General features: G+C 51.9%; 3 protein-coding genes and 2 non-coding genes across 5 annotated transcripts; 1 reads left to right on the top strand and 4 right to left on the bottom strand.

Moving 5' to 3' along the window:
* Window positions 1-17,654: 17,654 nt before the first annotated feature.
* B3GNT7 (UDP-GlcNAc:betaGal beta-1,3-N-acetylglucosaminyltransferase 7) lies at window positions 17,655-25,102 on the top strand. The gene is made up of 2 exons (XM_054386168.1): window positions 17,655-17,665; window positions 23,899-25,102. Exons 1-2 carry the CDS (start codon window positions 17,655-17,657, stop codon window positions 25,100-25,102), a joined length of 1,215 nt encoding a protein of 404 aa, XP_054242143.1.
* Window positions 25,103-29,452: 4,350 nt separating this feature from the next.
* On the bottom strand, window positions 29,453-37,189 carry NCL (nucleolin). The gene is made up of 15 exons (XM_054385880.1): window positions 37,097-37,189; window positions 36,289-36,393; window positions 35,474-35,756; window positions 35,010-35,150; window positions 34,419-34,610; window positions 34,134-34,217; window positions 33,708-33,843; window positions 33,198-33,334; window positions 32,649-32,775; window positions 32,180-32,313; window positions 31,684-31,819; window positions 31,424-31,578; window positions 30,778-30,904; window positions 30,124-30,344; window positions 29,453-29,917 (listed from the first exon to the last, which is right to left on the bottom strand). Exons 1-15 carry the CDS (start codon window positions 37,112-37,114, stop codon window positions 29,838-29,840), a joined length of 2,076 nt encoding a protein of 691 aa, XP_054241855.1. The 5' UTR covers window positions 37,115-37,189; the 3' UTR covers window positions 29,453-29,837.
* On the bottom strand, window positions 31,216-31,292 carry LOC128970994 (small nucleolar RNA SNORD20). Its single transcript, XR_008489228.1, has one exon. It is a non-coding gene; the product is annotated as a small nucleolar RNA SNORD20 (small nucleolar RNA).
* LOC128970992 (small nucleolar RNA SNORD82) lies at window positions 33,955-34,024 on the bottom strand. Its single transcript, XR_008489226.1, has one exon. It is a non-coding gene; the product is annotated as a small nucleolar RNA SNORD82 (small nucleolar RNA).
* An 18,492-nt stretch (window positions 37,190-55,681) lies between the features above and the next one.
* Window positions 55,682-58,175, bottom strand: NMUR1 (neuromedin U receptor 1). The gene is made up of 2 exons (XM_054386260.1): window positions 57,281-58,175; window positions 55,682-56,085 (listed from the first exon to the last, which is right to left on the bottom strand). The coding sequence occupies exons 1-2, from the start codon at window positions 58,173-58,175 to the stop codon at window positions 55,682-55,684; spliced, it is 1,299 nt and encodes a 432-aa protein (XP_054242235.1).
* Between the last annotated feature and the right edge of the window lie 11,222 nt (window positions 58,176-69,397).

The raw sequence follows: 69,397 nt of genomic DNA on the forward strand, positions 1-69,397 counted from the left end.
AATACAATTACTGCAGAGGAGACACAGATCTCCAAGGGAAGTTTGTTGGTTTTTTTCTGGGACCAAAGTGCTTGTGGTGCTAGCATGCTTTTTTGTGTAATTTCTCTATATTCAGTGCAATTTTGTTTGTGAACAGTATTATAAGAGACATAAGCTGCATAAGTCTATTTACATTTGCACAGGGGGGACTCATTCTGCACAAGTGCTTTAAAATTGCCAAGACAGTGACCGGGTAAAAAAATGCTTCTAAAGGGATTTTTGGGGGTTTTTTTTCTTTCTCATTTTGATAAGTTTGTTTGGGGTTTCGTGGACTTTTAGGGTGTGTGCATTTGTTTACATTTCACTCTGGTTTATTATCAACAAATTCTGTCCCCAACTGTTTTGTTTCCACCTGAGTTGAAAACGCAGCTCCCTTCTGTTCAGAGCTTTGCAGAGGTAGCATTGTTTCCTCAGAAATGTTGCAAAGGAGGCACGAACCACTCATTGCTCCTGGTTTCTCGTGAGGAGAGCCCAGGCATATGGGATGCCACCAGTGACATCAGTTCGGTGTTGGACATATTTTTTCTTGGAGGATGAAAGTTTGTAGGGGAAGACAAGCAAGGAAATTTTTTGGAGGAAAAATATTGCTGTGGTGTGGAGGGATAGTGACTGCTGATTTGGCTTTCAGTTGTTTCCTGGTCAAAGTTCCACTGGTCTTATGGTGGAGTTTATGGTGTAGAGGTAGAAAGTGCTGCATTCTATTCACATGTGTCTTTGAGTAGTGGTAGCAGAAAAGCAAACTTTAAATAAACCCTTCCTCACAGGTATTTAAAGACACACAGACAACTTACAGCTTGAGGCTTGAATTCATCTTTGACCCAGAACTCTGTGGGAGTTTGGGTCATCCTCACTCACTTGCTATCTGGCTCAATATTGGAACAAGCTCTTCCCTAGAAGAGCAAACGTTGGAGAGCTGGGAGGTGCACCTTGCCCAGCAAGCGTAATCTAACCAAGGAGTGTATGAGCCCAAGGCCACCTTGGCCACACCTGGCTCTGGTACGTAGTATGCTATGTGGGCATGGCTAACAAAAAGGATCTAGATGGCTGTATCTACAAAAGTGTAGCTCCTCCAATAACCCTGGTGGGGATTAAGTACCAAAATACCTCTGTGACCTCTCCACGCTGTGCCAAAGTTTCTTAACTACTGCTGTTCACGTAAAAGGAGTGAGACTCTTGAGAATTTATTGGTGGGTGAGAAGCAGCAAGATGTTTCAAGGCAAACAAAACAGACTCTAAGACCAGACTGTTCTGGCTAAGCTACATGGGAATCTGCTGCTTCTAAAGAGAAACCACCTTCCTGGTGCAGAAGGTAGAATGTTGTCCTGCCATGTTATCAGGCCAGTAACTCTTCTAGCCTGGAACCTTGTTAGTGGTTGAGATCTGATGTTCCAGAGCAAGTTTCTTCGCAGCTCTGGGGTGCTTTCTACTCTGCAGTGGAAGGGCATTGTGTTCAGTTACAGGATCATGATCCAAATTTCTGCTCTTTAAGGATCTGATGCTCTCCAAACTAGAGGCTGAGTGGCACACTCTGGGACATCTACGAACTTTTTGGAGCATGTCCTCCTTTGGTTACAAGTTCTCTCAGCAGTCCTTGGTGTATATGGCACAAGTTTCCAAAGTAGGGCAGTAATTTGTCACAGTGAAAGTGAAAACATTTCACACAGTAAGAAATCAAGTGACAGCTTTAAATGTTTGGTTTGTCCTTCTTCAAATATGGGAATTGCTGTTCTGATACGATTTGAAGGCCACAGATTTGCAGAGTGTCAGTTACCTCATTCACTGAATGTGAGTGACCTAGCACTATATTTAATTTTAAAAATGGTTCCCAGTGTGTCTTGCTGGTTTTCATCTCAGAGATCTATAAAGTGTTCCTTCATTTGCTTTTCTGGTAATGATGCTGAGAGCTAATTCTGCAAAGTGAAAGAACAAACAGGACAAATAAAAATGAGTGGATACCTGAAACAATAAGGTGTATCTGTCTGAAGTGCCTTGTAGCTCTGGCTGACAGCTACAACTGCTGAGGCCATCTGAAAGGCAGACCACCTGCTAAGGGGTTTTAGGAGGCAAGGACACCTCCCTCTACTGCTCTCAAGGAGAAATTGTGGCCTTTGTAGATCTAGATTTCATTACAGATGCGTAATCCTCCTCCTTTGAAGAGTGAAAAAGTTGAACTAACGTGAGGATGGGATGTAGGTGCTGGAAATAGCAGCTCTGTGCCAAGTGATACAGTTCCTCATTTGGCCTGCCATGTGCCGCTCTGACTGCCCTGGCCATTGTCTGGATCCGGTTGACTGTTGGCAGTAGCTGAATGCTTCCCGAGAACAAATCACTTTATTGTTCCTGTCTGCTCATGCACTGCCTTTTGGGAACGTGGTTGGTGTTGGTAGCATGAAGCAGGACCATTAGCACCAACTGAGTTCTTTGTCAAGCAGCATGTCTCACTGAAAGTTTCACCCTCTGCTCCAGCTGCCTTCCCTGGATCGAATTGGCAGTACCTTCGTGGACTGGCTCTGCTTAAGCAGATGACTTGTTTGGGGTTTTGTTGTCAGCTCAGCACATTGTGACCTACCCTGATTTTTCCACAAAACTGGCTCCTTTCTTTCTCCTCCTCTTCCAAGTGAGCAGCTGGGAACTGACATGAGGCAGCTCTGGGGCTTGAGGGAAACAGTCCTGTTTCAATTAAGCCCATCCCATTTTCAAGCCCTCAGGAAACCGGACTGTTTGAAACAGCAAAAGTTTCCATCCTGACTAAGTGTACCAAAAGCTCCACGCCAGGGAGTTCCTAGTCGTGAGCTGCCACCTTAGGGAGGGATCCACAGGTGAAGTACAACAACAGTTCTCAAGGGTCCCATCAGTCCATGTCCCAGCAATACTACAGCGTGGCTACAGCAGCCATCACTGTCCTGTTTCTGCCCAGATCCATGGAACTGGGCCTGTCTGAAGTGGCTGTGCCAGTGCAGCCACCCTACAACTGGGGGCAAATAATGGATTATGAGTCAGCACAACTGGTCCCATATAAAAGCCTATAACTAAGCCTTTTAAGCCCTACCACAATATGCAGTAAAAACAGGAAGAATTTGACTTTCTTCTTCCAAAATGTAAGAAACAACCTGGTTGAGTTTTTCAGTCCTACCTACATGGAGGTGATCTGAAGCTTAGTGTCATCATTTCACATTCAGGGCCTGACCATTACAGAGCATGGTTTCCCATTTGTGCAGAGTGGGAGAGCAATAATATGCTTTTGATTCCTTTTTCCAGACAGATACAAACACTTGGACTACTAATGGCTGTTTCCTGTACCGCCGTTTAAAACCGCAGCACCTCATGCTTTGGGCAGGGGCAAGGAGAGAGCATCATAAGTCTGTTTCGTTCTAACCCTTGATATCCTCATGACTGGAGATGCAGGTAGTGAGGATGGAGGCTTTCACAAAGGCTATGCTGAGCACTGCAGGAAGGTGGGTCTAAGTGACTGTGAACTTCCAGACGTCTTGTTGGGGCTTTCCGGGTTCTCTGAAACCGCATTTGCAGCACCTAAAGCAATTGCATGTCGCTTCCCCAGGCACCCTGAAACGTCAGCAATGAGGATGAGACCCAGGAGGGTGCCTTAACTCCTGGGTCATCTTCATGTGCAGGGCAGAGACCAAGGCTTTTTAACCAAATCCAACCCAGGTGAATTTACACCTTTTTGGTGACAATAAGGGGTGTGTGTGTGTCCTTGCTGTCCATCACATTGCTTTCATTGCTTGTTGCTGGTGAGTTGTAAATACGTCCTGTGTTTTAGCCCAGTCTGGCTTCCCCTGAGCAGCTGTGAGGAAGCAGCTAGTTTTCTACAAGCACTCTCCTTGCTGGCAGCAGGGCATGGTTTGAGCCTTCGTGGAAAGTTGGTGGTTTTGTTCAGGTGCCTGAAATGAGTTTCAGAAGGAATCTCGGCACATGCGTAAGAATCTGGCCCTTTAGCCTGCAGCAGTGGCCTCTCTGAAGAGGGTCCTTGTAGTTTTCCTGTCTGCTTCCCTCCCTCTCTCATTTTGTTTGTTTGGGGGGTGGGGGTGTTGCCTTATTTTTTCCTTCACTGGGAATTAATCCGTAGGGCTGGATCATGTCCCAGCATTACAGAGGGAAAGGAGGCTTTGAAAGACACTCACCCCAGGCTGGAGCTCTGCAAAAACTGGCTGGATGTTTGGTGCTTCCTAGCTGTAGCCCCTTTCTTTTCACCTGTACCACAGCCTCTTTGTGCAGCACAGACCTGATCCCAGAGGAGAACTTTTCAGTCTCTGGTATTATACAGGAACCTGCTTCCTTTTGTGATGGGACTGATTAAAATTTCTCATTAGCTTTACCTTCTGACTTCTGACACCAGTACTTTATGCAAAATCACTTCCTCATGAGAACAGTTTAGGGCGGGTCAGCCACTGACATTGCCAGCAGTGAGACCTCTGGACTTCATGAGACACGTCTCAAACCATCCCTGGGTGCTAGGAATTCCTGGATGAGCTGACAGAATATTTTATTTCTCTCTCATGCTGGGCAAAGCAATAAACCACAAGCTGCCTGATTTTCTGTGGAGCCCTGCTGCTTGGCATGGTTACAGGTGTTGCCCACGTGTTTCTTTGGATGACCTTCCCCTGGGCTGTGAGTGTAGTTTGTACCAGGAATACCCTGTCCTTGCTGGCAATCAGCTGCTGGGGAAATAGGTCCTTGCTTAGGAGCAGTGGAAATGATGGAGGGGGTGTTATCACCATGACCTTAGGAGTGTGTTATAGGTTAACCCAAGTGGGCAGCTGAGCCTCTCACAGCTGCCTGCCCACTCCCCCGCAGTGGGATAGGAAGAGAAGCAGGAAGGGTAAAAGTGAGAAAACTTGTAGATTACTTATTAAACCATTTTTATCTCAAAGCAAAAGCTGTGTGCACCAGCAAAAGAAGGAACTCATTCACTGCTTCCCAGCGGTGCTCATCCATTTCCAGGAAAGCAGGAACAGTCACTTTGTCATGCCATAATCATTCCTTGGGAAGACAGATACCATAACTTCTCCTCTCAGTTTCTGTTGCTGAGCATGATTTCTAATCAGGGACCTCCTTTTGGTCACTTGGGGTCAGGTGTCCCAGCTGTGTCCCATCTCAGCTGCTTGTGAACCCGCAGCCTGCTTGCCGGTATGGCAGCGTGAGAAACAGAGATGGCCTTCATGTGATGTAAGCAATAGCTAAAACATCCCTGTGTTATCAGCACTGTTTTGATCCCAGATCCCAAACATGGTGCCATACCAGCTACTATGGAGCAAATGAACTCAGTCCCAGCCACAGCCAGGGCAGGGTCCGTGCCTCTTGTGCTTTGCGTGCAATCAGCCATAGCATGCTGCAAGTGGAAGCACAACAGGACACAAGTGAGACAGTAGCTCTCGTGAGCCCAGCTGGGTACCAGAGGAGCTGGGTGGGTGGCAGCAGAGGCTGGTGTAGGGCTGGCACCCAGTTACTAGACACAAGTTACAGAGAGAGAAGAAACTGGAGGATCCTTAACAGTTGTGAGGGGATCTGAGAGCATATAGCATACAACCCTGAAAGGAGTGAGGGCTCTTGGTTGCCTGCTGCCTTTCTAGGGTGTTCCCCCAGCCTGGAAGGGAAGGTTACCCTGCAGGGAAAGTTACTGCCCTGCAGTACTGAATGTCAGAGGTGGGGACTCTTTGTGCTCCCAGCTGTGAGGGACTACAGGGAATGCTTTCCCCCAATATCTCTGTTCTTTTGGCCCTTCCTCTGCACACTGGGGCTGGATCAAAGAGCAAAGCAGCACTGGGAGATGATGCTCTCTCTTCACTGGTTCAGCAAAGGTTCCTGCTACTGCAGCAGCTCTTCTAAGTCAAGATGTTGCTGCCTGACTATACCTGAGCTCTTGCAAGCTCCTTCTCAGTCCTAGGTTTGTAATGATGAAGAGCTTTCTTCTGTGTCTTGTCATGAACTGATGCAACTGTACCAAACATGCTGCTGCTGTGCCCAGCTTTCTGTGCAGACTTGTGCTCTGAAGCATAAGGAAAGGAAAAGCAAAGAAACTAAAAGCTGCAGTTGGCTACTGTAACACCAGATGGGCAAGAAAGCTGTTTCAAGCCTGGGTTATTGCCCAGGGTCATTCTTATGCACAGGTTCCCTTACAGTAGCTCATATCTGGAGTTTGACCATTAAGTGGATGCTAATTAATTTCTGATAGGCTCTTAGCCAGGGAGAAGGTCATAGTCAGGTGCAGCAAAGACTGACTCAATATGAAATTGAGGTTGTTCCTGACAAGGTAAGAATCAGGAATCGAGACTACTACCACACCCATTTTCAGACCTCCTTGAACATCAACCAAGAAGTTGAGAAATACCTTTGAGGCTCCAGTACAGGGGTGGTTGTCTCAAATGCAAATATAGTAACTTTAAAGTGTCTCCTTATTTTAACTCTTTCCAGCTTGAAACATCTTTGCACCTGCCTCAAGGTAGACGGTGAGATGGCAAAAGACAGAGCAGGGGAGATGTGGGGCTGCCTCTGAGCCCACTGGAGTGTAGGCAGCTGGGGCTGGGTAGGGTTCTGGGTAGAAGTGCTGCAAAACTGTAGAGTGAGTTTTAGGGACAGTCCTGCTTTAATCCTTACTACTTAATCTGAAGTTCCCATCTGTTTTTGTTAGGTGTGACCCCTTCAAGTTGTCACACTTGTTCTTGCTGCAAGGTTTGTGCAGGGTGAAGGTGCAAGAGGGATGTTCTGCACAGGAAGGATGCAGCTGGGGCGACCAGAGCTGCTGTGCTGGGAGACCTGCACTGTTGTGCTTAGGGGGCTGCAGCTGGTGATTACCTGGAAACCAAATTATCAATACCAGCTTGTTCCTGTTTCCAGGCACAGTTTGTGACCCTGAGATTTTGTTTGTCAGGACAATCCTGTGTCTCCCCGACTTGTGTGGCTGACAGGGAAGCAGGGGGTCCTGGCTATCTGATTAGTTTCACAATGAAATTGCAAAACTTAAGAACCTGCAACTGCATAAACTTCACCCATGCTGTACCTGCAACAGCTAAGAGCTGCTACAGGGGATCTGACTTTTCCTCCACCTCTACTGAACATATAACTTATGCCAAAGATTGGTGCTGCATAAACCCAACCCAGATTTTCCTTTGTTTTGCTGTGGGTGGTAAAGTAATCATGCTACGTCTCCTCCTTCACAGACTAATGCAACTCCCTTTTGCTCACAGCCTGAATTTTACCTTCTCCTGCTGCACTCTTTTATGCAGACAGCATCTGGTTATGTTTCTGTTGGTTCAGTGTATTTACTGGGTATTACTCAGACAACTTGTTCCAGTACAAAGGAGGGAGCGGATTAGAGCAGGTTAAAGCTGTCCAGCCTGGCCACACAGGAACCAGTGGCAAATAAAAGCCCCATAAATACAGTGTACTTTTTTTTTCTGCCTCTCCCCTTCTTCCACACATGTATCAGTTGCTTTTCCAGATTATTGAGAAAATAATTTCTGTATTTCCTGGGTGTGGAATGTATTGCTTCTCCCTTTGCAAGCAATAAAGATAATTTTGCTGGCAGTGCTATGGCTTGGTTTGAGGCTATGCTGTGGGGTGTGAGGTCTCAGCTGCTTGATAAAACCTGTTGATGGTGGAAGGACAGCTGTGGAGTGAGGGGGTTTGCCATGCGTTGTTTCTGCCACAGCCTGATGCAGCAGCACTTGTTCTCTGCTCCAAGGCAGCTCTCTGCCCAGGAAGGTGGTTGAATCACCAACCCTGGATGTGTTTAAAGGTTGTTTGGATGTGGTGTTTGGGGATATGGTTTAGGGGTGAACCTTGTAGAGGTAGAGTTCTTGGTTGGACTTGGTGATCCTGAGGGTCTTTGCCAGCCTGAAGATTTCTGTGATTTCTGTGACTCCATGGGCTGCACTCATGGCTGCAGCTTTCAAGGGACTGGTGACAAGCCATGTCCTTACTCTCCACTGATGCTGTGGGACCATTGCCACCAGTCACTGTTGCTGCTGGTGGCTGGCAGTGCTGTACACACACAGATGGCTTCGTCTCATGGCCAGGAGTGCAATTTCTGGGTGACCTTTCCCAGGATAAGCACAACAAGCAAAGCCCTCATGCTTTTCTGGGCTTGTAAAACTCAACTTTGTTTGCTGTGGTAGTTTCACTGGAGATAGGAGCTGAAGAGGGACTTCACCACTGCTGAAACCTGGCAAACACCCAGAGGGGAGGGCTGTTAGGATGCACATAGCCCCTCGGATTCCACAGAGCAGGGGATGCCTGCAGGACTGCACTGTCCTGCAGGCAGTGTGCCTCTAGCCCACTCTCTGCATAGCCCTGGCTTTGGGGGACTCCTGCAAAAAGATTTTTCCAGCAGCTCCTCTGATGATGGATTTTGCAGCATTTCCAGGTGAAGGGGAGGTTTGTATGGCAGTGCCCACCCCACTGCCAGCCAGGAGCTGGGAAACAGAGGAACCCCTTCTTTGCCCTTGTCCCTGCACGGCAGACAAAGCCCTGCAGTTGGCCAGAGGAAATTTGGTGAAGACAGAAGGGAGGAAAAGTCTCCTGGCAGGTTTTGTCTGTCGGGGCCAAGAACGGTCCTGTTAAGAACTTGTGAGCCCTTCTTCTTCCTCTTTTTTTTTTTTTCTTATTTCTTTTCAATTTTTTTTTTTGACTGCTGGCCGTTGCTCATAGGGACGTGAAACTGTGAGTCCATCCCAGCCGGTCGATCCTCATCCTGGCCCCAATCACGCCGGGCAGGGCTTTGGCTTCGCGTTCGTGAAAGCCTCTCTCTCTCTTACCGAGGGCACGGATGTCTCCCCTTGGCCAGAAGCCTGTGCCGGCAGCGAGCGCTTGGGGGGGGTGCTCGGCAGGCCGGCGCGGGGAAGACTGAGGCAGTGTTCAAGCCCAGGGCTGCTGAAAGGGCTCAGTGTGTGCCGAGCATGACTCACTCGGGCTGGAGGGCAGCTGGGAGCCAGCGCAGGAGAGCTGCTGCAGGAGGGGTCAGTGCCCCTGGAAAAGGCGGCGAAATTAATATCATTAGCGTGGCATGGAGGCAGAAAGGCTGGGGGAAAGAGGGAGGCTGGCGGGCAGCCTTTCCAGGAGCGGAGGGGTTTGAGGGACACTTTGCATCACACCTGGGTGTGTGCGTGGGGACGGGGAGGGGCAGCAGAGGCTGGCCCTGTCTGCCTCCAGGTACATCACTTAACCTTCCTGTGGCTCTGGGTGGCTGGGGAAGCACTGGGAGAGCCCTGGAAGGCTTTGTGGAGTCCTGCAGACAAGCAGGACTCCACAAAGCCTTCCAGGGCTCTCCCTTCAGAGCCCCAGGCGCCAGCTTGCAGGGCTACTGCTCCATCCCGGCTGGTGCAAACCAGCCCTGGAGCTGCTGGTTTTCTTTGGCTGTAGCCTAGGTTGTTTGGCTGCATGCTTCCCAGTCTGGCTCATACACACCCAGGTGGCTGCTGGGCTGTGCCAGCCCCTTACCACCCTCAGCATCATCTCCCTGGTCTCCAGGGATGTCACCTGTTGTGGCAGGCAGAGGAGGTTGGTTGTCACTTTCTGTAACAGGCATCATTGCTAGTGGCTCAGTGCTGGCTCCTAAAGTGATCTTTGCTTCTTGGTGACATCCCAGGTAGCACCTCCACATCTGGCTGCATGTGAAATGAGAAGGAGGAAGGGGTTTCTGGGTTAGCTTGAATACAAACATTCATGGGAAAGTCTAGGTCTATCTTGAAAGCAAACACCTCCACTCAGGGGGGTGCTGGCACCCAGAGAGGTCCTCCCTGACACGTCTGAGGGCTTGCCATGTCCTGCTGTCCTTCAGAGGCCTCATGTGCTTATGTGAGACACTGGCAGGAGTGCAAGAGGAGAGAAGAGGCTCTGTAGGGTTCAGCTTGCCCTGGGGTCAGGCCCGTGGCTACTGAGGACAGTAGGAGCCTGGGACAGATGTGGAGAGGGTGTGCTTGGAAATAACTCCAGTGGTGGTCAATCAAGAAATATGTCCTAAGCAGATAATGTTGGGAGTTTTTTTGTTTGGCTTTATTTTGGGGTTTTTTGATGGGGTTTTAGTCGACTGAATTGCAAAGAAGTTGATCTTTACTGAAAACTCACACAAAGACGTTTCCCTCTAGCACCAGCAACTGCCACCAAAAAAGCACTGAGTCTCCCCAGCTAAACAAATGAGGGCAGCTGATGGTTCTGGGCAGCTTGACCACATTCCTCTGTGTCCAGGCCTATAGAAAACCACTCCAGAGGCTGGGAATAATCTTATCAGCTTGCCAGCTGTCATCCCAGGACCAGTTCTTCCACCAGACCTCTGATTCGTTCATCCATGGGCCCCCAGAGCTGAACTCCATGGCCACCTGTCCTGTGTAGGCACCACAAGCTGCTGGTGCCAGAAAGTGTCCCTGCCACCTCGCCCTAAGGATAGATGAGGTATCCCACCCTGCTCTTTCTATGCTTTGGCCCTACAGGAGTGACCTCTTAGGGTGGTGCTTTTCTGTCCTGTTGTCACCAGTGGCAGCAGTAAGATGAAGGGAAAGTAAAACGTTATGGGCAGTATAGTGTGATGATATAAATGGGCTGGAAGGACCCACGAGGGCCATCAGCTTGTGCCTCCACCCTGCAGCAGGAGCTGATTTCCCACAGTGAGACAGGGATCAACCCAGCAACAGTCTAGAGCCTCCCTGGACCAAGATGCTGGAGCTGTGGCAGCAGGGCAGAACCATCAGCCCAAGGGATGGCACAGGGCTGTAGCTGTGCCTGCTGTGAATCAGGACAAGAGCTGGATCCATGCATTAACTCATTGGCCATGTCAGCCCACAGCATGACTTCACCGTCGGGTGCACATCCCACCATGGAAACCAAACCTCAGGAATGCATCTGGGTGTGCCGGTTCCCTTCTCTCCTGAGGGCTCTTGCATGGCTAAAATACTCCCAGGCTAGTAAACTGCTCTTGCCACCTCTCCCACCAGCAAACTGAACTGGCCTGGAGAGCAATGGCCATGAAAGGGACATAATCTGTGCCATGTGGGTGCCTGGCCAGGGTGGCATCATGGGTGCTGGGTGCTGCCTTCCCTTCTTTGTGCATGCAGAAATAGGGAGCCTTGCTGTGGCTTTGGTCCAGTAGCCCAAGCCAAAGAGGGGGAAATCTGTGTTCCTCATAGCCACTTTCTCCATATCTTGCTGGGGACAGACCCACCAGTGGCTGCAGCATAGCCCAGGTTTTGGCACAGGCAATGAGCAGCAGCAGAATGATGATTAACGATGAGCAGAGCCACGGGGCCAGGGACATCTGGTTGCCTCTGCCTCCCTCCTAAACCCACTTGGCCAGAAAAGGCTAACGTGAGCATTTCTGTGTCTGCCGGCCCAGGAGGGAGCCCTGCCGAGCCCAGGGTGTCAGCAGGCGAGCGCTGCGCCGGGGCCGTCTGGTTTTCCACTCAGGCTGGAGAGGGGCCGTGGGCAGGCAGCCGCTGGGCTCAGGTGACTCCTGAGCCTCCCTTTCCATCTGACTCATGAGAGATGTGGCGAGCGCTCTCCAAAAGCCTCGTCTGCAGCTCCTGGCTCCTGGGGCTGTGCCAGGCCCCCAGGCAGCAGGGCTTCCTGTGGCTGCGAGCGCAGCGTGCCCAGCCCTGCCCAAGGGCTTTGACTTCACCCTGTGCTCGTGGCCAACTTTGCAGGACAGTCTTGGCAGCAAAGCTGAGTAAGATAGGCCCATGGTCCCTGCCACAGGCAGGAGTGTCTCCACATGCAGGAGCATCTCTGCAGGCACAGTTGCTGGCTTCAGCACTGGTATAACATAGTTTTCCCAACCCTCCAACCTGGGAACTTCTCCCTCCTTGTTCATTCTCTTCATCTTTACTCTTTGGGAGGGTCTGGGATGTGAGCCCCTCTGGCAGCGGGACAAGTTCTTCTCTTCCCCTCCTGTGGCCAAGGTCATGGCAGCATGAATGTGTCTCCTGTCTCAACCCCACACTGCCACCCCTCTAGGCTTTCTTCATCCTTATGTGCTTGTTTTCCTCAGTGCCTGGATGCCATCCCACCATGAGTTCACAGGACAAACCCAGACCTTGAGGCTTTCTACACGAGTCTGAACTGAGTGAGCAGAGAAGGGTAAGATGAGGCACACTGGGATAAGCACATCTTACAGGGACACATTGGGCTGGGAGAGACAAGCCAGGGCCCCTGGTCCCCTGTGTCCAGTCATGAAGCTGTTGGCATGCAGCAGAGACAGCCCCACAAGCCATCTGCTCCCCTGTGCCTGCTGCTGGAGCCTCAGCATCAGGCTCCCCCTGCTCCTTCAGGAAGGGAAATGTTTTCCCTTTTCCCTCCCCTCTCTGCTCGCCAGCATGAGTCTGGTTTCCCCCATGTGCTGCCGCCAAGTGCCTCTGGAACCGCTGGAAAATGCATAAAAGGCCTGGGCAAGGATGCGGTGAGGGTTACTCACAGTCACAGCTGGATCCAGCTGCTGATTTAAAGCAACAGCATGGCCACAGTGGGCTCCCCAGGAAATCCAGGGGTGCAAATCCCCATGGAGAGGAGGCTGCATCCCTGCTGAGCAGCAGCCCCAAAGCTGCAGCAGAGCTTTTCATTGGGGAAACTGAGGAAGAGGCAGCCCAAGGAGGCAAACCCTTGGGTGGATCTGGCCCTATGGATTTGCTCCCCCAGGATGCTGAGAGCTTCCCCTTGCCCTGCTCCTGTGGCTTCTTGGTACAAAGGCTGGGATAATGATTCCCTGACAGTCCTGGCTTCTGGCTTGTGTCTCACCCAGGAACATGGCTCCACCAGCATCACCTCCACTGACACTGTGCCACCTCCCTGTCCCCATGACCTTCAGGTCTCATCCTATCCTCCTATCCCAGCATTGCTACTGTAGGGTCAGTGACCCCTGCCATGTGCTGAGCACTGTGCTCTCATGTAGCCCAGAGGCAAGCTGGGGCTGCACAGAACAGAAGCCTGGGGACTCCTGAGCAGGGTGGAGCAGGACTGGCCATCACTGTGCAAAGCAGCTCTTCCTCCTCTCCCATTTTTGGAAGAAATCATGCAAATCCCAGGGGGGTTGAGTCTGAGGAGGGCAGTGGGTGTTGCTTTTGGCTGTGACTGGAGGTGCTGCGGCAGCCTCCGGTATTTCAGTACAAACTGCCTGGGGCCGGTGGAGCAGGAGGGAGAGCTCAGCATTGGGAAGCTAGAAAACCTCCTCCTGCATCTGTCTGGGAGCCTGCTGAGATGGAAAGGGGTGCAGGGCCTCGGGCTAATGTGTGCTCAGGACCCGGTTTATGGTCCTGTTACCACTGGGCAAGCTGAGGGAGCCTTCTGTGGGAGTGGCTGTCTCCTGTCATGCCACATCAGATCCGACCGGCCAGGTACATGACGTCTGTCCTAGCTTCCAAGCTGACGGTGTTCACACAGCAATAAACCAGGGTAATAATTAATTGTAGCTGCCCAAGGGGCTTTCTCTCAGCAGAGGCTGAGGTCAGAGTTCTTGGCCAGAGTCACCAGCACTCCACACGAGAGCAGCAGTGGCAGTGATGGGCAAGCCTCCCAGGGCTACTCTCTACCGGCTGGTGGAGGCCAAGCAGCATCATGAAAGGTGCTTAGAAAACAAATGTGCAAGGAGAAAGGGATGTTCCTTATCGTGTCGCATTGCCTCCAGGATGTTTGCCCACATCCAAGCGCCTGCGGAGTCCTGACGCGGTGCAAGTTTGGCTCAGTTAAACAAACAGTTTGGCCTCGCTCCCCACCCCAGGGTATGTCACAGGTGAATGATTTAATGAAGGAAAACTTAAATGTGTGACCACCCTGTGCTGCTGCTCTTGGGTCAGGCTTGGTGTGCCTCCAGGTGCTTAGAGGTTTGGGGACAAAAGGACTGATTTGGGTGTCTGCACAGGTCATGGGGCGATAGGATCTTGGGAGGGGGTGAAACCCAGCCCCAGGCACCACAGCGCTGGTGGTGGCCAGGAGGTGTGAGAGTCACCAGGAGAAGGGATGAGGCTTTTTTCTGCCTCTGTATAATTTACCAGAATGGAAAGAAATCAGAAAACACCACCAAAAACCTCATAGCAAAGGAACCAGGGCGTCTTATCCCCGTGAGACAACCCCCAAAACATCAGTGGGAAAACATTGGCTGGGTCAAACTGCCACAAGCCGGTCTCCTGGGATTGCATAAACTTCACCATAAAAAGCCCACTTCTTTCTTTTGCACTTATTATGTTTATAAAGCTTTTAAATTCAGGTCTGCTTTGAAATGAAAAGAGGCTTCTGCAAACAAACAAACAAAAATAATTGCTTTGAGAACATCTAAACGAACCACTTTGGCATCACCTCAACCCTTTCTTTTTGCCTGCATGATGCCCTGTAGCCCTATTAGATGCTAGCTCCAAAGCCTCATGTCCTCACAGGTTGCTTGCCCCCATTTCCAGCAGTGACAGAGGGAAGGAGCTGAGTGGGTGCCCTGGTACTGGGTGTTTCTCTGTGGTTGTGGAGGTTAGGTGGAGGTGGCTGCCGCTGGCAGGAGCTGTTGTCACCACGGCCGTGACTTGGGTGTCACCCATGGAGGTCCATGCATTCTCTGCCCTCCTGCATCCCTGTACAGTACAACCATAATGTGTCTGGGTGCCATTTCCCACAGCTCCTCTGCCAGCTCTCAGGGCACTGCAGCACCTTGGCAATGCCTCAAAACGCCACCAGTGTTATGCAAGGCAAAGGAGCTCAGGTTTTCTATGCCTGCCACCCAAGAGCCTTTCTCCTGACACCCACAGCTCTGCCTACAGTGCCAAAAAACCCCACATGGTGCCTCCAAATTTCAGTCTGATGGCTTAGATCTAAGAAATGAGGGTGCTGGGTGCTGCAGCAAAGGAGGGGCAGGACATCAGTTCCAGCAGCTCTGCTGAAAGCAGGGCTGGGCAGGAGATCTGCTGGGTCTGCACGTGGTGAAGTGATGCTACCCCTGGCTCCAGTTTTGGATGAAGTAAAAAAAAATCAAGTTTCTCTTTTTCATTCTCAGCAGAGGGGTTGTGGCTGCTCTGGTAAAACCTGTTCTTGCCAGGTGCTGGGAAGAGGCAAAGAGAAGGTGTCTGGAGGAGGACTTTTTTTGAAAAAGCACATTCAGTTTGGTTTTATCCTGCCTGCCACTTTTCTGCTTTCCCAAGGTGATTCCAGAGAGCACGAAGGCTTGGGTTTGCCCTAAACTCCTCTATACAATGATGAAACACTTCCATTGTAAGATTCAGCCTTGAAACAGGTGCCAGGGGTGCCTAGGGCAGTGCTTGTCCCTGTCATTAGCCCCAGACCTGACACTGTTTGGCTTTCATCCACATGAGAAGAAAGCTTTGCAGAGCTATCTTGGCCTGGGTCTGCAATGATGCCAGGCAGCAGAACGTGCACCTCTCCAACACAGGGGCTGGTGGGATACAGGTCTGCATGCACAGAGGGGGTTATTGGAGCCAAAACCCTGCACAGCAGTATGGCAGCTTCCCGGAAGCCCCCACGCTCCAGGCCCTGCCTCCTTCCTGTGCGGAAGCAGCCGTCAGAGAGGAGGAAGCCTGGGAGCATGGCTGACAGAGCTCCCTGTTACAAGCTGCCAGGAGCCCTCCTCACCGCCCTGCAGTGCCACTTCCATGCCAGAGCAGCCAAGCCCTTGGACATGCTGCACCATGGCCAGCCCTGTGCTGGATATGATAGTGCTGGGAGATCCAGAGAGCTGCAGGACACTGTCACACACCCAAAGCATCTGGGCATCTCCTATAGCTGCAGTACACATTCCAGGGCTGTGTTTGGGGTTTTACTCCAGCTCCCCATGGTGGGGAAGCTGCCACCCCTGTTCCCACTGTGGTTCCAGAGCATGTTGCAAGGAGGAAGTGGTGGTTGTGATTTTGGGACTTTGCCGTTCACATCTTTGTGGATCATCTTTGTGGATGTTTGTGGTGAGGAGGCTCTCCGATGAGGTTTTCCTCCACTGTGAGCCCCTCTTTCCAGAGCAGGGTGAATTCCCAGCCATGGGCTGGTGTGCACCTGCCATCCCTGTGCTACAGGGATGAGATGAATCCTTCTCTGTTGAAGCTAATATCCAGTGCTGCTCTTCACTGTACCCCTGACACCCTTTCTCTGTGCATCTCATGGCTATGGTTTTCTTGGGACCATGACTTCAGCAAATTCAGATTTTCCTCTGGACTGTGGGAACAGGCTAAAAGGGAATCAGGAAGGTGCATAGGGAATTTCAGTGGTCATAAAGAGGTTGTGGGCTTCTGCAGAGCTGGTGCAGCCTGTTTGGGCAATGTTTCCTGGGGAGCTTTGCATTCTCCAGGATGCAGAAATGCAGGGCATCTGGGAAAGTGGTAACATGAGATAAGGAGAGAGAAGCAGGTTTTGAGAAAGCAGCTTTCCTCCCCAAACTGAGCTGGACGTAGTGTTTTATTGGAGCAGGGCCAAATGCTGTTTGAGTAGCAGAGGTTGTGTGGGTCCCACTGCCTGTCCAGCCTTGGAGCAGAAGAGCCATTCCCATGACAAACACAGTGTGTCCAGGGGATTGTGAGAATTGTGGTAGAGCCTGACCCTCAGCACACGATGCAGAAAGGCTGTGGGGAAGGGGACTGGGATATCTCTGCTGGGCAGGAAAGGAAATATCCCAAAGGATTTCCTGCAGGCTTCCCAGCCTGGCTTCATGGTTGACACAAACAGCTGGTAGGAATGGGAGGATGACAAAAAGGGAGACATGATTATCATGGCTGAAAAAGACCCTTAATTGAAATGCTACAAACAGGAGGACAGGAAAGTCTTAAATCTGCTTCTCAACGGGCAATGGGATGTCCTATGCTGGTATGGTTGCAGCAGGGGCTGCAAGGAAGAGTTTGGAAGGACACTTCACCTGCCTGTGGTGCTGGTGCAAATCTGACCCATGAGACAGGTCCTGGCATGCCAAGCAGACACCCTTCTGCTACAGTAACCCTTCATCTCAACTTCCTGCACCCCAAGTGAGGTATGCGTCCCAGGACAGAGTGTGGGTGCCTGGTGAAATGGAGGTCCTGGGCAGAGTGTTGGTCCCTGACAATGTGTAGAGCCTGAGTGAGATGTGGGTTGTGAAAGGGGTGCATCTCAGGAGAGGTAGGGTCCAAGGAGAAGTGGGGTGTTGGGTAATGTGTGGATCCCAGGAAAGATGTGGCCCCACTGCTCCAGGAATTCCAAACCATGCTGTGCACAGAGACAAAGCTTGTATCTCAGTGTCCTCATGAGAAACTGGGGCTGGACCCCAGTTCCTTTTTTTGGATTCATCTTGAAGTGACTTCCCTGTGTTGGGGGGACAGGAAGGACTCATACTGCTTTTCCAGAGGCCAGCAGCACTTCTCTTGGTGAGCACTGGAATCCCCTGCCCCTTGCAGCACTGGGGAGCTCTCTCTCTGCCTGCTGGTGTGGCTGAGGGGGGGCTGGGGGGGGGGGGGGGGGTGTGCAAAGGGGCAGGGCAAGAGTTAACCTACCTGCTCTGACATCCCTTTTGGCTCCACCTCGGAGAGCGAGGGGAGGGAGAAGGCAAAAATTAGGGAGGGGGGGTGGAAGAAGAGGAGGAGGAAGAGGAAGAGGGCAGAGAGAAGCGCCTGGACCGCGGGCAGTCCCGGCCAGCAACGGAGCGGCCGCCGCGTCCCACTCCCAGCATGTTCCAGTGGTGAGTGACTGCCAGGGAGCGTGAGCCCGCTCCTGCGCCGCTCCTACTCCTCTTCCTGCGCCGCTCCTTATTCCGCTCCTAGTCCTCTCCTGCGCCGCTCCTGCTCCGCTCATACTCCGCTCCTAAATCCTCTCCTGCGCCACTCCTGCCTCGCTCCTACTCCTCTCCTGCGCCGCTCCTGCTCCGGGACTGCCCCGCTCCTACTCCGCTCCTGCGCCGCTCCTACTCCTCTCCTGCCCCGCTCCTGCCCCGCTCCTACTCCTCTCCTGCCCCGCTCCTACTCCTCTCCTGCGCCGCTCCTGCTCCGGGACTGCCCCGCTTCTACTCAGCTCCTGCGCCCCTCCAGCCCCGCTACTGCCTTGTTCCTGCGCCGCTCCAGCCCCGCCTGAGACCCGGTGTCCCCTTGCTGCCCTCCGCTCTCGCCGCCCGTCACCGCCGTCCGTCACCGCCGTCCCAGCGCTGCGTCCTGCTCAGAGTCTGCGGGACTGCAAGGTCCCCTCCCCGCCTGATTCCTGCCCACAAGGTCCCTTCCGAGGGGTGCCTCACTCCGTTCCCCACAGGGTTTCTTCCGAGGGCTGCTGCGTTCCCCTCTCTACTGAGTACGTTTCCAGGGACTCCAGGTTGCCCTCCTCACAGAATCTTTTCCGGTCCCTTTCCCACCGGGTCCCTCCCGAAGCGCTCCCTGATCCCTTCTCCACCGGGTCCCTTCCGAGGGGTGCCCTGGGGGCGGCTGGCTGGGAAAGGGCAGATTTGGTAGAGAGGGTGCGCATAGGAAAGGGGCAAAGGACGGCGCGTGTCCCCTCTCCCTCTGTCCCCATTCCTCTGCGGAGGGTTCCCAGGCGGGGTCCTCCGCCAGCACCCTCGCCCACGATACCTCCAGGAAGGCTCTTGGGGGTGTCCACTCACAGCGCAAACCTTTTGCCATCCGGGGCGTCGGAGGTCTGCATGGCAGGAGCCGGGACGGGGGCACCAGGAGGCTGGCGGTCAGTCCCCCACCCTCCCCTGGGTATGCCTGCCCCAGTGCTTCCCAGCAAAAGGCTGGTTTCTGTGGTGGTGCCGGGGGGGCAGCCAGACCTCCTCCGTGGGGTCCCTGTCCCGCTGGAGCAGATGCCCACACAGCGGTGGGGGAGGGTGGAGGATGGGGAACGACCATCCAGGGTTTTGGCTCCTGTTTCTTTCCCAGCGCTGTGTTGTTATCACCTTGTATTTAAACCAGGCATCTTTTCTAAGAAGGGGACGTGTCCCCAGACAGCCCAGGATTGGAGGGAGACAACTGGTCCCACTTAGTGCTCATACCCAGTCAGAGCAGGCTGCCCCAGAAGACATTTGAGTGCTTTCTGCCCAGCATCTGCTCCCTCTCCCAAGCCCTTGGCACATCCAACAGAAAGGGCTCTATGCTGGTGGTGCCTCTGCCGGCTCAGTAATTGAGGGGCCAGGAAAATGCAAATAAATAGACAGCCCTGGTCTATCAAAGACTTTTTTATGCAGATCAAAAGTGGCTGTGTGCCCCTCCAGGGACTGGGGATGGAGAGCCCCAGTCTCCTGGGGCCTCGCCTGCCCTACAGCTTCACCACCTGAAAGAGAAATTGCCCACCTCTAATTTGGAGATTTATATTTAACCACTGTGGCGGTGGCATGGCCGTCTCACAGGGAGGCTTTTCAGCTCTTTTTTGGTGGAGAAAAGGGAAGAGGAGGAGTGGGTTGGGACCCTTTCGAGGCTCTCTCAATGTCACCAACATTGGCGGTTGGGGTTGCCAGTCCCAGTTGGCACCAGTGGGAGTCAAGATGGGATGGGCATGGGTTGCTGCTGTCCTCAGGTCCCACAGAACTTGCTGTTCCAGTCTTTTGGGGACACTGAGAGGGACTGTCTGGGGGTTGTTCCTCAGGGTAATTTATTCTTAATGGCAGCAAACCCAAAGTGCCACCCTTGCCTCCTGCAGAGCCCTGGTTTGTGGGGTCTCTGGAGAGCAGGATGTAGTTTCTCCCCACTAAAGTACTTCCCAGCTTAGGAGACCACGGAGAGGGACTCAAGATCAGAAAAGATATGCTTGTGATTGTCACTCTTTTGACCCCCAAAAATCCTTAGTTTGATGAGAGAATCTCCTGCAGTTGTGCCTCAGGGTTCCTGTAGTCCCTGTTGGTTTCCTGCCAGAGCAGGGACAGGATTTCTGCAACGGAGAAGATGGTTGTGGGGTTCTCAGCTTGGCTGGACTCACTGGTGGTGGCCCCATGGCTTGCAGAGTGAGACCTGTAGGAAAAATCCTAAATAGGTCTTTGTAACAAGGCAGAAGAGATCACACGTTGAGCTGGTGAGAGCTGGCAAGTGGCGTTGTCTGAAGGAAGGGCAATAAGTTTCTGTGCTGTTGTGCAACACCTCCCTCAAGGACCCAGATACACCCAGGCTACCCAACCTTCCCCTCAGCCTCAGGACAGTGTCTTCTGCCTGGGCTGAAATTAAAAGTGGTGAGCCAAGGAGGGTAACAGGGGTGAGTGTCTCCCTTCCATGGCAGGCAGAGCCTGCCCAGGGTAGAACCCATCTGTGCCAGTTAGTGACAAATGTGAAATTTGTTAAATTCTATCAACCATTCCCTGCCCATGGCTTCTGGGGAACCTCTGGGCATCTTTCAGGCTGGGTATTTTATCACAAGTCATCCTTGGGGTGGTGGAGAGTGCAAAGATGGGATGGAGTGGGAGTAAGGCTGGGGGGTTAGGATGGGATTGGTGCAACTGGGGTTCCTATACGGAGGTGACTGGGATTTGCCAAGTCCTGATGAGAGGTTTTAAATGTGGCTTGGCTGTGCAGGATTGAAGTTGTACCAGATGAAAGGGTTTCTGAGAACAACCTCAGAGCCAGGGCTGGAGAGGGTTAAAGGAATGGTGACATCTAATCAGAACTGCTCCCTCATCAGTCTCAGATGAGTGGTCACACATAAAACCAGCCAGGGAATATCTGTCCATTTGCCTGTAATTACTTATTTCCACACTGGCTCTCACAGTCCACGCTACCCGATCACAGTTTTCCCACGTGAATGCAGGGCTGAGCTCTTTGTGCTTGAAGGCAAAGTCAGACACAGGAGGTCCCAAAAGCTCCTGGGTCCCCCGTTTCCCATTTGGAGGTCCTGTGTTTCAGGGTGACTGGAGTCCCCAAGAGCAAAGCTGTCCCCTTGCCCTGGGGAGCCTAAGGGGTATCAGATTGTCTACCAAGCAGCTTGCCATGCTGCAGCCAACCCCCAAACCCCAGCAGCTTCCCAGTGGTGCTGATCAGTCTGGCCCTTTCACCCACCAGCAGGGATAGGGGATCTGGGAGTCACCAAGCACCTGGCATTTCCCCTCCACATGGAAGTAGCAGGAGGTAAGTCCATCCTTGGAATTTGTCAGGCCCCAGGTGGGCATGTGGAGCCCATCTGCTGCACCAGTGCCTGGTGCTTATTTGTATGGGGAGATGACCTAAGGCAGCTGGAGCAAGCAGGACTGCAGCAGGAGGAAATTGGTACAGATGTGCCAGCTGCGGAGGGGAGCCAGGCGCTCATGAGCAAGACAGTACAGACAGGCAGAGTGGGCAGTTCCTCTTCTCCATGGCAGCAGGGCAAGAAACTCACCTTTAACTGTGTGGGAAAGCAGGTTGGGGGTATTGGATTCATTCATAGTCTCTGGGTGCAGCCATCCCTCTGTTGCAAAGGCCACAGGAGGATCCTTCTCAAGCTCCTGGCAAGCTCCAGGGTTTGTCCCAAGAGACAGCATCTTTCCTGTCCAGTGACAGGACAAGGGGCAATGGGTGCAAGCCGGAGCATAGGAGGTTCCATTTGAACATAAGGAAAAACTTTTTCACTGTGAGGGTGACAGAGCTCCAGAACAGGTTGACCAGAGAGGTTGTAGAGTCTTCTTCTATGGAGACATTCAAAACCCACCTGGATGCATTCCTGTGACCTCCTCTAGGTGATCCTGCTCTGGCAGGGGGTGTTGGGCCAGATGATCTTTTGAGGTCCCTTCCAAGCCCTAACATTCTGTGATTCTTTGTATGATTCCCTGAGAGATGTATCTACTGTGGGGAAGAGCAGTGGGACGCCCCCAAAAGGACCTCAGTTTGACCTACTACCCCCAGAACCCCACACACTCAAGTACAACTATCTTCCAACTCTAACAAATCTAGTGATAAACCATGTCCCACCTTATCACTTGTTACTAGGGAGAAGAGGCTGACACCCACCTCACTACAACCTCCTTTCAAAATTACTGAGAGTTCTCTCAATCCCCACACCCAGATCATCGATAGAGACATTAAAAAGAACTGGCCCCAGTACTGTGCCCTGGGGAACACCACTTCTGACCAGCTGTCAAATGGATTTAACTCCATTCACCACCATTCTTTGGGCCTGGCCATCCAGCCAAATTTTTATCCAGTAAAGTGTCCACCCATCCAAGCTATGAGCAGCTGTGTTCTCCAGGAGGATGACATGGGAGTCATTGTCAAATGCATTACTGAAGTCCAGGTAAACAACATCTGCAGCCTTTCCCTCATCCATTAAGTGGATCACCTTGTTACAGAAGATGATCAGGTTTGTCAGTCAGGACCCATCCTCCAAGAACCCATGCTGGTTGCCCTGCATGTGCTGAATCATGGCACTCAAGGTGATTTGCTCCATGACCTTCCTTGGCACCAAGGTCAGACTAACAGATCTGTAGTTCCCTGCATCCTCCTCCTGGTCCTTCTTGTAGGTAAGCATCACATTTACCAATCTCCTATCAACTGGGACCTCCCCAGTTATCCAGGACTGCTGGTAAATGATGGAAAGCGGCTTGGTGAGCACCAAGGGGCCAGTTCTCATGAGTGAATGCCATCCAGTCCCATGGACTTGTGTGTTTAAGTGGTGCAGCAGGTCACTAACCATCTCCTCTTGGACTATGGGGGGCTTCAGTCTGCTCCTTATCACTATCGTCTAGCTCAGGGGGCTGGGTATCCAGTGAACAACTGGTCCTACTACTAAAGACTGTGGCAAAGAAGGTACTGAGTACCTCAGCCTCTTCCTCCTCGACCACAATGTTGCCTACTACATCCAACAGAGGTCAGAGATTCCCTCAGTCTTCCTTTTGTTGCTAGCATATTTGTACATTTCTTGTTTCTTTAACAGCTGAAGCCAATTTCTAGTTGGACTTTGACTCTTCTAATTTTTTCCCTGTATAGGCTCACAACAGCTTTGTGGTCCTGAACAGCTTGTCCCTTCTTCCAACAACCATAAACTTCTTTTTTTCACTGAGCTGCAATCAAATGTCTCTAATCAGCCAGGCTGACCTTCTTCCCCATTGACTTATCTTTTGGCACATGGGGACAGCCTATTCCTGTGTCTTTAAAACTTCCTTCTTGGACAAATGCCCAGCCTTCCAGAACTCCTTGGCTGTTCAGGATTGCCTCCCAAGGGACTCTGTCAACCAGTCTCTGAAACAGGCCAAAGTTTGCCCACTGGAAATCCAAGGTGGCAGTTCTGCTGACTCTCCTCTTTACTTCTCCAACAACTCTGTCACGATAGAGCGATATGATGCTAGAGAAAATTATAGAGAACTCATCATTTTGTGACTGCTGTGCCCAAGATGGCCTTCATCTGCTACATCACCCACAAGTCCTTCTCTGTTCAGGAACAGCAGGTCCAGCAAGATGCCTTCCCTGGTTGGCTCCCTCACCAGCTCTGTCAGGAAGTTCTCCCCCCACTCTAGGAACCTCCAGGACTGATCCCTCTCTGTTGCAGTATGCAGGTATCAGGGAAGTTGAAGTCCCCTACAAGCACAAGGGCTAATGATTGTGAGACTTTTTCCAGGTGCCTAAAGATATTTTATCTGTCTCTTCACCCTGATTGGGTGGTCTATAACAGACCCCACCTTGCTGGCCTTCCCCCTGTTTCTCACTCATGAACACTCAGCTGTATTTCTCTGTCTCTCCATTTTCATCTTTCCTGTGTACCTCTTTTTGCAGATAGGGGGTTACCAGATGACACCACAGTCACCTGCCGTGTACTTGTCCTTGTGGTTAAATGTGGCCCCAGAGCCACCCCACAAGCAGGACGCCGGTGGGAAGAGTGTGTGGAGGTGTCCCACATCTCTTTCCACAAAGCTGCTGTACATCCAAAGGTGATGTGACACAGTTTATGAGCATCCCATGACCTCTCCAGGAGGTGTTTTTGCAGACAAGCCTCTCACAGCCTGCAGTTTCCTTCACTTACCTCCCTGTCTTCTCTTTTTAGGAAGAAAACCATCTACAAAACAGTTTGCCTCTCCTTCTTGCTGGGGGTCACGGTGACGGTGCTGCAACGGGGAATGGCCCCCAGCCAGTTCATGCAGGGCCAGCAGCAGAAGGAGCTGCCCCCTCTGGAGCCCTTGAAAACGCAGAAGAGAGACAGCGCCTTCTCTCTCACCAACGCCTTCTGGAAGAGCAAGAAGGAGGGAGATCCTGTGAAGGAGGAGGAGAGCGTGACAGCGAAGCAGGCGAAATCCTGGGATGTCATCACTACCAATTGCTCAGCCAACCAGAACTTCAGCAAAGTGGACTGGTTCAAAGGGCTGGAGCCCAACTTCCAGCAGTTCCTGCTCTATCGGCACTGCCGCTACTTCCCCATGCTGATCAACCACCCCGAGAAGTGCAGCGGAGAGGTCTACCTGCTCATCGTGGTCAAGTCCATCATCACGCAGCACGACCGCCGCGAGGCCATCCGGAAGACCTGGGGCCAGGAGAAGGAAGTGGAGGGCAAGAGGATCAGGACACTGTTCTTGCTGGGCACGGCCTCCAAGGAAGAAGAGAAAGCCAACTACCAGAAGCTGCTGGATTACGAGAACCGCATCTACGGAGATATTTTGCAGTGGGATTTCCTGGACAGCTTCTTCAACCTCACCCTCAAGGAGGTCCATTTCCTGAAGTGGATGAACATCTACTGCGACAACGTCCGCTTCATCTTCAAAGGTGACGACGATGTGTTTGTGAGTCCCAGCAACATCCTGGAGTTCCTGGAGGACAAGAAGGAGGGAGAGGACCTCTTCGTGGGGGATGTCCTCTACAAGGCCAAGCCAATCCGGAAGAAGGAGAACAAGTACTACATCCCCAACGCCCTCTACAACAAAAACAACTACCCACCTTACGCAGGGGGTGGGGGCTTCATCATGGATGGACCCCTTGCCAAGAGGCTGCACAAGACCTCGGAGACACTGGAGCTGTACCCCATCGATGATGTCTTCCTAGGGATGTGCTTGGAGGTCCTTAAAGTATCACCTGTGGGCCATGAGGGTTTCAAAACCTTTGGCATTGTGAAGAACAAGAACAGCAAGATGAACAAGGAGCCATGTTTTTTCCGGAGTATGTTGGTGGTTCATAAACTGTTGCCTCCAGAGCTGCTGAAAATGTGGGACTTGGTCCATAGTAATTTGACATGCTCCAGGAAACTCCATGTCCTCTAGCTCGGTCTCTCTGGAGAACTGGGACTGGAGAAGCCAGGACAATAGATTCTTGCCCTGAAATGGGGTGAGCCTCTGCTGGTGGAACACAAGTCCTTCAGGGGCATCTCCCTCCTGGGCAAGGAGGGCAGAGACACTGCACTCATGGACAGGGTTTGTGATAATGTTTGCTCCTGTACTGTAATGTGGTTCGCTTATCTCCAGCTGGGTTGGGGTTTGCAGAGAAAGAAAAGAGAAAAAAAAAAACCAAACACAAAAACTAAACACATCTAGCACAAAAGGAAGAGATAGAGAGAGAAAAGGCAGAGGGATTTGTGCTCTGCTTTAGGTACCACCTCCACCAGAGTATCATGAAGGATGGGGTTGGGGAAGTCAGGGAAGGATGTGGCACAGGCTTTTCTTGGAGTTGTTCAGGGTTTGGCTATTCAGGGAAGCTGCTCCAAGGGAGTTGAGCGGTTTACAAGTGCATGAGACCCCCCCTGCCTCAAAAAGTCTAGGGATTTTATTAGTTCTCTCAACTTTTTTCCTTAGGGTCAGGGTTTTGCTGACACTGACCCTGTGTGGTTTGGGTTGGCACCTACCAAAGTCCTCTCTGTGTGCCCACTACACAGCTGGGGAAAGGGGCTTTCCTCCGAGGCTGGACCTCACCAGCCCCGAGCCCTCACTGGGGTCTCAGACAGGTGGTTGTGTCGTTGGGGGTCTCTCCCAGCAGCAGCCTGGGCTGTGCTTGTCTTTCCAGCCCTCCTGCCTGCCTTGTTTTGCGTGCACTTGGAGGAATGCACCCAGTTGAAATTCCTCAGGGATTTGTTCCTCCTGGCAGGAAAGGGAAGGGATGAGGTGGGCTACAGCCCAGGAAGTGGCAGAGAAACTTTGTCAGCCCCAGCAGCAGCAGCCCAGGGGCTTACCATACCTGAGACCTCAGCTCAGGTTTCAGATATTCCAGGCCTTGATACCCTAACGGGGTTGCCTCAGAGGGTGATAACAGCCCCCAAACACCTTATTTCTACCTAGGCCCTGGTTTTGCATTGAATGTGATGTTTGAGGGCAGGTTGGAAAGCATCAATACTGCCCTGGCGTATGCAGTAGGGTCCAAGGGGACAAGGTGAAGCTGGGGGGGGGTGGTCCTGATGTTTCAGACTAGGTTTGATCCCCTGAGGGTTGTTGCAGTGTTTATTCTACAGGATGAGGCCCAGAAGCATGACAGGGAGTGGTATCACAAGACACAGCCTTTTCTTTGGGCTGAAAGGGCCACTGGAGCTGTCAAGGGGAGCCCTAAGCCCTGATAGAACACAACCAGCCCCTGGTGACAAAGAGGCACATGGCCATGGAGGGGCCACAGTAGCTTTCCAGCCACCCACTGCAGGCGTGAGCAAAGCCACAGGCCCACGCCAAGTCACACTTGTGCAGAGGCACTGGTATGCCTGCACCCAGGCACAGGCTCTGTGCATGCAGATGTCCCCAGGTGTGGATGTGCACAGCCACCTCCATCCCCCTGACCACGCACAGACACACGTGTGCTCGCTCTCTTTCCCTCTCTGGTGCCAGACATTGAAAGGAAAAAATTTCGACTACCTCAAAGGTCCCCCTGTGCAGTGCCTTTTTTTCCCCCTTTCCTTTTCTTCATGTGTTTTGGAAACAGGCCTGTTAACATTTACTCCAAGTGTGTATGCTCCCCAGGTTGGAAGACAAACAAAAAGGGCATAAACCAGCCAAAAAAAGGCACCCTCATGCCAAGCCACACCACTTCTGGGCAAGTGTCCTTCATTTGCTCAGACTAGATGTAGATTTGAAGAGGGAAAAGAGCCCCTTGCTGCCCAGGGCTCAGCCCTTGGTACCAGGCAATACTGTGAAATTTGCTCACCCAGCAGCACTGTGTCCTTGGGGCAGGCAGGGCAGAGCCCTGAGGGCGTTTCCAGTGCCTGCTGGGCTTTAGGCAGCACACAACCCTCCTTTGCTTTTCCCCTCCCTCCTTCCAATGGGAGTGAGCTCAGAAGTGCTTTTCAAATTGACACCTCTGTAATTTATGTCAGGTACAACACATTAAGTCTATTTATCCTACGTGCAGGGACAGCTCTTGCTCTCTGTAGCAATCCTTATGGAGAGCCAGGGCTGTGCACAAAAAAAAAATCACTCAGTGTTGCTCTTCGCCTGGTGGGACCTGTACAGAGAAACTTTGTAGATTTGGTGAATATTCTAGTTTCTAAATAAAGGTTTAAAGGAAGAGAAGGAAAAAAAAATACAACAAAAAACAAACCAAGATCTCACCTCGTGTCATTGTTGGTGGGTTTCTACTAAGACATGGCTGGTTTGGAACAAAAAAAAAAACCTAGTAATGGGCTACAGTGACAGAAGTGCTGCTTGGAGCTGACATCTGGGGGCTGTGGCTGCCCTGCTCCAGCTTGGCATTTCTTCCTTGCAGAGCCTGGCATGGTGTTTAACAAGGCCCAGCAGATATATTCTCTCTCACACACTCCTCCAGCTGCATTTCAAACCCAGCTTAACTTCAGACCATCCTGGTGACCTGCAGCAAGGGGGTACTCACCTCACCCTTTGTGGGAAAAGATGCTTTGGCAGGTTTGAAAACGCCTGAATTGTTGACCACTTTCTCCTCCTGCTGAAGATCACCACCTCACTGTCCCTATCACCCCCTCTCCATGGGAGGACCTTGCTCATCTTCTTCCATCAACCAAAGCATGTCCACAGGGCTGCACATCCCCTGGCTGTAGTACAGCAAGGTAAACGTGCCAGGGCTCAGCACTGACTCCAGAACAGGGCAAGCCACATCTGTAGAGACAAACCTGTATCAGGTTTGAACCTGGCTGGGGTGAAAATGAGAGACACAGATGAGCCCATGGGTCTCACCTTGGTGTTTGGGCACTGAGGATTTAATTTCTGTAGCACATGGGACCAGAACATGCTGGACTTGCCAGGCTGGACCATCTGCCACCACAGCCAATTTCTCTGTGGCAATAAAAATTGCACAGGTGGGGGAAAAAGGCAAAAGCAGATGCACTTGAAGATGCTCTCACCCCTTCTTCCAAATGTAACACAGCGCCCTCCTCCTGCCACGAATCTCCCCTTTTAGCTTAAAACCATCACCCGTTGTCCTGCCACAGCAGCCCCAGCTAAAAAAAGCTCTGTCCCCAGCCTCCTTTAAGTACTGAAAGGCTCCCTTCCCAGAGCCAGGCTGAGCAACCCCAACTCACCTGCCTTCACACGGGGGGTTCCAGTCCTCTGCTCATTGTTGTGGCCACCTCTGGCCTCACGCCCACAGGTCCCTATCTGTGCCGTACCGAGGACCCCAGAGCTGGCCCCACTATGGCAGGTGGGGGTCCCACCAGGACAGAGCTGAGGGCCCCACGGCAGCGCTTGACTGCGGACGGCTGCTGCCCCCTGGCGGCCAGCACCGCCAGCGCCCTCCAACCATTTGCTGCCGGGACTCGGACGCCGGCTCCAAAATGGCTGATGCCCAAGGTGCAAGACACGCAGCCCTTGCTCATGGGAGGGCAGAAACCACAAACTTCTCCTCAGGTAACCTCCATCAGCAGCACCCTCCAGTCAAAAATCAACCGCTCCTCCCCCTGTCTAATATAAAGCATTCGATCTGTAGAGAAATCTGTCCATACAGTACCTTAGGAAGCCATACCCAAAGGAGGCTGCAGAGACATTGCATAGCAATGAAGGAAAGTTCTTAAGTGTTGCTGATAGATGCAAGGAGGCTAGAGCTGGCTACAGCCACAGGCAAAGCCAAGGCCTAACACTGCCTGTGAGCTGGAAAGCAGGAACACAGGGCAGAAACGGCTGGCAGAAGACCTTCCAAGACACAGGCAACTGGCACTTCTGTACCTGCCCAGGACACGAATGGACATCCACACAGCCCTGCAGCCAACACTTGCCCAACAGCAATACTTTAAACCCAACAGCAGCTGCCTCCATGGTTCCTCTTTTTGCACCCATATGCTGCAGTTACTCAAGTGCAGTCTTGTTCTCTTACAGTTGCCACTGCAGAACATCAGCCAAGTGCCTGGCCGCATAAAGAGGCCAACTATCACCAAGGGACAAGCCAAGACCATCCCAGTACCTTCATCTCTCCAGTAGCAGAGGCACTCACCCTTACCAAACCTGGGGACAGAACACAGGATTTTGGTCAAGGCAGCAAGCAGCTACTTTGCAAACCCAACCATGTGTATAAACCCATTCAAGCTCATGCCTAGGGACAAGTCAAGAGGAGACAATTTGGAATAAAGCACAAGAAGCAATGCCTGTATGAGAGGGAGCCTGAGCTGCAGGGCTTCTCTCACAGCCCTGCTTCGTTTAGCGGCGCAGAAGTAACACAAACCAGTTTAGGTCCTTTAATCTGTCCAAGACAGGGTGCTGAAGCACAAATGATAAAACATTCTGCATTTTTACAGCAAAAAAATGCTACAGAAGTTTATAGGAAAAAAAAATATTTTTGTACATGGGTAAAACATTATAAATTCAAGACAAACTCACAGACAAGGGGTAAATTCCCACATCTATCGCTCGTTTTTTAAAAAGTTCATGTGGACAGGCAAGCAGCCAAAAGGGCCTGCGCTCTCTTTCTTGAAATGAAAACTGCACCTTCCAAGTGGTTCACAGCACTGCTTTGCATCTTGGAATGTCCTCCAAAGGCTCCGCCACGATCAAAGGAGAATAAAAACCCCAGGAGTCCTTTCAGATAGTCTCAGAGAGCAGAAGGGGAAAGGAAAAGGGAGGTTTATTCAAACTTTATCTTCTTCCCTTGTGGCTTGTGATCTCCACCTCCTCCTCTGCCTCCTCGGAAGCCACCTCCTCTACCTAAAAAGAAAATTATTACAAGAAGCAGAGTTACAGGATGTATCCCTGCACAGGTACCACTGCCCTTCCAAACCCATCTTGTCACAGAACAGAAAATAAATGCACACCAAGTGCTCTGTGGTGGCACCACACCACAATCCCGAGAATGGGTTTGGGTTAGTTTTTGAGCACATCCCCTCAGAAAAGCAGCGCTTGTCTTTTCTTACCTCCAAATCCTCCTCTGCCACCACCTCTCCCACCAAATCCACCTCTTCCTCCTCGGCCTCCTCCTCTGCCACCACGACCACCAAATCCACCACCACGCTGGAAGTCACTCTTTGGCTTGGCAAAATCAAGGATCACTTTGTTTCCATCTATCTCTCCATCCTCCATAGCTGCTTTAGCAGCTTTAGCATCTTCGGCAGAGCTGAAGTCCACAAATCCAAATCTAAGAAATGGGTAGAGGAAAGACCATTAAACTCCACAAGCTGTAGCACCATCTACAGGTACTTCATATCAATCCCTTCTGAAACACCTGCAACCACATAGGGATCAGGACAGTGTTAAGTGTAGAAGAGCAGTGGCTTCTCACAATGCATGGAGCCCCACTGTGAGCCTGCCACTACCCAACAGTTAATATCCTTCTCGTGCGAATCCATAGGCTGCCACAGATTGTTGGCAGGAAGGAGCTCATTGAGAAGTGACCATGCACTGCCCTCTACCAACAGCTTGGAAGGCATAAAGCTTCTCTAGTTCGAGACAACTTACTACCCTCCAAAGAATCACCCCCTTGAGCATGAGAATCACCCTGCACTTCATAGATCAGTTAAAGTGAGGCTTTCTGGAGCAACTGAACTCATCCCAGGTGGTGTTTAACATACCCTTTAGATGATCCAGTGTCTCTGTCTGTGACTATTCTAGCGCTTATTGAGCCTTCAAATGATTCTCTTAGCGTCTCTTCTGTGGTGTCCTCAGAAAGGCCTCTGACAAACAATGTCTTGCTTTGTTCTGTGGAAAGAGAATACATTCAAAGATCTTTATGCCTGAGCAAGGCAATTGTCAGTTTGACATCACAGCCAGCTTGTACTACCAGCTCCTACAACAGCTCACAGGGCTATGGGGTTTGTTTTCAAGTAACAGCTCAGGCACCCAACAAGTCCTTGAAAACTTTTCTAGAACCGCAGTTAAAGCCTGACAAACTATTTTCCATCAGCCAACCTGGTAAAACAATGCCTTTTTTACTTAAAAAAACAAAACCAAAACCAGCAACAACAACAAAAAAGAACACTTCCACAGGGACACTTACTGGACATACACTGCTGGATCAGCACTTGACTATCTAGAGGATTTTGACAATGGTTTCATCAGCATCTCAGATAATCAGTCATCATCTCCAGCACACTCACTTATGATGAGAATCTTTCACTCCAGAAGCATGCTTGGTTTTTAAGCAGCCCCAAGATGGTGTAACAGTACACTCCTGCCATAGCTGTCTTGGGATCAAACGATCAAACACAGAACACTTACGATTAAACCCTCCTCTTGCATTCATGTTCCCTCCTTTCTGCCACGCTGGTGAACTGAATTCCAGTCTGATTACTCTGCCCTCAATCTCTGTGTTGTTATGGGAGTTCAATGCTGCTTTGGCATCCTCAGTTGTGGGAAATTCTACAAATGCATACCTATGTGGAGATGAACATTTCAGTCAGCCTGGAGGCACAACGGATCTGTGGAGCTAAATCATTTGGCAATGGCATCTCAAGAGTCAGGAGAAAGGCAAAACATACCCTTTAGACCTGCCCTGGTTGGTCTGTGGCACCTTGATGGAAGAAGCCTTTGTAAACAGTTCCTGCAGAGTCTCTTCTGAAGCGGAATATGAGAGGTTGTTGACAATTAAGGTCTTTGACTCCCTGTCTCCACCTCCTATGGAAAGAAGTCAGCCATGTAAGTGAAGGTTTGGAGAAGGAAAGCTCCCTTCTAGTCACAAGACCCTCTATAAGGTGAAAGCAGTTGTTGGCCCCTCCTCACTTCCAGGTGAGGCACAAAGCCAAGTGCAACAATGTTTTGGTGAACAAGACTAGTTTTGTCCCCCCTTGTCAGGAACATGCAGTACACACATGAACTGTTTAGGATGCAGAGGACAACATAGGCAAAAGGTCAATTCAGCATATCTCAGTTTTCCTGCAGTGTTTTAAGTTGCTCTACTCCTAGGAAACTTCTGAAAGAAGTCAGTTCAAACACTACATGCCATTTGTACACATGTTGGTACATTTGGTCAAGTACCTTTCTGATGTTCTTGATGGCTCTTCTCACCAGTGTAATCAATGACCATGGCACGACCATCAACCTCTGTACCCTGCTTCTCCTCCAGAGCTTTGTTTGCTTCAGCTTCTGATTTAAATTCAATATAGGCCATCCTATGGCACAAGAAAAGAACATAAGCAAGTGCCTCCAACCTCTGTACCCTGCTTCTCCTCCAGAGCTTTGTTTGCTTCAGCTTCTCATTTAAATTCAATATAGGCCATCCTACGGCACAAAAACCAAGAACGTAAGTAAATTCCTCCTCTCCCTGGAGCAACTAAGTTCACAAACTTGGGGAGGAAAACTACGTGGAAGAAAAACACTGCCAAAATTAATGTTTTTTAGTACACCTAATACAGCAGGTTCCTCAAGTTCTTTCCTTCATTCCTAAAGAAGACAAACTTATCCAAATGTGCCAACAGTTTGAGGAACCATCCCCTCAGCAACATACCCCTTGCTGTTCCCCTCCTTGTTCATGACCATTCGGACTTCTACTGCGTTCTCGAACACTTCTCTTATTTCATCTTCAGTGATGCGGTAGGGCAGGTTCTTCACAAACAGTGTTCTAGCATCTCTCTCTGCAAAGAAAGAAGTTCCTTTCACATTACCTGCCAAAAATCCCTTCTCATCCATGCTGCCAGTTCACTGAGAATCCACCAGAAAATAAACCACAAAAAGAAACCAGTTGACAGTTAATTAGGCTGCCATTGTACTTAAGGGCATCAAATTCAGAAAACAGGTTTAAAAGGTTCAGAAAGAACCACATCTCCTCCTCAGCACCTCAAAGATATCTTATTTCATTGTATTTCCCAATGTTGCAGTCTGAACTTGAACATCTGTATGTTAGCACTTGAGAAACTGTTTAGAACACAGCCCGCACCAGGACTCTGCCTTAAAAGAACAGAACAGCAACCAGCAGTAACCCTGCAAGCCTGCTTCAAGGCCTGATTATGACAGCATTTCTTTGATGTGCGCAGGTTTTCAGAGTTATGGGCCATACCTTTTTTATTTTCTTTTAGTGTTTCTTTGCTCTTTGCTTTTTCCAGTTTGACTTCCAAACCCATTAGCTTCTTTCCATTCATTTGGAGAGCTTTATCCAGATCTTCAGCAGACGAGAAGTCTACATAGCCAAATCGCCTGAAAGAAGAGAAACCTTACTATCTAAGCTCATTCACTTCTAGCATCAGAGATCACAAACAGGAACCCAGAACTAGAGATATTCCCGCTGGTCAAGTTAGACTGCTAATAAACGCTTAACTGGCCTAGAAAACCAATCAGCTCTGTGCTTAAGTGGTAGCTTTCCCTGTAAGGAGATACTGTCTGAAAAAGCTGCAAGCCAGGCAATCCAACTGTTACACCTTTTTCAGGACTGTGCCTCTTTCAGCTTCCACACACTACCAACAACCATCCCAGCATCTCAAAGGGAACCAGCAGCAGTACAGTTGTACCTGTCCAAGCAAAATTACTGCCAGTTAAAAGTAGTAAGTTGCAAAACTACTGATGAACTTACTTGGAAGTACCAATTCTGACATCTAAAACTTCAATATTCTTCTTTCCAAAGAAATCTCTGATGCCAGTCTTCAGTTCATCAAACTCCTTGGTGGAGGCTAAATTTCCGACGAAGACAGAGAAAGCTGAAGTGGGTCCTGCCAATTAAAACATAGAAAATGTTTGAGGGGTTTTAAGCCAGGTTGGTTGGGGTTTGTTTTGGTTTTGTTTTTTTCTGACAATTGGAATCCAGACTCCACACAGCTTTAGCACATCAGTTTCTGCTCAAAAGTGACATCATACTTCAGCATTAAGTCCCTTATTATCATCATTTGTGCTGTAAAAATTCCCACTCAGCATCCTATCCCTTCACACAGTTGTGTGCCACCCACCAGTCCAGTGAAGAGTCCATCACATTAGCATGGTTTGATGAGCTCGTATGACCTACCCTCCACTTTCTTTTTCTTGGCCTCTGGTGCACTTTTACTGGCCATTTCTTTCTTCCTCTTTCCAGGTGCTTCCTTGACAGGTTCTGTGATAGAGAATAAACACTGAAAGTACAAAACTACTTTTCCTACGCTGGGTCAATACAAGAGCATTAATCTTTACACCAGTGGCACCCAAGACCCTTGTCACTAGGACAACTGTTCCTCAGGCCAGAAAGACCATGACAGGACAAAAATGTTACTCAGGTATCCTTCCTGTTTTACAGTCTCAAAAACATGTAACTCACTTTCGTCCTCACTTTCCTCCTCGGCATCCTCTTCATCCTCGTCGTCTTCATCCTCCTCGTCTTCATCTTCATCATCCTCCTCTTCATTCTCATCATCTTCAGAGTCTGCCTTCGCTTTCAATGGTGCAGCCTTTGATGGAGCGGTTTTCTTCACTTGAATAGGGGCTGTGTCCATGGCTTCATCTTCAGACTCTGAAACAAGTTGAGTGCAAGGTTTCAGACATGTTCAGGGTTACGCCCCTTTTGAGACTGAGAAATATTTTTGAGATAAGTGTTTTTCATGCCTGAAGTTTGTGTGTTCTCCGGAAAGGAATTTTAGAAAAGCTGCCTCTACCTCAAGTTTTATGCATTAAAAAACTATACCCATTCCCCAAAAGTAAAGATTAGTTTTACTAGCAACAGGGAAACATCTCCTGGATGACAGCAGCCAGCTGAAATCAGCTGGGCACTAAATGGAGGCGCACACATACTCTGCATCACTCCCACTGAGTTATCCCCCTGCCAGCTCCTTAAGAAGCACTTAGTTTAAAATCAGGAAACAAATACAAAGACATTAAAGAGTGACACACAGTTGTCCTAAATCTTACATACCATCATCTTCCTCCTCCTCATCATCATCGTCATCCTCCTCCTCCTCTTCAGATTCTTGCTTTGCTAGCACAACTGCAGGCTTTTTGGCTGGTACTGCTGCAGGCTTTTTGGCTACAGGCTTCAGAGGCATTGGTGGCTCCTCTTCCAGATCTGCACCAACAGTACAGCAAAAGTATTCACCAACACTGCTCGGCCTTCAAAGTTCACTGGCAGGTACTTCAGTGTTTGGTAAAGAACGATCAGGCAACTACAAAATGCTTTGGATCCTGCTATAATGCTGCTGCAGCCCAAGATCTCCCCCAAACTCCACTAATTCCTGATTTTTTTATCCCTGAATTCCCTTCTCAGAAGTATTACATGATCACACTAAACTTTCAGTTCCAAAGGTACTGAAATTCAGGGACATGACTGGAGCAGCTTTCATCAAGTTATGCAAGGATGGACAAATTTCTGAAGTAACTTACCAGAATCTTCTTCGTCATCCTCATCATCATCCTCATCTTCATCCTCATCTTCATCTTCCTCCTCACTCTCTTCCTTCTTGGCATTCTTTCCATTTTTTGCCCCTTTGCTTAGGACAGCAGCCTTTTTAGGTGATGGGACAACAACAGCCTTTTTAGCTGGAGTAGCCACAGCCTTCTTGGCAGGTGTAACTGCCTTTTTCGCAGGAGTGATGACCTTCTTTGCAGGGGTAGCTGCCTTCTTGGCTGGTGTAACTGCTACTTTTTGTTTCTTCTGAGGGACCATCTGAAACACACATCAGTGTAAGACTCATGTTGGCTCTTCCAACTACTATTACTTCAAACATCAGACAAACATACAACTGCAATCTAAGGTATGTCCTTCCAACAGATACAGTGCCCGCTGAATGGCCTTAATTGCCCAATTTGTTGGATTAAGAAAAATTTTTATGAACATTAAAGCATGCCTGAATTCTTGGGTCCTGAAGCAAGCTCCTCTAGTACCACGAGTAGCTTGAAATATTTAGTATTGTATTTTACTTGTGTGGCATCTCACTCTACTAGAATAACCATCCACTTGTTCACTGGTACTCAGAAACAGATATAAGACACCAGAAGTTCTTCCAAAGCTTGGAAGGACAAGCTTACTTAACCAAGCTACTTTTCAACACAGTTTTTCTCTTATGAAATCCACTTGAATCTTCAACCACAGATAACTTGACAGGCGACTCTGTCACATTCTATGCACCCCTCCTCCCACCCTTTTGACATTTCTCTAACACGTGCATCCCTTTGACTTCCATTTCTAGTCTGATCACCTCTTCTCCACTGCTCTCATCCAGCTCGGAGGACTCTTCCTCACTTTCCTCGACAATTTTGGGGGGAGGAGCCAGTTTTTTCTGTTTCATCTGATTCTTCGGTGTCTGAAAGAGAAAGCGAGCTGTTCGGCGCTGTTCACTTAACCCGGACCGGCAGCGAGCTGCACATTCACACCGCAAGGTACCCACGCTTCAGCGCTCGCACTGGGACAATTGTCCCAACCACGTGGCCACCCCGCCTGCCCCCGCGGCGCCCAACAGGCCGGCACAGGCCTGCCGCGGCGCGAACCCGGGGTACGGGGTCGGGAGAGAGCGGCGGGGCTGCCCCGCTGCGCGGCGGGGCGCTACCGGGGGGGGGTCCCCGCTCTCCCACGTGCTCCCTTTCCCCTGCGCACCACGTGGCCGCGCGGCGGCGTAGCTCCGCCCCCTCCCGGGCTGCGCGCGCTCGCACGCGGCGCGCGCCGAGGTGCCCCCCCGTCCGACCCCCCCACTGACACACATCGCGGGCCCCCCACTTTCTCCCTCCTCCCACCGCTGAGCCCCGATCCGCGCCAACACGGGGGACAACAGGACGGGGGAAGGCCTGAAACGGCTCCCACCGACCGCGCGGCCCCTCCCCTCGCCGCCATCTTCATGGTGAGGGAGAGGCCTAGAAACTGTCGCGCGGCCCGAGGAGTCGGCGACCGCAAAGCGGCCCAGTTTCCTTCCCCGCTTTCCCTCCGGTCCCTCGCGATCGTCCACCCCGCCATAGCGACGGCCGCTCGCTTCCCGCCTGGCACCTGAGCGCGGCCCTGCCTGGCGCCCTCACCTTGACGATCTTCACCATGATGGCGGCGCAGGGGCGGCGGCCCAGCGGTCACAGGAGAAGGGTGGGCACGTCCGACGAAGGTGGCGGCGAGGAGCTGAAAGGGCCCCGGGCGATCGGCGGGAGCGGCGGCAACGTGCTACCGACCCGGACCGGGGACTGAAACGAAAGAGGGAGGACCGGCCCCTTCCGCTCGCTTGCCTAGCCCTCCGCTACACCACGCCCTCTCCGCCCCCGCTTCAGCCAATCGCCTCACACGCTGCGCCGCCAAGCCAATCGCCATCCCCGCCCCTCGAGCCTCTCCGCCAATCTTTGGCGCGTTGCTATCATCCAACGAGAAGGCGCGTTACACCCGCCGGCAAGAGTGACTCTGAGGTGGAGGGGCTAGGGCGGGGGGACGCACTGCCCGCCAGGGAAGGATATGCTTTACCCAATGAGAGAACGGCAACTCGGCGCCTGCGCCCTGATTGGGCGGCGGGGCCTGGCGGAGGGTGGGCGTGGCCGGGGTCGCGGGAGAGCACGTGGCGATCGGCGGGCCACGTGGTGGAGCCGGGCTAGGGGGGTCTGAGGTCCTGGGGCTGGGAGGAAGGTCCCGGGGCCGGGAGCGAGCCGGATAGCTGCTCTACGTGGCTCCAGGGCCGGCTTTCCGAGACGGCCCTGCGGCAGGTGGGTTCTGGAGGTGGAACTCGGCCTCAGTACACTTCTGCCTTTTTTATTTGGCCTTAGCAGAGGGGCGCCTCTGCCAGCCCTCTCTACCTGCCCCCTTCCCCCCGGCATTCCTTCCCCGACCTTCGGGAGGCAGTAAGCCACCTTTGGAGAGCTTGAAGAAGCATCGCGAGCAGCTGGTGGCTGTGCGGCTGCTGGAGTTGCAGCTGGCACAGGAGCACCGTGCTGCTGCTATCTTCCACTGGCTTCTGGCAGGGAGAACAGCCGACAACGCTGGGGAAGAGATAAACCTGTGCTTGCCTGATGAACGCTTTGGACTTCATTCACTGAAAGAAGACACTGGCTTTCTCCCTTGAGTCAGGATAGGAATAACCCTAGAAGCGAGTACAGCACCCCTCTTTAACTTGCGGGTCTGCTGGCAGGGATGAGTGCTATCTTAGTCTTGCTTGACACGGTATTCCCCAGGGTCCTGAGTGGCCTCTGTCGTGGGGGGCTTCCTCACTGCCTTACATTCCTTCCCGCTCAAACTGGGCATCCAGCCAGCTCCTGGGGGCTCCTGACTCACACACGTGACTACAGCAGTGTTCCCTTCCAAGGTCTGCTTGAGAGAGGCCCCTAACTTGGGGAACACAAGATCTGAAGGAGCCCTAAATAAAAAGCTACAAAACCAGGCTTTTAATGGATGCGGTCCTGCAGGGCCCTGGTGGCTTTGGGACACGCTGGGGTTGCTCAGTGCCACCTGAAACCAAGGGACAGACAGGCAGTATGCCTTGGATGCCCTAGTGCCTCTTTCTCTGCTGCTGGGTGAGGAGAGGCAGTTTACAGGCAGGCAGAGCCATGTCTGAGGGCACTCACTCCTGGAGAGGTGACAGGATCAGACAGCCTCTCTGGGTGTAAAGCAGTCTGTAGAGAGATTGCCTCCATCAGTCCAGCAAGCAGACAAGGATGCTACCTGGAGAAAATCCTTGTACAGGGCAGCCAGTCTATACATGTCTGACAGCTGTGTCTGGCTCATGTGCTGCAGGAGCCAACCTTGAGTGCCCTGAGGAAGCAGCAACACAAAACCAGAGTGGCCCATAGGGATATGGAGTGATAGAGGTGCAGGTAGTAGAGGCCTGACAGGAATTTTTAACTGTCTGAAGGCATCCTCTTTACCATGCCTATATGTGGTGGAACAAAATTCTGTATTACCATTACTCTTAGAGCTCTGCTGCCAGTGCTGGGCCTGGCCTTGATTCCTCTCCATGCTACAGGAGGGCTGATTTGCCACGGGAAAGGGACAACTGTTGCTTCAGCCAGGGGCAGCTTTGGCAGCCAGGACACCATGTGTGTCTGATAGCATAGTACCAGCAGTGGGATCTGCAAAAGGTTGGGTTGGCAGCAGGCCAGTCTTGGTTCCCAGCCCTGACAGGGGACACATCCATATGGCCTGTGCTGCATCTCTTCTCCCTGCACTGTGCCCAGCGCCGGTGGTTTGTGCTTGATGCTGGCACCCCAGAGGCTGCAGCGAGAGCCAGCACTGGGAGGAAGGAGCACAGCACCTGTGTGCAGAGGAGCAAGAGCTGATGCTGCCCACTGTGCTGTGTTAATCCATGCACCACGTTAATCCATGCACATCACTGCACAGATCCAGATATGGCCCGAACTTGCCAGCCACTGCTGTGCCAGTAAAGGGCCAGAGATCACAGAATCACAAAATCATTAAGGTTGGAAAAGACCTCTAAGATCATCAGGTCCAACCATCAACCTAACACCACCATGGCCGTTGAAACATGTCCCTAAATGCCACATCTACACATTTTTTTTTAACTCCTCCACCACCTCCCTGGGCAGCCTGTTCCAAGGCTTGACCAATTTATTTATTTATTCAATAAATAAGTCCTTCCTAATATCCAATCTAAACCTCCCGTGGTGTAACTCGAGGCCATTTCCTCTTGTTCTGTCACTTGATTTCAGGGAGAAGAGGCTAATAACCACCTCACTACAACCTCCTTTCAGGTAGTTGTAGAGAGCAAGATGATCTCCCCCGAACCTCTTCTTCTCTAGATTAAACAATCCCAGTTCCTTCAACTGTTCCTTCTAAGACTTGTTCTCCAGGCCCTTCACCAGCTTCACTGCCCTTCTCAGGACACACTCCAGCAACTCAATGTCCTTCTTGTAGTGAGGGGCTCAAAACTGAACACAGCATTCAAGGTGCAGCCTCAGCAGTGCCAAAGACAGGAGTACAGGGGCACGATCTCTTCCCTAGTCCTGCTGGTCACACTATTGCTGCTCCAGGCCAGGATGCTGTTGGCCTTGTTGGCCACCTGGGCACACTCTGGCTCATATTCAGCCATCTGTCAGCCAACATTCCGAGGCCTTTTTCTGCTGGGCAGCTTTCCAGCAACTGTTCCCCATGCCTGTAGGATTGCCTGGGGTTGTTATGCAGGACCTGGCACTTGGCCTTGTTGAATCTCATGTAACTGACCTCAGCCCATCAATCCAACCTGTCCAGATCACCCTGCAGAGCCCTCCTACCTTTGAACAGTTCAACATTCCCACCCAATTTGGTGTCACCTGCAAACTTACTGAGGGTGCACTCAACCTCCTTGTCCAGGTCACTGATAAAGATATTTAACAGAACTGGCCCCAAAACTTGTGTCTGGCCACCAACTGGGTTTAACTCTTCACCACCACTCTTTGGGCTCAGCCAGCCAGCCAGGTTTTACCCAGTGAAGTGTCCATACACCCAAGCCATGGATGCCACAGGGAGGAAGGTATCTGAGGCACTGCAAATGCTGGCATTTAGGCTTGGCTGTTGCCTGTATCCCACTTGTGGTCAGAACCTCTGGGCATCCCTAACAGTGGACAGGAGGATGTTGGAGCAGCAGCAAGGCCATCCATTTTCTGGAGACACAGCATGCTGCAAGGCTGTCCCAGTGGCACAGATATTTCAGGGCCAAGGGAATTCTGCAGAGCAGCATCACTGAGGAGTAATTTGGCCAAAAGAGCAGGTTTAACAGCTCTGTTTGTGGAGGAAATATATTTTAGGGGCTTTTATGGCTGTCTCTTGTAGCATGTCTGCAGCTGGAAGCATCGATCTAATTCCACAGTTAAAGGAAATTTAGCTGGTTTAATGGAGACCCCAGGAGGGACTTGCCAAGGATCCACAGTTTCTGGAACAGCAGAGCCTTTCTCCCTCTGCTTCTCCCCAGCTTGGCAGCTCTGGAGACACCTTGCCTGGCTGCCACAGCCCAGGGCTGGGAGGGATCAGGGCTGCGAGAAAAATGCAGCTCCCCAAAAGCCAGGTGAGATGGGTGACCAGCTGAGGGGAACACCTCCATAGGAGCACAGTTGAGGGGAGTCAGGGTTTCCAAACGCTCTGTTCAGGCTGTGCCTGGTCGCGGCTGGAAATTTCCACTAGATGGTGCAAAAGGCTGCAACGCCTGTCCCGAGTGGGAGCCACAGTGGGAATCGGGAGCATGTGTCCGTCAGGAAGTCCCTCCCTGCTACATCTCTCCCATGAAATCCCCGGGACATGGAGGAGAGTCTGAGACGAGTTTGATACCAGACAGAAGCAGCAGCCAAGTGCAGTCGGGAGAGGCAAAGTTTGTCTGTGGCTTGCACAGGTATCTCCCGCCAGAAAACCATCAGGGACCTCCAACCAACCCCCCCATGGGTGTTTAGAGATGGGGGTAAATGAGCTAGAAAAGACATCAAGTATGCCCCCCAAGTTCCTCAGCCCCAGCCTTGCTTCCCTGGCATCACAGCTCAGCTGCTACATGGTCCAAGCAGTGTTTTGCTGTGGGCATGGCAAGGCAAAAGTGACAGCAAAAAAACCCAAAGAAATTTACCCAGGCATAGATGCTGCTTAACACCTCTTGAGTCTCCCCATGTCCCACTGGCAAAGCCCCTTCCCCTGCCACCAGTGCCCACCTCACCCCATCACATTGCTCCCCTGCCCATTGCCTGCTGCCAGCCAGAGCCACCCCAGCAGACAGCACAGAGCAGTTGGTGCATGGTAACCCAGTGGGGTCAGGCATGCAGGACCTGTCCTCTCTTCCCAGCCACACAGCTCACTTCAACTGCCCATCAGGTGGATAAAACTCTCCCCGGGCCCTGATTAATGCAGATCATCAAATGAGATGAGTGGTGTGGTATCCTAATTAAGTCTTTTCTTCAGTACCCACCCAGATGGGCTGAGAAGAGCCCTTGAGGATGATGATCACGAAGCAGGCACAGGGCTTGCTGTGACAAATGGCATTTAACTTGAGTGGCCACACACCAGCCCACATCCTACACCTTGAAACGAGCAGCTTGGGACACAGTGGCTGCAGAGACAAAAGTCAATAGTGCCTGGTAGAGTACAGAATGTTTTCCCTAGGAACATCCTCTGTGGAGGTGGGATGCTGCAGGGACTGGCCTGGGCTCTTGGAGCCAAACACAGTTCTGCTCCTCAGCAGATGCTGGGTGATAACCCAGAGCATCCCTCCTGGATGAGGCTATGCCATTTCCTGGGGTTTGTGACAAGGAAATGTCCTGGTGACTCACACAAGGAATTTTGTACATGGAGCACTTACTCCCCCCATGACCTCCAAAGACTCCTTGAAGCAATCACACCTCATACCTTGCAGAGAGAAGGGGCTTTTCTATCACCAGAAGAAGACAATTCCTCCGAGGTGTCTTTTCTGGCAGCCCAGTTCCTCTCCCTATCATCCTTTGCCTGGAGTGGGCAGCAGGACCTTGCCATCAGGCTGTGAGCCCCTGGCAAGACCATGGAGCTACTCAGGACCTCTGGGCCACATGGGACTCCCTCCAGCTCTGCTCAGCAGGAGGAACAAGTGCAGCCCTGGAAAAAAAATGTACAAAGTAGAGAAGTTTAACTGAAACAAAGAGGACTTGCAGTAGTCATGAGCTAAAGAGGAACCAGACTGGGGAGATATGGAGCAATTTGGGTGGCAAAAGGAGATCTTGGGAGCACCCTCCTCTCTCCATCAGGGTGGAGAAAGTTGGTGAGATGGGAACAGGGAGGTATTTTGAAGCAAAACAGGCAAATGCTTTTATAACTGTGGGGAAGTCAACTTGGGGAGAAGTTACAGGTGATCTATGATTCTATGGTCCCAGGCCAGCAGCCAGCACATGTGGTCACCCCACACAATTGCACATCTGCCCACCTCGCCCCACTGCACCTGGGAAGGTTTTTCAAGACTTCCATGGAGACAGCCCACAGGGGGAAGCTCCTCTTTGCACAAGGCATTTCTGTGTGTCCATTTGTCTCCCAGAGTGGGGGCAATAGGGGACAGGACCCAGACAAGCATCAGGTCCCCAGGAATGACTGTTGAGAGCTTCAAAATCTGTGAGTTGTCCACCATGTGTCCATCTGGGGCTTTGCCTCAGCTTGGTCACGTTTTACCTGCTGGAAGCTCCCTCTGCTCACAGGAGTGTGTTGGGCTATTTCCATTTCACAGCAGCTCTCAGGCACAGGGCCAGCAGAAGGCAAACACTCTGCCTGGAACACACACAAACCAGGGGAACCTCTTTGTTTTTTTCCCGTCTCAGACAAAACCCCTGAATCTTTATTGAGTCCAAACTGGGAAAGCAGGAGTCTCCTAATGCTCCCTCCATTTTTTTGTCTCTATCCAAGGAAAGGGTGAGCTCAGCTCTGTCTTGGAAGCTGCATGTGCCCACCACTCACTGAAGGCAGTGAGCCACCTGGCACAGTGGACTTGCAGCTTCCCAATGTCCTTACCTCTAAAACCAGGACAGAGCTAAATGCAGCTGGGGAGAGCAGACCCACAGTGCATCACTGCTCTTGGGCATCCCTTGCAGCCCCCAGGGACACACACAGGTCCCCACTACAGAATTATAGAATTGCTTAAGATCATCAGCTCCAACAATAACTCAGCACTGCCAAGGTCACCACTAAATGTTGTCACTAATTGCCACATCTACACATGCTTAAAACATCTCCAGAGATAGTGAATCCAACACTTCCCCAGGCAGCCTGTTCCAGGGCTTGATAACCCTTTTGGTGAAAATTGTTTCCTAATGTCTAGTCTAAACCTTCCCTGGCACAAGTTGAAGTTATTTCTTCTTGTCTTATCACTTGGGAAAAGAGACTGACCCTTACCTTACTACAAACTTCTTTCAGGTAGTTGTAGAGAGCAAGATGATCTCCCCTGAGCCTCTTCTTCTCTAGGCTAAACAATCCCAGTTCCCTCAACTCTTCCTCCTAAGTTCTCCAGGCCCTTCACCAGCTTCACTGCCCTTCTCAGGACACACTCCAGCAACTCAATGTCCTTCTTGTAGTGAGGGGCTCAAAACTGAACACAGCATTCAAGGTGCAGCCTCAGCAGTGCCAAAGACAGGAGTACAGGGGCACAATCTCTTCCCTAGTCCTGCTGGCCACACTATTGCTGCTCCAGGGCAGGATGCTGTTGGCCTTGTTGGCCACCTGGGCACACTCTGGCTCCTGTTCAGCCATCTGTCAGCCAACATTCCCAGGCCTTTTTCTGCTGGGCAGCTTTCCAGCAACTGTTCCCCATGCCTGAGGCACTGCTTGGGGTTGTTGTGACCCAAGTGCAGGACCCAACGCTTTGCCTTGTTAAATGTCATATTGTTGGCCTCAACCTATCCACCCTACCTGTCCAGATAAATATGTTCCAGACTCTGCAAGGGGAGCTGGCAGGTCCCCAGCAGCACAGACAAGTCAAAACAGCCCTCAGAAACCGGAACAGGTGCCAGGGAAAAGCGTGCTGGGTGGCTGCCTTAGTGGAAAATGGTCTGGTGTTTTCCCTGGGAGCTGCTGTGCCATGTAGGTCCAGCAAAAGTTGCCCACTGAGCCCCTTCCATGAGGTTTGCAAAGCTCCTGCTCCAACTTACTGGCACGAGGGACCAGCCACTCCAGGGCTTTCGTGGTTGCATCCGGAGGTCCCCGCCTGTGCCAAGCTCTTTGTAAACAGTTGCTTTGCACTTCGCTGTATCTGCAGAACTCAAGTGGCCCAGGCTGATGTTGAGCTCTACAGACCACCCAAGAGCCTGGGGAAGGTCAGAGCTTGGGAGTCACCAGCACAGTGCCAGAGATGCTGAGTCAATCCATCTCTCACCCTCAGTCTGCCTTGGCCTCCCCTCCACAGCAAGCTCCATCAAAAGAAGGTCAAAAATAAGGGCTGGAAGTACTTCCCCAGCCCAGCCCACTCTTGGGCTGTTGTGCCTGGTCCCAGCAGCATGTTGGGCTGTTTCACTTAACAGCTTTTGCAGTGGAAATTCCCCCTGGCAAGGTGTGAGTTAAGACCACTGCTTTCAAACTCCCTACAAACCAAGTTAGAAAATAAGACTTGAAGCAATAAATTTCCCCACTGTGGGTGTTGTCAGCGGTGAACCCTGGTCCTGAACCACCCTCTGGTGTCTCATTAGACCAGGCAATTGTGTAATCATGACATCCTGGGAGGGAGGAGAGAAAATGCTTGCTTGGGGAAAGGTCTTCTTCTTGCTGTCCCTGAGAAGGCATCAGCTCAGCTCCTGGCTCACAAAACAGGAGGGGAAGCTTAAAGCAGGCTGGAGATTACACTGCATCTCTCCTGCTCAGTTTTGATTGGAGGGCAAAGAAAGAAGCCCATCGATCCAGCCCACTGGGTAATTAAATGCTTAATGCTCTTGACTGTAAAGACATTATGGTTCAGCAGCCCAACACTAATGCAGCAGTAATCCCTCACACCATGGCAAGGAAGGGGCACAAGCTGCTCCTGAGGCACACAAGAGCTACCTGAGATGAGAGCTCGCGATGGAAACCTTGCAGCCTGAATTAGTGCAGGGACAACCTGCAGGAGTGAAGGCTTCTCCCAGGAAGCAAAGAGAGAGAGGAGGGCTAGAAGGACAGGGGGGTCGGGGGGGAGCAGGTAGCCCCTACCCCAGGGAAACCCCCTCAGCCACACAACAGATGGGTGGTGGGGATGGGAGTCTGGGCTCCCATTACCAGCGCTGCCCCCAGCACAGCTTTTGGATGTTGTCAGGAAAATAAATCTGAGCAAAGCAGCCCTTTTATTACAAGCTATAACCCAAGCATGAACAGGGTCTGCCCACCTCCTGCTAGGTGCTGTATTCCCAGCAATTAGCTGGCTGCTCTGGCATGTTTATTATGCAGATGATGTGGGGCGCAGGGCAGAGCCTGCACTTTGCTTGGGGTTAACTGCATCAAAACGTGGCTGAGCAGGCACTGCTCCATGGTGGACAGGGTGATTTCCTCTCTGAGAAAGGCAGTGGTAAGCCTCAGAGCATGGTGTGCCAGTGAGTACTCTGTGCTCCCTGAGAGGAGTCACCTGGTGAAGGATGGAGATTGCTATGGGGGCTGCACAACATTCAATTGTGGGGACTTCAGAGCCCGGCACATGATAGGAATCTCATGTCCCATGGCCAGGCAGGCTGCATAAGTCCAATTTACAGAAGGTGGAAGAAGGAAGCACTCACAGCAGCATGGGGAGAGGGAACTCTTGTCAGACCATCCTCTGTTAAGTTTTTCCCACCTCCCCCTGAGCAAGGCATTGCCCCCTCCAACTATGGGATGCTGGCTTACCCCAGCAGCTTCCCTGAAACCAGACATGGCCCAAAAAAGCCACAAGAGGCACAATACCCACCCCGGCTTTCAAATCCATGTCAGAAACCCCCTGCCCAAGGATAAGGGGAAACCATATAGCTCCTCCTGGCCTCCAGCATAACGACCAAAAACACTTGCAATTTTCTCTGAGCAAATGCAAGTGCAGATCATGCTGTCAAAGACTTATTTGATTTGTTTCTCTGGTGGCTGTGCACAATTTACCTTCATTACTTTCTCTGTCCCATGACCTAGTCCAGTAACATAGCATCTGTCCAATAAGAGGTGCATTAATATGATTTACAAGTAGTTGACACTTTCTGCTTTGCCCAGGAGAACAGACTCACTGTTGCCTAGAAAAAAAATGTTTGAGATTTTGTTGTTGTTGGGTTTTTTTGTTTGTTTTGCCTTTTTTTTTTTACAGTTATTCTAAGCAGAATGACCTCCTAGCACTATTTATTGCCTGATTGAACTTTGTGAAGTCACATTGCTCCCAAAGATTTGATTCACAGCTTGAAATCCAACCTCTCTAAAGAGACAGACTTAGAGACTTGAATTAAAAAAAAAAAAAAAAAGCTGGAAAGAAAGAGAAGGGAAGATGCTCCTCAAAGAAAGCAGGAGAGATGAGCACATCCCAGGATCCCAGGTCCCTCCCTGGACATTGGCTTTGCTGGTAAACTATCTAAAGGCAAACCTTAATGGATCTGAGAGAACATTGAGCTGTTCTTGCACTGTCATTAGTGCAGAATTCACACAGTGCTGTATAGCCTAAACCTTCACCCACCAGGTTTAAAAGGTACATTTAGCACTGAGAGGTGCAGAAATGCAGCAAGCAGGGAGAGCCTCACTTTGCTCACTCCTCCTCAGCTTGCTTTCTAGTCAGTGCCTCGACCCAAAGGGGTATTTGCAAGAGATCAGGATCTGTTTTTCTACCTCTGCTTCTACCCTTGCTCTCAGCTGCAGACAGGAGGTCCTCCTCCTGCCATTCCTGAGGCTAGAGCCAAGGCAGCAAACCAGGGGGGCTCAGAGGAGACAGCAGCAGTGTGCTGACTCATGGCAAAGCACCCAGCTGTTTTCTCCAAAATCCTTCTCCTGGGCCATAAACCTGGTTTTCCTTTTTGGTTTTGTTGGTTGGTGTTTGGGAGTTTGGTTTTTTGTTTGTTTTTTTGTTGTTGTTGTCGTTTTTGTTGGTTGGGGTTTTGGTTTTGTGGGGGCTGTGGTGGCTGGCACCAGGCATAGAGCAGCCTCTTGGCTGAGGGAAAAATCATCCAAGAGGATGAGGTGCTGGAGAATGTCCAAAGAAGGGCAATGAAGCTGGTGAAGCATCTAGAGCACAAGTCTTATGGGGAGTGGCTGAGGGAAGTGGAACTGTTTAGTCTGGAGAAAATGAGGCTCAGGGGAGACCTTCTCACTCTCTACAACTCCCTGAAAGGAGGTTGTAGCTAGGTTGGGGGCTAGTCTCTTCTCCCAAGTAACAAACAATAGAAACAGCTTCAAGTTGTACCAGGGGAGGTTTCCAGCACAACTCTGAAACATAGCTACTGTGAAGAAAATTTCTACCTCAGCCAAATCCAGCACATAGGGTTAAACTCCATTACATCTTCCAGATCCATCCACAGGACAATCAGCAAGCGGGGGGGTGGGGGTGGCGGGAAAAATCCTGTTTCCAGGAGGAAAAACCTTTAAATGCCTCAACTGCCACCCTTACCCACCCTGACCAGGTACAAATGAGTGCTTTCCAGTCCCATTATCACCATTTACTGTCTTTCCTTTAGCTTTTTGCTGCTGCATATTTCATTCACTCACTCACCACACAATCAGTAGGAAAAAAAAAAAAAATCACTCTCATCCATCTCTTCCAGGGCAGGGAATTGAAGAAGTCCCCACCCAGCCCTTACCTTGCTCTTGGCTTGTACAGATGATACTTTTGTGTGGCACTTGGTGCTGTTGTGTTTCAGGCTCATGCCAGATGGACTCACCACCTGCCAGCCAGGATTGCCACAGAAAAATAGAAATGAAACCCAGCTCAAACCATTTGCTTTTCCATCTGTGCCAGGCAGTTGTTTTTTGAGTCAGCCTCAGCAGAGATCTTTGGAGCCAAAGCCAGAGTTGAAGAGCAACCAAAGAGCTGGAGAAAGATGTGGATCTTCCTCTAACTGGGGAAAAAATCACTTGAAGACACCTGGTTGAGGAAAGAGCTCTTAAAAAGAGGGTCTCAGACCATGGTGCAAATACAAGGCAGTACCTGGGAAAAAGCAGCTGGAGCTTGGGATTGCTAACAGGCTCCCAGGATAGCTGGAGGCTGTAGGTATGGGAGAGAAGAGCAGGGCAGGCAGCAGTGATAGTCTCCTCTGTTCCTCATTAATACAGCAGTGAGACTCAATGGATCTCCTAAATTATAATGTCTTTCTTGCCATTATCTTGAAACCCTTTCTGGTGACAGCAGCAGTGAATTGGTCCCAGCTGTTACAAGCAGCAGATGTGAAATCAGAAGTAATTGAACCAAGCTGAGTGTTGGGGGATGGGATGGGATGGGATGGGATGGGATGGGATGGGATGGGATGGGATGGTCATTGATAACCCAAGGCCAGTAATATAAGAAGTAGTGGGAGATACCAAGAAGAGAGAAGTGGGGCCAAGGCTTATGAAAAGCAGATAACTGCCACAGTGGAGTCTGACTGGAGAGGGGACACCCATGTGTGTGCTGAGGCCACTGCCATGGGAGAGAACACCCTGTGGTCTGGCCTAGCCAGGAGAGACAGGCAACCTGCAGGGATGCTTTTTTTGGTGGATGTTTTCTGAAAGCAGCCTGAACCTGCAAGCCAAAAGCCTGCTCTGAGGAAATCAGGTCCTTGTCTACCAGTTCCCATAAACCTGCAGCTCCTGGGGATTTCCCCTGACCTGGGGCATCCCCTGGCTGGGGGGGGGGGGACAAAGGAGAGCAGTGCTGCTGAGCTTCCTTCTGAGCCTGTGCAGGCAAGGGTTAGGCAGCAAATTATTTTTATCAGTCATTCCTGAAGAGGTGAGGTGCAGAAGATGGGGAAAACCAAATTTATTTATGTGTTTTTATTTTCTGCTGCCTTCTGGCAGCACCTGCAGGCAGCTGCCTGTCTGCCAGGGCATGAAGAGGGACTTGCTTGGGGAAGCTGCTCTGTTCTGTCCCTGCCAAACTCTTGCTGGGGACCTGTGTCCTCCCCTCCTGGCAGCCCCAGGCTTATTCCTGTGTGAAATACAACTTATGGCATGGCCCCCAGGGCTGGCTAGGACCATCCTGCACATGATACAAAATCCAGGGGCAGGGAAGGGCTGTCTGACTCTTGATCTCAGCATCATTAATGTGAGAGGGTGCACGAGAGTCACTCTTCCTGTCCAGGAAAGATAACAAGAAAGATGTGTTTGGCCACCAGGTGCCTCTCAGACAGTTTTCTCCAACATGCCATGTTAAATAGTCCTGAACTGAGAAGACAAACTCTCTCTGGCTGTTGTGATAAGCACAAAGAGCTGCAAACCTCTGTAATTAAAGGCAGCAGCTGCAATAATGTCGCAGCAGAGACAGATGGGGACTTGCCCTGATTGTGAATCCAGTCTTAGGTTTTTACCTGTTTTCATTGCAAACTCATTTTTGAAGGGGGTCAGCCCAGGTACTGCTGGGTACTTTTGGTGCCAGGAGGGATGGGAAGATGCTCTCTGGGCATGGTGGAGTGAAGAAGCAAGGGCTGCTCCCTTCCTGACTTGGTAAAGCAGACTGGGTCCATAGCAGAAGCAAACACCCACAAAACCACATTTGAAGAGGAACTGAAGAGGAAAGGCACCTGAGGCACGAGGAGGCATTTCCCCTTGAGGGACTCCACCAATACTCTTGGGAACTTGTTCTTGTGTTTCACCAGTCCTAAATATTTAAAAAAATAGATAAAAGCTAGCTTGCTCAAGGGCAGCTTTCCCTCTCCAATCTTCCTCTTCCTGCTGGGACTTTTTTCCACCCCAATGAGACCTCTCATCCTCCACATCCTGCACAGAGGACCAGGGCAGACCCCAGGGACATGTCTGCTGGGGACCCTAAGCATGGCTTTTGTGGGCTGTGGGCAAGCACTCTGCAGACTGTTGCTTTCCAGTTCAGTCTCAGTGTCCTCTGCTTGCAATCCCCAAATTCAGGAGCCCAGCTCAGGGATGATGTGGGGGCCTTGCACTGAGCTTAATTCACCCCCAGCCCTGCCAGCAATCACAGCCAGTTGTCAGCAGTCCTCTGCCATCCATCCAGCTTTGATCCACTTACTGCCATGCTAATTATGCTTCACTTTCATTTCTTAACCAAAGTGTCCCCAGGTCAGCCATCATGCAGGCTCCTCTGACATCAATTCTGTCATCTTTAGCAATATTGCATTGCACTGAGAAAATGTGTGGGCTACCCAATCAGTCTGTCTCTTCTAATCCATTGCAGTGGGGCTTTAACACTGCCCCAGGTGGTGCTTGTGAAGGTGCCTGGTGGCTTTAATGGGCCACTTTGCCCCCCAGATTGTCCCTGCACATTGCTGTGAGGCTGTGGGGAAGGGCACTGCCCATCACACCTCTGTCCTTCCCATCACCCTGCAATAAGGACAGTGAGATTTTGGGCAGAGTAGACTTTAAACAGCACACAGACATTTGCTTCTTTGCCCATCTAGCCCCCAGTGTGTTCCCTCCCTGCAAGTCCATGCCCTGAGCTGGCGTATGGGGAGCCCATCCTGTGGTGGCTTGGCCCCTCCAGGGCTGTTAGGTTTGCTGTGACTTGAAGACTGTCCCCAGCACAGGTGACAGTCACACCACACTGCAGCTGAGTCAGGCCAAGCATCCAGAGCCATGGCTGAGCTCCTCCGTCTGTGCCCTTGGGGTGGGTTGTGCTGCTTCCCAGGCCACCTCTTCCCAGCCTCCCCACAGCACATGGATGCCTGGAAAGTGGCTTCCTACCTGAGTCCTGGATCTTTAGGAAGCCATAAAGGAGCCAGGCAGGAGAGCCTCCAGCATGGGGCTAAACACTGAGCCCATGGATGTATGTCCCTGAGAAGTGGAATCAGATCCTACATATATTACTTTTGTTGTCTGTTTGTTCTTTTGTCTACTTCCATGCTGCCCATCACTGGCCAGTAGGTGCTAGGAGTTAGCTTTTCACCACCACCACTATCCTGGAGTAAGAGCAGTAATTGAAACGCAGTTCAAAAAGCAGCCTGAATCAGTGCCACACCCAGCACATCCCTGGGGTTTCCTGACACTTGCGTTTTCCTGCTTCCCTTCTCCCCTCACAAAGGCTGTGATCTTGGTGGCAAAGCATGCTGTGTGCTGCAGCCATGGCCAGGCAGCCTGAATCTGCCCCACCACCCGGCCCCAGCCAGGGCCTGCTTGCTCCCAGGCACACGAGGGCTTTGCCAAACCCACCCTGTATGTTTTCTTTGTACCATGGCTGGGTGAAGGAAGGAAAAAAAAAATAACCCTTCCTTTGGCTTATTGAAGAGGGGCAGTGAAAAATTCGCTGGCACCCTCTGGAGCCATCTATCATGGCTCCAAATACACGGAGCAATTGCTGTAAAACTTGAGTTTGCTCCGTAAGGAAAAAAAAAAAAAAAAAAATCACCACCCCACGCCTCTTGCAAACAACCACAGCACAAATTAAAGCCTTACAAGGCTGAGGCAGCCTCGTAGATGGATTGCTTTTTAATCCTCAGAGTTATGGTGATAAATCTTTTTATTGGAAGCTCTGGAGACGCTGTGTCACTCAGCATGTGTGGCAGCACGGAGGGAAAACAGCTCCACGAGCTGCTGGGAGAGAGGCTGCTGGTGATGGAGGGGCTGGAGGAGGGGTGGGTGCTTGCCGTAGGGGCGCTCTGCAGGTGTGGGGGCCACAGGAGGGTTTCCCCCGGGTGGTTAGGCAGGGACTGGGTGTTGGACAGATGCTGCTGTAGATCTGGGGGGATGGATAACTTTGGGGAATGGCTCTTCAGAAACAAAGAATTTGGAGAGGAAATGGTGGGGTGGGACCTGACCCAGCCACATGCTCCACATTGCAGGGACAGAGAGATGCTTCTTCCAGCTCCAAGCACAGATCTGGAGCAATGTCATTCACATGCTCCCCCCAGCTTCTGGCTCCCCAATATACTTCTGCTCTGTCCCCTCCAGGCTCCCTATTGTCCTGAAACAAACACTTATTTGATGAGAACTCCCAAGCAGTATTTTGGGATCCTACTTCTCTGGAGGCATTCAAAACCCACCTGGATGCATTCCTGTGCAGACTACCCTAGGTGATCCTGCTTTGGCAGGGGGGGTTGGACTCGATGATCTCTGGAGGCCCCTTCTGTGATTCTGTGATTCCCCCATGGCCATCCTAAAGTGCTGGTTGATTCCACATGGGTGGGAGCAGAGGGACAAACTGGCCTCATCCCTGGCTTCTGCTACCTCCCACATCAGAGGGCTCTGCTTCTCTGCTACCTTCCCAGCAGGAATAATCCCCCTAATTGACACTGGGAAGGTGGCAGGGAACCAGGCTGACCCTGAGGGTGCAGGGCAGTGAGGAGCATTGTCCTTGAAGCAAACAGGTTCCACCCTTCCTGGGGGCTGTAATGAGCCTGAGGCAGGGAGGAGCCAGCAGCCCCTGCCTTCCTGGTGATGGAGAGGTATAAAACCATCTCCATGAAACTCTTCTCCCCTGAGAGGTCAGTTGCTTATTTATCAGGTTCCATTCCCTCACTGCAGTTTTTGCTAAAATTAATTATGGGATTAAAGGAGTTGCTGGGGAGCCTTCAACCTCAATATCTTTTATGAGGTGGCTGGCATGTGACACCCAGGGACTTGGCATTGTGTCTACCCACTGTTGCAAAAACCCAGCCAGGGGAGCAAAGTTTGCCCACACATCTCCACCTGGGAGGTGCCACCAGCTGTGCTGTGGCTGCAGCTTTGGCAAGCCTTTGGGGTGCTTTTCAGGGTGTTCTCTGGCCCAGCTGTTCATGGGAGGTGGGCAGTGGAGCAGCCCCCAGCATCCCTGCCTGGCATGCCAGGGCCTCAGCAGCACATTCCTCTCCCTCCTGCATCTCCAAATTTGGGGTAGCCAAGGAGGACAGGGAGTGCCAGATCAGGGGACAGCAGGGCAGCTGTGGACATGAGGCTGGAGGAAGGCAGAACCAGTGCCTCAGCTTTCTGGCTGCTCTGAACTCCACTCCAGCTGTGCTAATCCCCAGGGCCCCTCAAAAAGCCTCCCTGGAAGACACAGACACTGTCCTCTGGCACTGACCAAGGAGCTGTAGCTGCAGTGGCCACATCTGTGTCCTCATACAGCCCAGCTTTCAAAAGCAGGGGCACAAGGGTCCCCAAAGCTGCCACTGTGTAATAAGGTGCCATTGACCACTCATTAAAAAGCCATCCCCTTGAGATTTGTGGCCAAGGACACTGCTGGGTGAGGTGAAATGGGGCAATAATGGGATCAAGGAGGTATCAGTCATGTCCACTAGCACAGCAGTGACAAGGGACCCCACATAGCCACCAGGGAGGGAAGAGAATAGATGGATCTTGATGCCAGCATCGTCCAGAGAGAGGCTGCAGTCAGTAGGACTCTGAAGTGCAAAGTTAGAACAGCTCCACACCCACCCTCACCTAGCAGCATCCTGCAGCACCCCACAAGGGCTGAGGAAGGGCTTTGCCAACAACAGACCCTGCTGTGAGGGTGGTGAGTTACTGCTCCTGAGCCAGGGACTGGGTCATGTTGACTAAGGCAGGAGGGAGCTTGAAAACCCCAAATCCTGCCTGTTCTTGGTCGCTGGCCTGGATGCAGCCCTATGTGATGTGCCTAGGAGGGCTGGAAACCGCAGCAGCAGGAAGCAATGCCCTTTCCACCGCCCTGCCTGGAGCTTGCAGCTCTGGGATTTCTCCAAGGGCTCCCTATTGGCGCATCCACACTGCCCAGAGGCATGTCCGCCGGACGCTGAGTGAGGGAAGCTTCCTTGGCTGGCCAGGGGGGAACTGGGACGGGGGAAATTGTGCAAGGAGCCCAAGCTGCTCAGCTAGCCCCTCGGGCGGCATCTCAGAGCCTTGATGTTCGATCCCACGCTGGGAAGTCAAAGGCATCGATCTCCGACGGTAAATCGACGGGTCCTTCCAGCCCGGGGGAGTGTGTCCAGCCAGCCCACGCTCCCTGGTATTTTGGTGACATTTCCCGAGCCGCGCGTCTGAGGACAGATTGATCGTCACTGCTAGAGAGGCAACTCCCCCTCTGCTGCAGCCCCAGCCCCAGCCCAAGCCCCAGCTCAGCTCAAGCGTCCTGAAAAGCAGGAAGGGTGCATGAATCCTGCTCACACCTTCCCTGCCCTGCCCTGAGCCCATCCGGCCCCGCAGACCTCTCACAGCATTAGAGCCAGAGGGATGCCCCTAGTGCCCATCACCCTGGCACATGACCTGCCCTTCACCCCTCAGGAAGATGGCCTGGGTTCAGTCCCGTGCTGGGAGCAGAGCTGGGTCCCAGGAGATGCAACCAGGGCACAAATCAGGCCAATAGCTATTTTTAATTCTCAATGAGGTTTGGCCTGTGAAAGACAGGGATAGAGGGGAGCTCCCCACACTCCCCAGGAGTGCAGAGGGACACAGTGGAAGAGGAAGGTGACACTTGGCCAATGTAGGACAGAATGGGGAGAATGGGGTGTGTTTGTGGGGCACAGGGACAGGCATGGAGCTGTGCCTCAGGGCTGCAGGCAGCCTGGGGCTCTCGTCCCATATTTTTCCCCTCAGGTTCCAGCTCTGGAGGGAGCAGCCATGCTCCTTTCCCTTGCTCTCAAGGGGCTGAGGATGCAAGATGGGAGGAAGGAGCCATACCAGCACCCTGTAGCCAGACACCAGCTGGCACCACTGAAGAGATGTGCAAGTAAATCAGGGACACAGAGGTGCCAGAGAGTCCTGGGTATGTCTCAAGGAAGACCATTTTCCCCCCACTCCATCATGCACAAACCTTTCCCATGGTCTCAGTCCAAGCGTCCCAAACCAGCCCAGGGTGCCCAACACCTGCACCTATAGGCTTATCCCACTGGACTGGGAGGGCTGGGATGTTTTTTTGGATTGCTGGCATATCCCTGACACAGAAGCCAGCCGTCTCCATACCTGGTGGGAAGCTCTAGCCTTGGCCAGCCCCAGTGGGTGGAATATATCCAGGTCATATCGTGGCCACTGCCACCATCTTCCCAGAGCAGTGGTGCTGTGAAAATCAGCCTTCTCATCCCAACAGGACAGTACAGAAACCCCTCCATCACTCCTGCCCCACTCCTCACCATGGGAAGGATGTCACCATCAGATGGACGCTGGTAGTGGGGAAAGCTTGTCCCGGACCCCCTGCATCCTCCCATTCTTCAGCAGAGAGATGTCATGTGGGTGGTGGCCTGGCCCCCCTCCATTTCCTCTGGCTCATATCCCTCGGCGTAGGAGAGGGGCAGCCCATTGGCACTGGGCATGGGCTCACAGTCGGTGCTGCGGGTGGTGATGTGGGTGACGCTGGGCGAATATTTCCGTGACCGCGCAGGGTGGTGGCCAGGGTGGCACATCACCTCCTTGAACATCTCCCGGAAGCGTGTGGACATCAGGTTGTAGAGGATGGGGTTGGCAGCTGAGCTCAGGTAGAAGAAGACACCCGAGATGATGTGGACGTACTGAAACATGTGGAGCATGTCCATGGTCCAGGTGGAGACAAAGCTCCAGACAAGGCGGTCAGTGTGGAAGGGAGCCCAGCAGATGCCAAATACCACCACCAGCACAACTGTGGGGAGCCAAGAAGCTGATGTTACTAGGGGCATGGGGCTCATACACCTCCCTGGGAACCTCCAGTCCCTGCCCAAGCTACATCCCATTTCAGCTTTGGCCATAGCAAAGAAGATCCCAAAAATTATGGGAGAGGAAAAGAGGGAGAGAGGAAGGGCCCCCCCTTGAGCTTTTTTGACTTGCCATGATGGGGCTGGAGGTCTGCACAGGATCTCCTGCCAGGGTTGCTCCAGGTGCTGCTGCACCACATGGCTCTACTCCCCATCAACAGGTAGCTGATCCTGCCACGGCCCTGTGGCCATGCAGCATGGCTGGGAGACACCCCCTCAAGCATGTAGCCTCTGGGCACCCTGCCACCTTTGCCAGCAAAGTCCAAGGAGGAAGAGCTATTTGTGTCCTTTCCTTGTGCTCTGGGTTTGGGCTTTTTTTATAAGCAGGCTTTGCTGATGGAAAGGAAAGGAAAGGAAAGGAAAGGAAAGGGGGTGATAGATAGGTGGTTGCTGCCTTGCCATACCCATGCCATGCTGCACCTCTGTGGCACATAGGGACAAGTCCCCCTTCGTCCCCTTCCCAGCTCCAGTGCGAGGGAAGCAAAGTCACCACTTGTGTGGGACGTGGCAGAGAAGCAGCCCTGGCCTGGCTGATGGAGCAGGTTGGGCAGCTCGCCATGGCTATGCTGTCACAGGGCTGGGAGCACGCAGAGGTCAGCGTGCTGAGGACAGACAGCTACCCAAGGGCAGCCAGCTCCTGCTGCTGGGAAGGGGGACAGAGTCTGTGGGGCTGGGGCAAGGGCAAGAGCAGTGGGACAGAGGGATGCTCCAGTCTGGCCTTGGGTCAGGACATCACTGTCCCAGGACGGTAGCAGTGGCTGCAGGGCTGATTAGGAACAGGGCTTCTTTGGGAAATACCACCACCGTGCAAGCTCTGGGCGATGAAGGTTAAGTTCCTCCATCCCATCCCAGCTCCTCTCTTTCTCACTCCGCATTTTCCTGGATTGAGGCAGGAGGGAGCTGGCACAAACAATCCCCACCACTGGCTCTGCTTGTGTCCTGACATCCCAAAAGCCAGCCCTGCAGCCTTCTTTGGGGGTGACCCAGCCTCAGTTTCCCCCCAGCACCTTCCCAACACCACCTTGGAAGATGCTCCCTGGTTCTGCCTATCCCCAGCATGAGAGTCCCCAGCATTGGACTCACACAGCATCTTTGTGACCTGCCTCCTCTTGACTTTCTTCTGCCCCTGGGCGTTGTGGCAGTCACGACCGCAGCCAGACTTAGCTCCCAAGGCCTCCAGCATCTTTTCTTTCTTGAGCTGCAGGCCAATGAGTAGGTAGAGGACACTGATGGTCCCCATAGGCAAGAAGAAGAAGACAATGGTGGTGACCTGGATGATGAGGTTGTAGGTCAAACGTGGCTTCACCAGGGTGCAGATCTCAGAATCAGGCACTCGCCCTCGGCCAGGCACGTAGAGAGGCTGCAGGCCATGCAGGCTGGTGTTCGGGATGGAGCAGACAACTGAAAAGACCCAGATGGTGATGATGACCCTCTTGGCGTGGTTCCTGGTCACCACATACTTAGCTTTGAGTGGGTGCACCACGGCGATGTAGCGCTCCACGCTTAGGGCTGTGACATTGAGGATGGAGGCAAAGCAGACGGCCTCAAAGAGCAGCGTTTTGAAATAGCAACCGCTGGCACCCAGCAGGAAGGGGTAGTTGCTCCACATGTCGTAGAGCTCCAGAGGCATCCCCAGCAGCAGCACCAGCAGGTCAGACATGGCCAGGCTGAACAAGTAGTAGTTGGTGGGTGTCCTCATGAAGCGGTGCCGGAGGATGACGATGCAGGTGAGCATGTTGCCCACAGCTCCCACCACGAAGATCAGCAGGTAGATGACACAGACAGGGACAAAGAAGCTGGACCGTCGAGGTCCCAAGTACTTATCCCGTAGCTGCTCCGCTGTCAGGTTGACATCCTTGGGGTCGAACAAGGCCTCTGGGTGAGTCCTGTTGCAGAGATCAGGGTTGATGGGCTCCACAGGAAAGTCTCTCTGGGGCAGGGGGAACTCAGACCCAGAGCAGTTAACATAGGGATTCATGGCTGTGAGAGACAGAGAGGTTTGCAGGATGTTTTCCCAACCCCTCTGCTGCCCCTACTCCCTTTCTCCTTCTCCCCATTGGTGTCAGCGTTGCTGGGATACTGCTGATCATCACAGCTCTGCACCCTCACCCCATCCTGCTCCAGCCATAGCTTTTCCTTTGGGAAACCTCCTCAAACCTCCCTTCAACTTCTCTCCAGGGTTCCTAAGCTGCTCTTGCCCCATTTCCCATCCACAAACAACCCTGGCAACTCCCCAGTCCACCTTGGCCCCTTCATCCCATTGCTGGGGGGGGGATGTAAGCAGGGCGGTCCTCTCCCCCTTGTTCCCAAAGCAGAGCAGAATACATCCCCAAAAACAACCCCAAAAATCAATCCTGGCTCCAACTCTACTGTCCATGCAGAAGGACTGACAGGATGACTATAAAACAGTCAGAGAGAACACTGATTTTCCAGCCCAAGAACGACTTACATCTTGTTGGGAAGCTCCAGATGAAGGCTGAGATCCCACACCCCTGCACCAGATGGGGTCGGGCTTGGAGGGAGTGTGGGAGGAGATGGAGACTTCACTGCCTTAAGAGGCAGGCTAATGAATTCCTGTTGCTGATCCCCCCTCAGAGCTCAGCTCATAGAAGCCGTCTGCCCTTATCCAGTTTCTTCCTCTGGTCCTCTGTCAGTATAGAGGCTGGAGGGCAAGCCAGAAGAGTGCTGGGGGGTTCTTCTCCCACCACTGGGCAAGCAAAGTCCAATATTGAGCCACTACCACCTGCCAGGGGCTGGCTCCTCAGTTCCAAAGCAGCACTGCTGAGAAAATGCTCTTCAGAAAGACAAAGGAAATAACGTTAGAGTAATAAACTCCATTGACTCCAAGAGACTGCCAAGGGAAGGCAGCATGGATGTCTCCAACCCCATCAGCAGCCTTTGCAATGCAGGGATTTGCCATTTGTGTGGCCTCCATGGTAAAGGCATTGATCAGCCTTGCTGCCCTCCTGACACTGCCAGGCATGGGGGCTTGGGCAGTGACCAGCTTCTGGCCTCATCTGGTGGTAATGCAAACAGACTGAGCAGTTTCCTGGGGTCTCCTTGCTTCCAGACGTGCAACCCTTGGGTCACCTGAATGGAGCGGGTGGCTTCACTCAGCTCCCACCTCCCTTTGGTGGGAGAAAGTTGCTGCACTGGCAGTGTCATCCCTCACTCCACGCCTAGATCTGCTCCCCCTCTGCACCCACCAGTCAGCCAGTCTGTGCTCCTGCCTGGCCTCTGCGCTGGCACCTTGTGCTCCTCATGCCCCCGGGTGACAGACCAATGATCTGCAGCCATGCATAGACCCGTGCCACATGCATGCAGCCGCACATGCATGCACCCGAACATGTGTGCACACACGAATGTACACACGTTTGATGCACACACACACGCAGAGACTTACACGTTCCTGCGCCCCACGGACGCGGGGCAGGGCTGCGTGTCCCAGCTCTTCCCGCGGCTCCCCACGCCTCCGGCATGTGCTTCACCGGTCCGAGACCAGCGCGGCGCCTGCGGAGCCCACGGGCGGCTCCTCCCCGCCTCCCCGGCCGCCCCCTCGCTGCTGCTTGCGGAGAAAGGCTGACGGCTGCGAGGCGGGGGCTCACCGGCTCCACCACCACCGGGCTCTCCAGCCCGCCCCGGAGGTAAGGGAGTGACACCGGGGAGGGTCTTGCAGGGAGGGGGTCGGAATGAGGGGGATACGGCTGCGTGTCGCTCCTTGCGACGGCAGCGGCCACTGTGGGCACTGCCATCCCGCGGGACGGGTGTGGGTGGGTGCGTCGGTCCCTTCATCCCCTCCGAGGTGGCAGGGCGCAGGGGTTCCCGGTCACATCCCCGGGATGACACCTTGAAGGACTCTGGTATTCCGGGTACCCTTCGCCATTCAGGCTGTCCCAGCGCCGTCCTCACTGTGAGCAGCGGTGTTTGGCTGAGCTGGATGGGATGGGTCTGGGAGAGCCTCTGTGAGGGCTGGATTAGCGCATGTGGGACAGGGATCTTGGAGTAGGAGCCTGGAGAGTCCTCCAGCCCTACACCCCTCACTCCTACCCGGGCTTAGCCTCAGTGCAGCTCACTGCACAAATAAGCCCAGGACCTGCAGCGAGGATGCCAGAAGCTGCCTGGATCTGGTCGTCCTCAGCACCAGGACAGTGCCCCTGGTGTCCTGCACCCCAAATCTCCCTCCTGATGCTAGAGCATACAGCAGACAGGAGCAGGACAGATCACCTCTCACCTTCTAGCCTGCAACCCAAGGGGGAAACTGAGGCACCAGTGTCCACCGGTGCCCTTATTCCCGGGAGGCTCAGTGCCTGCACAGTGCTCTGCCATATTGCTCTTGAGGAGGGTAGCAAACAGAGCCTGGTTGCAACCAGAAATGGCTAGCAATACATCAGTGGGCACAAAAGTCCCCAGGGCCTCTGGGCAAAACCTAGCAGTGGGGCACACAGGGATGCCAATGAAGCCATTGCTGTGCCAGCCCCAAAGGGCTGCGTGTCCAGATCTGTAGCAGAGCCCAAGGGTTTTGCTGAAAAGAAATTTCAGAGTAAGGAAGGGATAGTAGAAGAAGACCAGAAAAGCTCTGGGACATCTTGGTAGCCCCTAAACTGGCTCTGCCTATGCTCCTGCCAGCAAACAGGCTGCAAATAGAGAGGGGCTAACAGAGCAAACACACAGAGGGCAGAAAAGGTCCAAGGCTGCCCCAAGATGTGATTTTCCTCAAAGATATCTCCCAGAGCAGAGGAGAGGAGCTACTGAAGCCAAAGGGCTGGAGGGTGAGTGTGACAAGATATTACATAAGGGAAAAAAACAACAAGCTGGAAATAGTGTCTGAAACTGGGAGGGGGAAGAGATGCTGCCCCTGCCCCAATGGGAGCAAGGTAGCCAAAGAAACCTCATCCCTTCTGGCAATGGAAACATGCTAAAACCCAGGGGTTTATGCCACAGGGCTGACTCAACAGATGCTGGGATGGGCAGCAGTGTCAGGGAGCTGGCACATTGCAAGCCACAGTGCCTGGATGGCACAGCCAGAAACGGTAGCTGATGGGCACAGATTTCTGTCCCTGCCTCCAGGTTGTACACAGGCTGCTTTTTCTCTAGGGATGCCCAAAGTAGGGGATGGGTCTGTGCTGCTTCAGGGGCAAGTTGCACAGTACCACTGAGGCACCAGGTGCCTGAGCAAAAGCTCACTTGGGCTGCACTGAAGATGAAGCACTCCTGCAAATCTGTCTCTCATCCTTCATCCTTTCTCTCCATTCCTCTTCTGCCTTCCCCCCCATTTTCTGGCTGCCCTGCTGAGCACACACAGCCAACTCCCAGCAGAGTCCCAGCTGCTCCCTGGGTTCTGTACAGCATGCAGCAAAGTTCCCTGCATGCAGCCACAATGCCTCCCACTTTTATCTTGTTCCTTGCCCCTGCCCAGACTTTGCTGCAGGGCAGTCCCTGGAGCTCTGCACCTCTATCCCCCCTGCAGGGACACCCTTGGGGGTAAGGAGACATCTGCTGGGACAAGGACATTTGGAGGTTGCTTGGGTTGGAGCAGAACAATTAAGATGTTGCTGAGCACTTACCAAATTTCAACATCTGTTTCCCAGCAGTATCCTTCTCTAACTGAAGACAACAGGCATGCAGGTAAGGATGGTCCACAATGAGCAAGGACCAGAGAAAGGTTGGTTCACTCAGAGCTGAACAGATCAGGGGTCCATCTGTCTCCCTCAAAGTGCCAGATCTTGGCTTCCAGGTGTTGACAGACCCCTGTCATGGTTCAGTTCTCCTGGTCCAAGTTTTGCTGGGACACCAGAACCACTGAACCAGAGGTCCTTCTCCCTTTGCTTCCCTTTTTCTTCCACCATTGCCACCAGTATGGAGCATCCCCCGTAGCTAGGGCCTAAACAGCTGCTCCTACCCTACCTGCTGTCATAGCTCTTTGAGAAGAGTTGGTGGCTCTCAAGGACTGCACATCACTTCTTTCCCCCAGCATGTTTCTTGCCAACCTCCCCAAGTCCCTGTGGGACTGACATCTACTGTGTTTTTCAATTTTCTGATAAAGCAAATAACCAGGAGACTGCAACCTCCTTCCACTACTGCTCCCTGCCACTTAAAGAGGATGAACTGCACATGGGAGCATGACCCTTTAGCCTATTCCCTTTATCAAGCACTTTGTTGTATTAACCCTGCCTGAGGGGAAAAGGCAACAGCCTCAAACCCCACCCCTCATCACAACACATTGGCCACAGCCTGGCTGTCTCCATCTGACTGGAGCATCTCTTGGATGGGCTGGAACTTTCAGCAGCAAGTTGGTAAGACCACAGCACTCAAGAGGCTCTCTGCATAACTCCAGTCAGAGGCATTCCCTCCAGTCTCCCTGCTGCTCCCCTATCACTCTCTGTGAGCTGGCTAGTGCAGAAGCTGTCCATGCCCTTGGCCAGGTCTCTCCATATGAGGCTTAAGGCCGGCACACAGAGGCTGAGCAAGGTGGCTCTGCAGGCTCACCAGGAAAATTAAGAGACTGAAAGAGAGGACAAACAGTAGCTCTCACACTTGAGAGCCCTAATCACCAACTGCATCCACTCCTGGCTCTTTTTCTTTTCTTCCCTCTGGGTAACTGCAGCACAGACCAGCACAGCCTTTTACACAGCTCTCTGTGCTCTATCCCCACAATTTCTTCCCCTACTTTGCAATTTTAAACACCCTCAGGTCCTGAGCACAAAATGCCAGTGAGCCACAGAGTGGCACTGCATCTGAGAGGAGAACTGAGGGAAAGACAGTCACTTGTCCCCTCTGTGCCATCCTGCAGCAGGGTGCATCCCTCACTGCTGTTGAAGCGAGGGGATGAGCAGCCCCTTTGCAGGTTATTGCTGCAGCAAATCTTTCTGGGCAGGGATGGCCTGAACGTGGTCTGAACAGGGTTATGAAGCTTTGGGAAGAGAATTAACCCTCTACCCTTGGAGGACAAATAAATCTCTTGGCCCCTGCTAGGAGCTGCCTACTCAAAGTTGGCCCTCTTTGGGCTTTTGGAAGTGATGTGTTTCGAGGGTGAATCTCAGAGCAGGAGGATGCTCATTTCAGTCCTCAAGGTTGGGAAGGGCCATTCAGACCTGCAGGACACCAAACAGACCTGGATTTGGGTAATGCTGCAGTAGCATATCTGGGGGTGAATGCAAGTCAGTGAGGGGACCTTTCCAAAGCAGTGCTGCTGTCATTTACCCAGCAGAGCCCACCCAAACATCCTTGTCTGGTGTGGGACACCCTCCTCTAGTAACTTTTTGTCCATTGCCACTCTGTGCATTTCCAGCCACTAAGTTTCTAGAGACCTTTTGCCACTATGCAAAAACTGTTCCCACTTCCAAAAATCTCACCTCAGCTGTGCAGTTGAAGCAGGCAACTTCACCTCTCTCTAGATTTCCAAGTCCTCTTTTCTGAGCTGATCATATCTTCCCAGCACCCTTTCTAGAATGCAGGCACCCAGCAAAGGAACCAGCAAGGAACCCTCGCTCCCTCAGGACAGCTAACCATTGGCCACAGGGCTGGTATCCCAGGTACCCTGCTCACAGTCCAAGGTTTCTCCTTGCAGCAACCACTGCACCTAAAGCCCCATTGCTCACCTAAGAAATTGCAGGGAAAGGGCATTTCTCCTCCATGCCAAAATGCACTGAAAGGAGAAAAGAAGGGGGGAAAAAAAGGGGGGAAGAAGAAGAAAAAGAACCATTTCAGTGTTCACTGGGATAAAAGCAGTCGGCTTCCTAAGGAACTGCAGAATTGGCCTCTGCTCCATGACACATGTTCCCCAAAGTCTGCTGGGGGTGGTGAGGAAGACAAGCACTCTCTAAGCAGGTATTCAGGCTCCATGGCAACCACAATTTTGCTAATCAGGGCAGGGACAGATTTGAAATGCTCATTCACTTGGCAGGAGCACTGGGCTTTTGCAGGTCCCTCACCAGGCTGAGTGACCTGCAGGTGTTCCCTTGGCTGTGCCTCCTACACAGTGGTGGAGCAGGAAGAGAGCTGGCTGCAGCTGGGGCATCCCTATGAGTAGCCTCCAAATGCTGGAGACTATGTGTTTTCTAACAAATCCAGAATGAATCACCCAGACCAAAAAAGCATCAGGTTATTTCTTCCCAAGTGGTAGAGGTGTCTGTCATCCAGGGCTTTGCTAAGTCTGTGCCATTTTCTTGCTTCCCTCTTGCCACCTCTTTCAGCTCCTGCAAGACACTGCCCAGTGGTTCCATGTGAGGTCAGCAGAGGTGGCAGACCAGATATTGACACCAAGAGCAGCAACAGAGATGGAATTCTGCATTCCTGATGGGGAGAGGTGCAGCTGCAAGCAGGGAGGTCTCACATCCCCCAGCCCTATGCTCAGAGCATGGCTACTGCCACGTTTTCCTTAATCTGGAAAACACCAACTTAGGGAGGATAAGAGGCAGCCTGCAGCAGGTCCCAGACCTGTGGCAGAGCACTCTGCAGGCCCAGGGAGCAGCAAACAAACCACAATGCAAATACCTTGTTCTGGTTGAAAGCTGCTCCATGGCAAAGACTGTGACATGGGCAAAAGGGACTTAGGGCCTGACCAAACCATCTCCCCCTCCACTCAGCAGCACAGTCAAGCTAAAGGACACCCAAATGAGCACTTCACTCAGCCAACCCGTAACGAATTTGGGATCATCAGCTACAGCAAGGCTTTCTCTGGAACATATTTAAAGAGAGCATGGATCCAGGGCATCTTCCTGAGCTTCAAGAATCACCTTATGGGCATGAGTTATCAAAACCAGATAACCACATGGCACAGTGCAAGGATGGACTCTCTCCATTACCCTTGGTTTGGAGACACTTTGCATTTACAGATTGGTTTAAGGTGTCCCCTCCCAGGACTGACTGCTGTCACTCCCAGACACCAATTTAATCATCATTAGAGGGATTTTAACTCTAAGCCTCACTTTCCAAGCACTGACAAACTTCAGGGCTGGACTCTTCCAGGCTTGTTCTGCATCCAAAAGCTAAATTCAGCTTAAAACAAAACAAAACAAAACAAACAAACAAAAACAAAAACAAAAAAACGTGGGACATATGCACAAATTTACATTTTTTTCCAGCAGAAAGTTTGGTCTTCATCTAGGAAAAAAAAAAAACAAAACTCAAGGGACACTGTGAACTCTCAGGGATACAAAATGTGGCCATTTTACCATGAATGAAAACAGCCTGAGCCCCAGGAGGGAAAAAAAAAAACCCCAAACCACAAATGTGAGCAAGCAGCCTGAAATACTCCTGCCTGCTGGGAAGAAGAAACCTAACAAATTGTGGGAGCTGGCAGGGTTCACCTCTGAGCAGAGGCAGCAAATGGCATCTCCATTTGCTAGATGGCTGCCAGCAGTGCTGTGAGAGAGTGGAGGAAGCAGAGGCTCCACTGGGGAGGATGAGGATGGCAGATCCAGCTCCTTCAGAAACTTCCTGTGTTTTGTTACCAGCAAACTGGAGCTGGATACAGGAGAGCTCCTAGCTCCTGTATAACCTGCCTGACTGTCCTCTCAGGGTGTGATGCTTGCTTCAGGAATAAGGGTCCATTAGGAAGGCCAGAGAGACTGAAGCATTCAGGAAATCTGATTTCAGCTCTGGTTGCATCAGCTGTATGAAGGCAGGATGTGTAAAAAGCAGAAACAGGAGAAATGCCACAGCCTGGGCCTTGCAGGGGTCTCACCTGCACTTCCCAGGGCTGTTTGCATTACTTTACCTCCACCAGCAGCAAGTGGAGGTCACTGAGCTGGGCAGGCAGGAGCTGCTTCTTTCAAAGGCTTTCAAAGTTGACAGCCCACCATGTGTCAAGACCCCTGGGGAACACCACCAGCTACAGGCCTCCAACTGGACTTTCTGGATGGGATTTCCTCTTACTGTCTGTGCCAGACTGCTCTGGCAGCAGAGCTGAGCAGCAGCCCAGTGCTACCTACTTGGATCTGGCCCAGATCCAATGATTTTATCCAATGATTTTTCCTGGCCCTGCTCTCAGCCCCTGTCTCTGATGTGCCCAAAATCTCCATCATGCAGGTGAGGGGCTGGGACCACCAGATCTCATGGCCACTGTGGGAAGTGGCAGTTTTCAGCAGAAAGCAGGAATTTGAGGAGGAATTTGGTGGATTAGACATGTGGCCAAAATGTGGGACCTGATTTACTCAGGACTGGGGTGAATCCCATCCCACATGGCTGCTGCTAATGACAGGCTTTAAATAAATGAGCAAATGCTGGGCAAATGAGAGAGATTTTCCTCTGGCACCATGAAGTATCATCTGCAATACCTCTCCAACTCTCCCTCCAGCCACTTCCCATCCCCATCTGGCGTGTTATTTCCATCTTTCTCCCTCTTCCCACCAAGAATGTGTCCAACACTACCCAAAACCCAGGGAATGATGAGGTGTGAATGGGAAAGAGCTTCTGGTATGACCTCATAAGCTGCCATTCCAAGAACATTATTTCAAACTTTTCCTTTCTGGTGTTTTACATCTGCATTAATTTAGACAAATTACATTCACCATGAAGTGATCAGAGCAGGATTTCTTCACCCTCATTTTGAGTTTGGACATGGTGCTGGGTGGTGGCTTGAAGCGGGAGAAACCTGGTTGTTAGGTGATTTGGAGTCATGTCAAGGTGCAGGGAACACTCTCTTTGCTGCTGCACAGAATCACAGAATGGTAGCAGTTGAAAGGGACCTCTGGCAATGGTCGAGTCCAAACCACTGCTAAAGCAGGTATGCCTAGATCAGGTTGCACAGGAACATATCCAGGCAAGTTTTGAAATTCTGAGAAGGAGACTCCACAACCTGTCTGAGCAGCCTGGTCCAGTGCTCCACCACCCTCAAAGTGAAGAAGTTTTTCCTTAAATTCAAGTGAAACCTCCTGGTTTCTAGTTTACACCCTCTGCCCCCTGTCCTATCACTGGCCACCGCTCAAAAGAGCCCAGTCCCATCCTTTTGATGTGCATGGATAAGATCCCCTCTCAGTCTCAGTTCCAGGATGCTTCCAGACAGCCTCAAATTCACTGTACAGGCTGGAGCAGAGCGCTGGCGGTGGAGTATGGCCCCCCGGACAGGAGCTGCGAGCCCCCTCGGAGAGGAGCTGCGAGCCCCTGCGACAGGAGCTATGAACTCACTCGGAGAGGAGCTGCGAGCCCCCTGGAACAGGAGCTGTGAGCCCCGCGCCAGCCCACGGAGGGACAGACGCGGATTTTGTCCCTGGAGTGTGCGAGGGCTGGCAGGGGGCTCCCTGGCAGGTCGGCTTGCAAAGCCCGTGGAGCGGTGATGGCTCCGGTCTGGCCGCCTCAGGGCTGTGGCGTGCCCCGACGCCGCGGGGATGGGGGCTTGGCAGTGCCGGGACCAAGATTCGTGGCAGTTTGGCTCCCTCTGGTGGAAGCATGGAAGCTCCGACGTCTCCCGTAGCCAGTGGCCACCACGAGCCACCTGCTGCCCCCGCTGGTGTGAGGCTCCCGGGCAGAGCAAGCATCTGCTGGCACGTCACTGTACCACCGTGGTCGCCGTGGTGCGTGTGTGTGATGCTATGCTCAGACTTGCAGCCCCCAGGGACCACACATAGGTGGGCATGGCTGCAGCTGGTGGTGGGACACACCCTGGGAACATGCTTGTACAGTGACCCCCCTGGGAAACAGGGGTCCTGGAGTAGGTCCATAGAAAGAAGTGGGATGTTTGCTGGAAAACGTGGAAGAAGGAATAGGAAACGGGGAGAGAAAAGGCTTCTTAAAGGTCCTCTAGACCAATCACTCTGCAGGGACATCTTCAACGAGATCAGGCTGCTCAGAGACCCATCCAACCTGAGCTTGAATGTTTCTGAGATTAGGGCTTTTACCACCTCCCTGGGCAACCTGTGCCAGTGGGTCACCACCCTCACTGTAAAAAATGTCTTCCTTCTGCCTAGTCTAAATCTCCCCTCTTTCAGTTTTAAACCATCACCACTTGTCCTGTTGCAATAGGCCCTACTAAAATACTGTCCCCACCTTCTCACAGTACAAGAAGGCTGCTATAAGGTCTGTGTGGAGCCTTCTCCAGACTGAACAACCCCTGCTCTCTCAGCCTGTTCTTACAGGGGAGGTGTTTCAGCCCTCTGATCAGTTTTGCATCCTCCTCTGGACCCACTCCAACAGGTCCATGTCTTTCTTGTGCTGAGGACTCCAGAGCTGGGCATAGCACTGCAAATGGGGTCTCACCAGGGTGGGGCAGACACCCAGAATCACCTCCTTCAATTTGCTGACCATGTTTCTTTTGATACAGCCCAGGATACCACTGGCCTTCTGGCCTGTGAGCACACATTGCCAGCTCGTGTCCAGCTTTTCATCCACCAGTATCTCCAAGTCCTTCTCTGCAGGGCTGATCTCAGTCCCTTCCTTCATCCTCCAACCTGTACTGATCCCAAGAGTTGTCCTGATGCAGATGTAGACCCTTGCACTTGGCCTTATTGAAACTCATAATGTTCACAAGGGCTTATTTCTCGAGCTTGTCCAGGATCCTCTGGGTGGCATCCTGTCCCTCAGGCATGTCGACTGCACCACTTATCTTGGTGTCATCTGAAAACTTGATGAACACTATCTATCATTGCTGAAGATATTAAACAGCACTGGTCCCAGTACAGACCCCTGAGGGACACCACTTATCACCAATCTCCATCTGGACATCAATGACCACTACCCTCTGGATGTGAACATCCAACCAGTTCCTTATCCACTGAACAGTCCACCCACTGAATCCATATCTCTACAATTTGGAGAGAAGGATGTTGTTGGGAACTGTGTCAAAGGCCTTATGGAAGTCCAGACAGATGACATCCACAGCCCTTTCCTTGTCCACTGATTTAGTCACTCCATCATAGGCCACTAGACAGGACTTGCCTTTGGTGAAGTTGTTTGCTGTTTCGAATCACTCCTATGTCCTCCACGTGACTCATCACAGCTTCTAGGAGGATCTGTTCCATGATCTTCCCAGGCAGAGAGACAAGGCTGACAGGTTGGCAGTTCCCAGGGTCCTCCTCTCTCCCCTTTTTAAAAAATGTGTGCAATATTTCCCTTTTTCCAGTCACCAGGGCCTTCACCTGACTGCCACAACTTTTCAAATATCATGGAAAGTAGCTTGGCATCCCATCAGGTCCCATAGATTTATCTAAGTTCAGGCTCCCCATGTGGTTACAAACCTGACTTTCTCTTACAGTAGGAAGGACT

This window comes from Indicator indicator, chromosome 13 (genome assembly GCF_027791375.1).
Source record: "Indicator indicator isolate 239-I01 chromosome 13, UM_Iind_1.1, whole genome shotgun sequence".
NCBI lineage: Eukaryota > Metazoa > Chordata > Aves > Piciformes > Indicatoridae > Indicator > Indicator indicator.

Excerpts from the sequence above, each read along its gene's own strand:
- NCL (XM_054385880.1), bottom strand. Across the intron at positions 35,151-35,473 it reads GGATGACGAAGAAGATTCTG|AGGAGCCACCAATGCCTCTG; the intron begins GTAAGTTACTTC and ends CAGATCTGGAAG. Across the intron at positions 32,776-33,197 it reads ACTAAAAGAAAATAAAAAAG|AGAGAGATGCTAGAACACTG; the intron begins GTATGGCCCATA and ends CTTTCTTTGCAG.
- NMUR1 (XM_054386260.1), bottom strand. The coding sequence starts at position 58,175 with ATGAATCCCTATGTTAACTGCTCTGGGTCTGAGTTCCCCCTGCCCCAG. Across the intron at positions 56,086-57,280 it reads GCAGGTCACAAAGATGCTGT|TTGTGCTGGTGGTGGTATTT; the intron begins GTGAGTCCAATG and ends GGCTCCCCACAG.